The 55912-nt window shown below is 39.8% G+C and overlaps 4 protein-coding genes across 5 annotated transcripts; 3 read left to right on the top strand and 1 right to left on the bottom strand.

The window, feature by feature from the left end:
* Positions 1-13439: 13439 nt before the first annotated feature.
* LOC104449203 (transcription factor bHLH93) lies at positions 13440-15735 on the top strand. The gene is made up of 4 exons (XM_010063267.3): positions 13440-14376; positions 14727-14894; positions 15039-15206; positions 15382-15735. The coding sequence occupies exons 1-4, from the start codon at positions 13681-13683 to the stop codon at positions 15466-15468; spliced, it is 1119 nt and encodes a 372-aa protein (XP_010061569.2). The 5' UTR covers positions 13440-13680; the 3' UTR covers positions 15469-15735.
* A 14061-nt stretch (positions 15736-29796) lies between these two features.
* On the top strand, positions 29797-36912 carry LOC104449204 (auxin-responsive protein IAA9). 2 transcript variants are annotated; one of them, XM_010063268.3, is made up of 7 exons: positions 29797-30021; positions 30974-31430; positions 31880-32103; positions 32176-32402; positions 32537-32660; positions 33559-33620; positions 36539-36912. In XM_010063268.3, exons 2-7 carry the CDS (start codon positions 31026-31028, stop codon positions 36574-36576), a joined length of 1080 nt encoding a protein of 359 aa, XP_010061570.1. In that variant the 5' UTR covers positions 29797-30021; positions 30974-31025; the 3' UTR covers positions 36577-36912. The 2 variants fall into 2 exon arrangements, with proteins under 2 accessions (XP_010061570.1, XP_010061571.1); XM_010063269.2 differs by lacking the exon at positions 29797-30021 and adding an exon at positions 30068-30133.
* Positions 36913-47379: 10467 nt separating this feature from the next.
* On the top strand, positions 47380-50653 carry LOC104449205 (E3 ubiquitin-protein ligase WAV3). Its single transcript, XM_010063270.3, has 2 exons — positions 47380-48440; positions 48530-50653. The coding sequence occupies exons 1-2, from the start codon at positions 48048-48050 to the stop codon at positions 50300-50302; spliced, it is 2166 nt and encodes a 721-aa protein (XP_010061572.2). The 5' UTR covers positions 47380-48047; the 3' UTR covers positions 50303-50653.
* A 648-nt stretch (positions 50654-51301) lies between these two features.
* LOC104449206 (glutamyl-tRNA reductase 1, chloroplastic) lies at positions 51302-54684 on the bottom strand. Its single transcript, XM_010063271.3, has 3 exons — positions 54211-54684; positions 53361-53602; positions 51302-52760 (listed from the first exon to the last, which is right to left on the bottom strand). The coding sequence occupies exons 1-3, from the start codon at positions 54464-54466 to the stop codon at positions 51630-51632; spliced, it is 1629 nt and encodes a 542-aa protein (XP_010061573.2). The 5' UTR covers positions 54467-54684; the 3' UTR covers positions 51302-51629.
* Positions 54685-55912: the final 1228 nt, after the last annotated feature.

The raw sequence follows: 55912 nt of genomic DNA, 5'->3' as shown, positions 1-55912 counted from the left end.
CTGCACCTATGATTGCGTTTTAGTCAATAAAGCCAGCACAACTAGTACCAAGATCACATTAAAAAACAAAAATACTCATATAATATGAATGCATACGATGCCCAACCACTGATTTCTTACACGAATTCATCGACCTCTTTTGAGTATATTAAGGTTTAAAGTGCCTTTCAGAACATCAATTGCGGCTCAATATCTTTTGGAAGGACAAACCCTAGATAATTAGGTATACATGAAGTTTGACTGCCCAACAAGTGCTCAAAACTCGGAAAGTCAACACATACCCGAGCGGCGGATTGGCCAGCTAGAACACACCGAGCCAAAAACCTTCCTACAAATTTGGTGAATTTTCCTCCTCTCTCCCTTTCGGAAATTCTATGTTCGGAAATTTATCCACCGTTGTCTTGTAAGACTCGTTTATCTTCATGAATGAATGCAACATCTACCTTCGACCCAAAAAAAAAAAAAAAAAACACATACCCATGAAAGAAGATCCTCCCAAGAAGATTGTGTTGTACTATTGAATTGTAACGAATCAAGGTGGCGTTTGGCTTTGGGAGAACGAGACCGTTCTTTTCAATCGTGATCAGAGACAAAGGAAATGATTTACCTAAAAGAGCTCTACATAATTTTCAAAATAGGCAGAGACTCTTGAGGACAACCTAGCGCGTAAATTAAGGGGAGAGCACACTCTGTTTTGTCCCGACTAGGAAGGAGGACGGGAGAGAGATTCAAGAAGCTTCTCTGTTGCTGTATAAGCAAAGATGAGATCATAATGCAACTTGACGAGGTTGATTGAAATGAAGAGTTCCTCTTTTTTCAGCTTTTGTACTATGCCTGATTGATTGGTATATGTTGAGTGCAAGTCTAGCTCTTGGAAAATATAAGCACGAAAGTAACATCAACGCTTTAAGAACCGGCTTTAATTCGTTAATTTCAATTATCGACGTTGATATATTGGTTTGAGGAACAAGTGCACCTCGTATCAATGGTATTCAATTATCACCGTGCTTCGTGCAAGAACTTAGGGACTGATTGTTTGGACTTAAATAAAAGTAAAAAGCATTTTGTTATTTTTCCTTTAAAGTTTCTTATGTTTTTCAAAGTTTCAAGAGTTTGGCAAGGCGTTTGAAGGTGGAAGAGTGCCCGGCACGGAGGACCAGATTGTTAGGAGGCGGCCAGGCAAAAGGGCAGGCTCCCGTGTGAAGGGCCTATTTTGATGAGCATTTTTGGAGAGGGAGGGAGAGAGAGAGTACACATCAAAGATTCTTGAGGGTATTTCTAGAATTTCTCTTTGAAACTTTTGTGAGGAATACACTCGAGAGATTGAGTGAAATACCGCGTGAGATTGATTGGGAATCCAGGAACTTGAATGTAAGAGAGCTTCGATCTAAGCTTATTTCTCCGTTGTCAATAGTAGATTCATCTTATTCACTCTCCACTGAAAATAGTTTTCGATACCCGAATCGAATTATATAAATTTCGATGCATTTTTTTTTTTTTTGCTTAGTTTTTCCAAATCCCCCGTTCAAATAGGATCAATTCATTAAGTTCGCCATTCTGCAGGCTTCTTGCAATCCAACCCAAGCTTTTGATCGCCAACCCCACTCGAGTCTATCGACCAAGACAATCCTTGACCTTCTTTTAAATCCAATTGAAGGGAAATGCGCATTTTCACATTGACTTGCAGATTTAACAAAGTTAATTTTCAAAACACGTCACCCATCCAATAATGAATATGCCACTATCTCTTCTTACACACTAATTTGGACTTGGTAAAAGCCTCGAAGTCGATATTAGGTTTCAATCTTGGTTCTTTTTGAATTCTTAACTTAACGACGATGTACTCTATAATTGCCTTTTCGCCCGACTGGGCATGTACAATCATAGGCAGACTTGTCAACCAACAACTGAATTATAACACACAAACAAAAGTGGGACATGCCATTACACTCGAGTATCCAATATGAACCCCCGATTCTTGACATATCAAACCTCCATTTTTCAAAGAGGGGCCTAACCCTGACTTCCCCCGAATACTTTTTTTCAACTTTTAGGTGTCAGGAGTCGTAGCTTTCGCTCGAACAAAGTGGAAACTCAATTTTACTCCTGATGCAATGCTAAATCGGATCCTCGATTGACACCTTCCCGATGTCCTTTGCCCTGTTTTTCTGCCTCGTGTTTTAGACCCGATTCGATTCCGTGCGTTGCATCCTTCGACACTTGGCTTTCGCCTGCGGTAAGGAGACCCGCGCAAGCGTACAAATCTCGACTTTGGACTCCGGTTACGAACCACACGCGACAAACGAGCGAATCAATCGGGGTTGACAATATTGTAATCGGGGATCCTGATCGACGATGGATTGTGTCATTAAGCAAGCTGACAAAGCGCGATTAGAAAGATGGTGGGTCGGTTCTGAAGCACCTTGCTATTATTGCTCAAGATTAGATGTTGGGCCATGTTTGAGTGCTAATTGGCCAACTAAACACTAGATGGTGGGCGATGTTGAGTGCCGATTGGCCAACTAAACACTACCGGAACAAGTAGAAGTGAGAAAATTGTTAAAAAAAAATCCTAAATTTATTGCAGTTTTGTTAAAATTGAGTTCTAAATATTTTTAAATTTTTTATTAACTTTTCTCTCTTTTTTTTCTTTCTTTATTAGTATTATTTTTTAATATTATTGTTAAGGGTCGGTAGGGGCCGCCGGCCATAGGTTAAGGCTTGGCGATCCCCACAAGCCATTGGGCAAGAATTGGGGCTCTCACTCACAGCTTGGAGAAGGCTTGCTACCCTTGCCCTCAGCCATCGAGTGCTCGCGGCCATCACTAAAATTTGAGTGAAGGCTCATTGGTTGTGTGCAAGGGCAGTGAGACCTTGCCAGAGACCTTGCCAACCACTGCAGGAGGGTTGTGGCTGGCGGGATCATTGGATCTCGACCAGCGACCACTATTAATAAATAAATAAAAAAGTAAAGAAAGAAAAAGAACAAAATATAAATATAAATATAAATATGTAAAATATTAAAATATTATTAAAAATTGTCCGCGTAAGTGTTAGCCGTCCTATATGACACTACTAGTATGCATGTTAGCGATTTCCCTTGAAAATTAGTCAGATTGATTAATTAAAAAATGTTTAGAACTAAATTGATAAAAGTGCAATATGTTTAAGGCTTTTTTGACAATTTTCCCATTATAAGTTCTCAAGACGAATTGTACAAATCCCATTATTTACTGGACTTGCATCGTGTATTCTAGTTATATATCTCTGGGCAAAAATGCATATTTCCAGTTCGATTACTAATTTATGACATTTTTAAACGATGCACAAACCCAATCCGTGCATAATTGATTCTTATAATAGATTAGTGCATGTTCGTTAACGTCTAACAATGAATATTTACGTCTAATTTTTGCTTCAACAAAGGCTTGTTCAAGATTAAATCTGCGGAAGGAAGTATGTGTGCATTTTTATATAATTCTATACTCCCCAAAGGTGAGAGACACAGGTAGTAATTGAGGCCTATTAAGAAACTTAGAGAGTCTGACGGAATTATATATAACTAAACATATCATATCCCTACGTACAATCAAGTATATATAACTAAGCATATCCTATCCCCACGTACAATCAGTCATAATTCATCCAATCCCACTGTGAATCTCACAATCACAATTCACAATCAATCAAGGCAAGGTCTCAAAATATCTCTAGAATGTTACCAAACCCTCGGTGACGTGGAAAGCGATTAGCTGGAATTTAGTTAGAAGATCTAAAAAAGTCTTAGGGGACGTGCCTTTGTGAAGATGTGTCCACTGATGGATGGAATGAAAACAAGATAAGTTGCTATGTGGAGTGTATGATGTTGCATAAAGTGACTGTCAATGTCAATTGGTTTAGTGTACTAATGAAAAACATCATTTCCTGGCATTTGAATAACACTTTGATTGTTGTAAGAGATGGCTGTCGCGTCACTGTGAGGAACCACCTGTCTTGTGGTTATAATCGTAACCAGAGTAATTTGAAAGCCCTATTAACAAGAGTCGAGCTACGAAGATTTGCTTCTTACTATACCGAGATATAAGAGAATTATTAAGGGTGCAAATGATTTTGATCAAAAATTGATTTTTAAAAGAAAAATAAATTTGTCTATTTTTATTCTTAGATTAGTTTCTAGACAAAAATACATGTTTGATAATGATACAAAATTTCTTTCTCCCGAGCAATGGCAAATGGCGATAAGCGAACGACGATGGGCGGCGGACGGTGAGTGGCGACGGATGGCGAGCGGCGGTTGAAGAACAGCAACTAGTGAATGATGAGAAAATTTTTTATTTCTTATTCTATTCTGGAAATAGAAAAGTAAAAATTTACTACTGATTTTTTGTTCCAAACCTATTTCAAAAGTAAAAATCTATTTCAGAAATAGAAAAATGAAATAATTTTACCAAACGGATTTCTATTCTAAAAATAAGTCAGGAACGGAAAGATAATTTTGGAACAAAAATAAAATAACTATCATGCGCTCCTTAAGAAGGTGACAAATAGAAGGATTAGCTATCCAATCTACAAAAGCAGATTAAGCGACGAAGGGAGAAGCATGAAATTAGGTACCCTTTTACATGGCAAACAATGAGCAGTGTTTGGTGCCGTGCAGTGATGAAAAGCTTGACAACCTGGACAGCAAATGTTGCGTCAACATGAGTAGAGATAATGCGCGCGCGCGTGTATATATATAATATAATATAAGGCTATCGACCAGTCGGTGGCAAAGAGCAGGATTCTCAAGAAGAGACCCATCCATAACATCCATTTACTAGGATATTCTCTTTGGTTCTTAAATGCACCCCCCTAAATAGTGACCTTTTTGTAGTAATGTCACGTCACTTAAAAAACAATCTCATACGTTGTCTTAATCAAAGTATTGCTCTTTTCTCGAGGACATTAGACTTAACCAACCCTATCGATGAGGGGGGTAGATTCCCGACGAGTTCACATGCTCGCTAATCCCTCCCAGCCATCGAAGCGTATGGACCCCAAACCAGGCAGTAACAAACAAGAATTCATCCTGAAAATGGACGTTGGAATGCATCATCATGCATCGATTTTGTCTCGGAGATGAACCGTATCTCGGGTGTGGACAGATCTGTTCGCATCAACTTTCTTCCAACGAACGGCTCGTGACGTGGGAGTTTTCTGCAATGTCACTTCCCACTAAATTTCTCGCCACCACCACATCTGACTCGTCAAGCTAATCACTGTTCACATGCCAGCAGCCACATACCTGTCGTGGAAAAAGGGTTACTACACCTTTGCAAAAGGCATTTAAATATACATTTTGCGTGTTTCAACTGAGGATTTCTAGCATAGTAAAGAGCATCGTGTCACGGGCCATATCCCCTCTTTATTTGCCTCTCTAATGATCCATTTCGTTGCTCGTCCACACATGAGCGGCGGAGTTGTTTTTGTATCTATGTATCAAATTTTAATTTTTCATCTAACCGTTTAACTTTTTAGATTGGAACTTCTCAAATGATGTATGGAGAATCTTAAGCAATGTCATTTTAGGATTGATAATTTCGTAATAATGGAACTTTTTGCATGAATCTTGGGAGAAGGGAAGAAGAGAAAAAGAGCTTAGTCAAGAGTGAGTTCCCCCTTTTCACTACACTATTAACAGATTTTGGCGATGAAAAATACCTAACGCGAGTGTTGACCAACTCTGAGAACTGCGTTGGGTTATAAGCTACACTAAAGGGAGGGAAGACTTCAATACGCGACAAGAATCCCACATTAGGATAGAGCTCCTGCACAGTAGGAGCCTTGTGTTAACCTACTAATGACAATAGGAGTCAAAACATCTAACGCGAGTGTTGACTAATTTCAAGATTGCGCTGCGTTACATGCTACATTAAGGGAAAAAGACTTATATGGAATGAGAGTCCCACATTCAATGGTCGTATATGAAAGCTACAATTGATATTTGAAATGTGCACATTAATTACAGAAGATCATTATATAGCATGTCATATATATTTGAGACAATCAACTTATTTCCAAAAAAAATAAAAAATCCATAGTCAATCATAGTCACTTCAAGCACTAGGGTAATATTTATTATCAATGGCATCTAGGGTGAACACAAATAGTTAGGTCATTAATGTTAGGTCTACTCTCCCTTAATCGAACTATCTTTCTGCATCAATATATCTCACAATTTGAATCTCCATCAAGGTGCAACATCATCCCGAAGCGTGTCATTAGGCCTGCATTGCTACACCACAACATCCACAACCTAGAATGCATTGGTCACCAGATTTATTCATTAAGATATTCACCAAACACCAATACATATTAGAAGTGAGTCACCAATAAACTATTGGCTTCGATACTGTCAAAAGCGCCAATGGTCTTTGTCCAAGTTCTATAGATATCGACTCACAACTTTCACTACCTATGCAATGTCTAGTCTCGTGCTAATGGATATGGGATTCACCATCTCATCTTTCAAAACCTAAGTACTCAAACAAGTTTGAAGTGACTTGATAGAAGGGTTGCAACTTATTTTGTCTTATCTATGTTGAATCTCTTTAACACTTTGTTCTCATGGTTTTCCTATGAAAGCCATAATTTTTTTATTTTTTCTATCCGTAATGATTTTCATGCCTAAAATATCTAGAATTCGAATGCAAATCCTAACAATTAGGGGAATTTGAGCTCGGAAACCGGAGGTTTTCTATTCAAATCTCCCAAACTACATAACCACATTGGATTGGGACTATCTATACAATTCAAAAGTCCAAATACAACCGGTTCGTGAGATTTTTGGGGGTATTCTATGGATCTGAAAATAGCAAAACTTTTGAACTCATCCCCCCGAAGTATAATAACTAAAAGATATACGGATAGATAGATGAAAATCAAAACTTACAGAGATCATCATCAATTGAGTTGAAGAGAATCAAGAGTTTCACTCAAAACATCCCCATCGATTCTTTCTACTTCCAAGTATTAATAACAAGAGATGTTGAGGTTTTCCGACAATGGTCGGGACACGAAAAGCTATGCATAGCAGCCCTTGGAGGGCTAGTGAGCAGTGACGCAAGGGTACAAACAAAAACCAGAAGAAAACGGACAAATTCTTGGGGTGGAGAGAGAAAGAGAAAAGAGTGGTAGAAGACTCCCTCGATTAGATTCCTGTGGGCTGCTGTCCAAGCTGAACACCATGCTTTCTATGGAGAGAGAGAGAGAGAGAGAGAGGGTTTTCGGTGAAACCACTGATGTCGGGTGTTGGTGGCGAATCAAGATGGCCGCGGTTTTCGTGACAACGACAATACATTCCTGTGCGTTGGTGTGTGGCTGCGTCACGGCCCTCATCCTCCCCCCGCCCTTGCGCTCTCTCTCTCTCTCTCTATAATGCGGACCGGCTCGGATCGATCGATCCCTACATTGTTACTGGACCCGGGTCTATGGCCGTGGCGACCCCACTAAATCCATAGGCACCGTGAATGGGCCAATTGATGCAAAACGCTGAGAATCATGAACATACCATTACTGTGGTACGAAGAAATGCGGTGGAAGTGATTTTTGTCCAGTTTTAATGAACGAGCATGTTTAGGATGTATTACCATTAGTTCAGGCATCATAGGAAATCATCCATGGACAAACCTCCCCCATCCTCTTCGACCGAGGTACCAGTCACGAACAACGATCTGCCAATAATTCGAGGCAGCTTGCTTAGCTCTTGTTTGGAGGGCAAATTTGAGATTAAAAAAAAAAGGAAAAGAGTGGAATTGAATGTCAAACTCTAATGAAGAAACAAAAAAGAAAAAAAGGGTATTATGATGGTTTTGGTAGCAGAATTGGATTATTTGGCTTTTTCAAATGGTGATGAGAGCATCTAAAGTTGGGAGAAAGAGAAGTTGCATTTGCCAACACTTTCACCATTCACTGTTCCATCATTCTCCAACATTTGATTTCCATCAATTGTGCAGCACTTATCAACTCTTGACAAAGTTAATACAATCTCTATGGTATGGGTTGCGGTGTCAGAAAACTAATTTAATCTCGCATAATTCTTTTTACAAATTTAAATAAATCGGTTAATTTTTGTTATGACAAGAATTTAAAGATACATTTCGATAAGTCTAAGCATTAGCGGGCATTTATTTTTTGACAAAGATTATTCCTAGAAGACGAATATCAAACTTTATTATAATTTATATCTGCAATCTATCTCATCTATCTCATCATTACGCTATGACTTGATTTTATTGGGAAGTTTGTATGATCATGGTATGGAGGTTGCTCTCACATTCTAAAGTTGGTCGATTAACATTTTTTAATAAGCATCATGAGACAAGATGAGATTGAGACTTCTCATAAAATTAAGAATGTCATTGAAACAGAAAATGTGCATGAATGTAGTAGCTATTAAGACGTGAAAGTCACAAGAACTGACAAAATCCTTAGGATAGTCGGCATGGGAAAAGAACAAAGCAGATGCAAAAGGGCAAAAAACCAAAACCCTAAACCAAGAACCAAAACCAAGTTAGAACATTGTAATTGCCTGCAAAGTACTGCTTAAATCAGCCATTTAGATTCTGCGTGCTTGCTTCGCTTTCCTGACCTCTCTTGCAAGTCGCTGACATCTTTTGGCTGCATTATTGTTATTTATCTATCTATTTATTTGGAATTTTTTGCTAAATGGCTATTTGTTTTCTTGCACTCAGAGGACACACAATGGAAGTACTTGTCTGTTTCCGTGAAGGCTTGTTTGAGAGATTTTCTTTTTAATATCTAAAAGGCAACGTAAATAATTTGGATTTTAAAATATCAATACGAAGTCGTATGCGTCAAGAATTATAATTTGTTGAGTTATTCCTTTTATTCTTTTGCGTCAAGTAAAAATCCAAACGCCAAAGCTGGCAGGTTTAAGAAAATATAGAGTAAAATGTAACTTTGAACCGATGTTGATTTGCCTTCTGGGTTTCCAAAAACTTCTCGTTATAATCCAATCCCACCACTACCACCATTATTATTATTATTATTATTATTATTATTATTATTACTACAATGTGCTTCATGTTTACAATTCTTGAGGAGATTCCATGCATGTGACACGGAGGTGAATAATTAGATGCCCACTAGTCAAAGTAATATAAAAAAAATATTCTTATCGATTTACTTATTCCTTTTTCATTCCGACACTTGCAAGTCAAACGAGATATTCACAACATTGTCGTCTTGGGTCCGGGTTTCGTGAACTTCCCTCGGGGAAATTCGTGTTGTTATTGTTGCCCTTTCTCGAAATCTGTCATACTATTTTATACTATTCTATTTCACAAGTCGTTTTTTATTTTATAATAATCAATTTCATTTTATACTTTTTAAGGTTTTTTCATGCATGTTCGAGGCAATGAACGGCGTCATCATTATATTCTAAAAGGCGACTCAGAAGTTATTATTAGCAGATGAATATGATGATCGAACAAGAATAATGCCATCATAATCCTACACGCTTAATCATTTTGCAGAAGCTAAGTGCAGCTGGCTGTTGTGGAAAATGTTGGGGTCGGCTGATTGCAAACGTGATCGATGACATAAGTTTTAAATTTTTTTGCGCTAATTGAACGACTGCAATTTTTCGCTTGAAAAATTCTTTTTATGCTACTTGAAATAATGGTATCATGTTCATATAATTTGCTGCCGATCTCAACTAGTTCATCAAGTGTTTATATGGAATTAATCTGAAAACTTCTCTTATTTAGAACGAATATTTGGTTGTTTTGTCGGAAAACCATTTTTCTCCAAAAGCTGCCAATCTCAACTGTAGTTCCTCTGGTGTGTTTATGGGCTTCGAGAACCAAGTTAACTGGCAAATGCGGGCATGTATAAAGCTTTTCACTTTAACCCTCTAGGGCTGGGCGCTGTTTTCCGAGACATCGGGAAAATTTTCAGCTCATGAATTGGAAATCGCGTGTTCAAACGGAACGAATTGTGCATGAACTACTCTGGATTAGGGTTACCTATATGAGCCAAGGACTTATATTTAATCGATTCATGAAATTTACAGGATATTCCATACTTCTCCAAAAAGTTGGAGCTGAAAGACACAGGAAAAGATAAGGAGCGGAGTGATGTAGACGAGGTAATTCGTGGAGTCAACCCCACAAGTCTGGAATTCTCACACCAATGCTAATAATTATTAACCCAGAACAAAATTTGCTTTTTCATGGTAGCATGTGGCTCTCAGATTCGTTCCACTTAGGGGGCTTTGCCTCGGATTAAATTCTAAAGTTTCACCATTTTTCATGATTAAACTGAGTTTTTGTACACTCTGGCTAATGACATCTCCATGGCTTGGTATATTTGAAAAAAAAAACCACTAGAAAGGACCCTCAGATGCTTTCTTACAGCGAATCGTATTCCGTTCTACAATAGCAACAAGCATATAGAAACACGCTACTTCGCTAGACAAAATAATAACTACACTTAGTACGGTATTTATAATAATCACCACACGACAAAGAAGTTAATCAAGTTACTGTGCCTAGCCATAGCATAATCAGATCAACGATCCTCAACGGAAGAAGTCAGATAAAAGCACCTAGAGCTTCCATGGAAGGGCTCCTTGGATGTAGCTTTGTTCTTAGATAGTCAATATAGATAGATAGATATACATGTTAATTCCATTTTAGTAATCAAGATGAACATAAAGAAATTGATGATTATTGTCCAACTTGTATATTTCAGCTTGTCTACCCACTTAAACTTTTAGATGGATTGATAGCGACTCTGCAAAACCATACATGAGACAAGTTAGGAGAGACCTTATACCCAAATATCAGCATATCCCTCAATAATAGTCGGGAGCTTGCTAATTTGATAGTAGTAGCCTAGTAGGGATCATGAATAAGTGATTTTTTTTTTCTTTTTGGCATGTGTTCATATATCGCAATGTGAATAGTATCAGTGCAGTTCTGACTAAAAAAAAAAAAAAGTATCGGTGCAGCAATCATGCTCGAAGGGAACTCATTAACAGGACCTCGTGTCGAACTCCCGCACCTAGAATGTTCCATTTGGGTGAAGATCCTCTCCTTTGCACAATGCTTCTCGTGGTGTTGCAATAAATCTCTACCATTAAGATTTATTGAGGCGCTCTGGTGGGGTACCACGTAGAGTAAAGAATCCACACCCTAAGCACTTAATTGCATGTGATATGCGTATGCTCAGTATCATATCTGGTCATTCATTAAAAGAATATGAGAAATTTGAGGGATTTTATACGACGTCTCCTAATCATACACGGTTTAGACATCTAGATAACCAAATGCAGTGCAAGTGCCATGTAGCCTCTAACTTTGGTTCGATGCAACCTCCAAATTGAGTTAGAATGGATGAAAGACAGGATCTTTGTTTGTGGCCTAGGTGAGAACAATGTCCAGATTCAAATCCACACATCTAGTGACACAACAATCATTAGTCAAGAGTGGGACTCACATGACCGACGATTATGGTTAATCCGGTCCACTAAATTAGGGTCCGGGCAAATAATTCTCATGGAGTACAAGCAGTAAGTACACATAACACAGGTCTTGATACACAATGTAAACTTTACTCTTTTTTTAACAAGTCTTAATAATTGAGAACATCGCATGTTTGGAGTTCACTTAGTTGTTAGGGCCTATCAAATGGCTGGGTCATATGCACGAAATCCTACAATACATAGGAAAATAAACTTAATCTCAGTATCCCATGCAAAAATGTGGCCTTCATGCATGCAGCCAAAGTTGGTCGACCGCATGAGCCAAAACAGGAGATTAGAAATATACCATTTGATCATATTTATATAAGTGTAGAGCCAATCCAGCCTTACGAGAATAAATAAATAAATAAAGTATAGGCGAAGTATTATAATTGTTGATTGAAGACCTATACATGTACGGAATATATATTATTGTCTATTTGCTACATTAAGGAGGCAATGGAGAATATGCCCCTCATATCTAAATCCTATAAACTAGAAGACAACTTGAGATTAGATAAACCCATGATGAAATAATTGAATGGCAGAATTTTCTTTTCAATCGATTTTGTGAACTTCGATTATAGGTTAAATAAAATAAAGGAGAATGTAGGAGGCCGACCATTTCAGTTGAAATGAGTAATCGTTGCATAGGTCAACCTAATGTGGAAAGGGGAATTGAAATGGAAAGCATTTTTCATAGGTCACAAATTGAATTTTTTCAAAAAGAAAATACACAAGTTATAAGAGTTATGCACAGTACCTGGAACACCAATGTTACATGTGGTCACGATTAAACTTTATGCACAAATTTTACATCAAATAAAATGTTGTGCCTCGTCATCATGGCCCACAAAAATTACAACGATGGTAATTTTTAACTAAAAGTGCACCTAAAAATTAATATATTAGCTAAAGAACAATTTGCCATGATGATTTTCGAGCATCCTGCCTTTGAAAATCTGGATAGCAAAATGCTAGGGTCGGTCACCAAAAGATAAAGTGCTCATGATGATAACTTTCTAAGTAGTGTTTGGCAATTTCTCCCAGAAAAAAAGAAAAGAAAAGAGGGTTGATTATGTGACATTTGATGCTACTAATCTGTGTTATTGTGTTGGTAATTTTGGGTCATACCAAGTGAAATAAAGTTAAACTTCTTTTACGGATGGGGATCATATTCGGATCATAACATGCTCCTACCTTCAGAAACATTTATCATGAAGCTCCTCTCTACCACGGCGAAATCACGAGGCGGACGATGAGTCGTAGGGCTCGAACGGATCTAGATGGCAATCGGCAAAAGACGCAACAACAAAAGACTCAATGGCACAAGTCGATGGAAGAGAAGGGTAGAGTGGAAAGGACGCGAAAGGCAAGTGAAAAAAAAGAAGAAAAGGAGAAGAAAAAGCAAAGAGAACAAACTCTATGCCGTTCAAAATGCACTTTTGTTGATGTGCTAAACCTCCGTGTAGTGGCATTAGAGGGACATGTGAGAATTCCTTCACTGTATTGCGTGGCCGCATCTAATCAAACCGAGAGCCACCACCAGCATTAGGGCAACCTCGTTCCATTAATGGGACCCAAGCTGAGCATTATTTCTCTGAAAGAGACGGAGAGAGGGAGGCTCTTTCATCCCTATTTCCGCAGAGAAAGAGAGAAAGAGAGAGAGAGGGAGCTTCTGGCCTGGCTCATACAAAGAACCTGACAGGGCCTGCGATGGTATTTCCCCCTTCCCCCATCTCTCCTCCGCTTCAGAGGCACACATGTGGGTCAAAGCTTTACAGAGAGGAACGCTGAATTATTGTATTATTCACCTTGGTTTGATTGCATATTTCGGTGAAAAGGACATCAAATCACACAAACTCGCACACACGAGGAAAGAGAGAGAGAGAGAGAGAGAGAGATGGACAGAAAAGCAGATTCCATTTCAATCTTAGACTGAGGAGGCTAATAAATGGAAGGTAACACAAACCATAATGCATTTCTAATAATTAGGCGAGTACGCCTATATATACATCCACTTTGTGCCGAGCTCTTCATATCAAGGCATTTCTTTCCATTAGCTCTCTCTTGACAGACAAAAGCAAAGCAGCACACACACTCTTCCAGGGTCTCCCACAGAGAGAGAGAGAGAGAGAGAGAGAGAGAGAGAGATGGAGAGAGAGATGGAGCATTATGAGCAGCATGGTCTGTTGGAGGAGCTCCTGGGGCCTCAAAGGAGCCAAGACCACCTATTTGGGACCATCCCCACAGAGATGAACGAGCTCTCTTCCAATGCCTGGGCTTTTGACCATCGCTGCTTTGGCGAAAGCTCATCTCTTTTCTCTCCTTCTCAACCCTTCCCTGTTTCTCCTTCTCAACCCTTCCCCGTCTCCCTTGACCAAGATGACCTCAACAGTTTGTGTTTCTCATTTGGCAATGAGTACCCTTTCTTGCAACAACCCCACATGATGAGCGACTCATCCTACAGCCCGGTCACGGGTCCACAGTTCACTGACTCGTCCTATAGCCCGCACGAGATCGATGCCGGGGTTCAAGAAGATCAGTGCCCCCTTAATCCTTTGATGCAGGAAGACGAGCCGGGTCCTGTTCCGCTTCTGACAGTGACGGACAATTTCCAGAGCCTAAATTTACAACAAGCGACTTGCAAGATTGAGCCTCTACATCAAGAATCTCCAGCACCTCCTCCTGTAGTGTTCAACATGGGCGGTTCTTGTCTGGAAGGGAAGAGCAGGGCCAGGAAGCTGGAGGGCCAACCTTCCAAAAATCTGATGGCCGAGAGGAGGAGGAGAAAGCGGTTGAACGATCGCCTCTCGATGCTCCGATCCATTGTTCCCAAGATAAGCAAGGTGTGTGATTCAGATTTTGGTAATGGATTTTTAATTAGTTACACAGTGAATGAGTGCAAAAAAAAATAATTTCACAAGCTGATAAAAGAGGTATACATATATTTATTTGGAAAAACGCTGGATGATGTGCCGAAGCCAGTTCACAAAATCGATTTGCAGAGCAATAAGGCGGAGTTTTGTTGAAGCTGAACATGACCCAATTGTTTGAATGCCACCAACTTGCAGTTTATGCATCAATTCTGTCAAAAGTTCAACACCTGTTCGTGTTGAGCTTTTGCACCTGTACATGAGCGGCAATGGACTAATTGAGTTTTGATGTTGTGATGTGTTATCTTTTGTTTGCTCTGCAGATGGACAGGACATCGATTCTTGGAGACACCATCGACTACGTGAAAGAACTTCTTGACAAGATCAGCAGTTTGCAACAAGAGAGCGAACTGGATTTGAAGCAGCTGAATGTGTTAGCGCCTCTCAAGGAGATGAAGCCAAATGAAATGTCGGTCAGAAACTCCCCACAGGCATGCCCCGTTTCTTGTGCTTCTTCTGTAACATCAGTATTATGACAATTTCTCGACTTTCAGTTCGAAGTTAGCCCTAATGAAAGTTTCAAGAAACCATGGGGAAAAAAATAAATATATGTTTTTTCTTTTTTGTCATTGCAGTTCCAAGTGGAGAAAAGAAATGAGGACACAAAGATTGAGATTTGCTGTGCGGGGAAGCCAGGATTGTTGCTATCAACCATATCCACCATGGAAGCATTAGGGCTTGAGATTGAGCACTGCGTTATCAGCTGTTTCAATGACTTTGCAATCCAAGCTTCCTGTTCAGAGGTACAGATAAACAATTCAAGATCCTCCAAGTTTTACGATCTTTTTTTTTTTTCTTTTTCTTTTTTTTGAATTAGCATCGAGCAAGTGAATCGGTTTTTTAGTGGGTCCAATAAATCTTGTCCAATAAATCTTTTCTTTCTTCTTATATCTGTGGTTTTCCCTTTTGTGGGAACAGGGATTGGAGCAGAGAAATCTGGTCAGCTCTGAAGATATGAAGCAAGCTTTGTTCAGGAATGCAGGATACGGAGGGAGGTGCTTGTGATGGTGAAGGATGCTTCTGCTTTTAGTACTTGAAAATGAGTTTTGGGAACGTGAGGATGTAGTGAGACTGAGGCTAGAACAATTTTTTTTTATGGTTTTTTTTTTTTTTTTTTTTATTGACTAACAGAGCAGTATAATGTCTGTTACATGTGAAGATGGTGATCCAGGAGATTAATAACTTCTCATTTCCTGTTACTGAATATGGTCATGGAGATGGAAATTTTCAATATTGAAGTGCTATAAATGACAAAATTGTTGTTTGCATTTATCTGGGGCACGGTTCTTTTAATAGATGTTCTCATCTCAATAGTTAATATTAACCCATAAATTTAATGAAAGAAAGTACATTTTCCCCCCTATATTCCATTCCTCCTCCTTTAGCAAGGCGAAATGGCCAGAATTTCGAAATCGGCTTACATTTTCCCCAAAAATACGCACTTAATCAATTGAAAAGTGAGTGAATTTTGATGTAAGGAGAGGGGAGGAGATTCGTCGAGGTTGTTAGTGACAAAACCCATGTGGAATTTTCGATTTTCTGTGCCATAAAACAGAAGGGATAGAAAAAGATGAAAGCGTGAAAGAGTGAGTCCAGAATAGGTACGCAATACATCGAAAGCAATAGATGACTAACAAGAGTGCAAGTCCAAAGTCCTAAAAGGAATTTCAACCTCCTTATAATGACATATTTGGAAGCATCAACCCCATATTAGTACAGGCCAAGATGCATTTAACTTTACAAACAAATAGAGACTCGAATGATTCAATTGGCAGGCCCCCTTCATTTTTTATATATTGATTACTCTGTCTTATCTCCCATTGCTTTTTGTATTTTCCTTCTCCTTTTCCAATTGGTTCAATTTCTTCTCCTCGTGGGTGGGTCTGATTGGTGACTATACTAATGGCCAACCAGCTCTTAGAAGTCTTAGAGTTTGTGAGAATCTATTTGATTGATAAGATCCAAGATGTGGCCTCACTTTCAAAAGAAGATATTTAAATATTCATGTTACTTAAAAGCAACCAACATGAGGAAGAAGCTGGGAATTTTCCCCCTCAGCAGTTGAGGAAGCTGCTGAGATAACTTTTATTTGAAGAGCCATTGCTTTTTGCATCCTGAGCTTATCTAACACAAACTTTCACACTTTGTAGAAGATTTGAGGAAAAGGCACGACTACCCTATTACAAATTTTTAAAAATGGAAGACCCTTCCGTGTTGATAAAAACATCAAGCATTAGTAATTGTCAAGATTCATTGTTGATAGAATTTTGGTTGTAACTTGCTTTAATAGGTAACACGTTGGTAAGTTACCAACAATTGATAATTACTGAACGCTTCAAAATATCAATTATTTCTATGATTTATCAATATTTTACTCGTGTGCTTTACTAATATATTAAAAAATCACTAACTTTTATAGAAAATTGCCAACTTTTATTTGAGCACACGCTACCAACTTTTATGTGATTGTTTCGAAATTACCTATTATTCTAATAATTTATCAGCATTTTTTTTTTTTTTTTTAAAGTTACCAATCCGTTAAAGTTGTTAACTCTCATAGAAAACTACCAGATTTGATTTGGGTGATTTACCAACTTCTCAAAGGTTAATTCCCAGCTAGTTTTAGCTTTACTAACTTTTATTTGAGGGAGTTATTGATATCGATTTGATTGTTTCAAAATTATCAATGGTTACAATAATTTACCGATATGTATGTGTAGAGCTTAAATCGCCAACTTTTTATAGGAAATTACCAAATCTTAATTTAAGTTCTTTTTAGCAATGTTTAATTGATAGTTTGAAGTTAGTGACAGTGTTCTGGTAGTTTAACAACAACTAATTATTAAAGTTACCAGGATGTTGAGTTTACTAGCTCTCATAGGTAAAGCATCGGCATTTATTTGAGTCACTACTGAGGATTATTTGATTGTTTTGAAATTGCCAATCGTTTCACTAATTTACCACCAATATTTGCTCAGCTTATCAAGTTTCTTAGGTTACTAACTCATCTAAGAAATTTCAAATCTTATTTGAGTCTATTTACCAACTTAACTTAGACTCCTCCTTTACCAACATTAATTTGTTGAAATTACCAACGTGTTAAAGTTATTAACCCTCATAGGAAATTATCTACTATTTACAAAACTTCCAACTTCTCCAATAATTTACCTACATCTATTTGCACAGGTTAATCTACCAACTTTAAATGAATCTACTAGTCTGATATTTTAATTAGTCACCAACATCTATCGATTATTTCAAAACCGCCAACAAGTCTAATAAACAAGCAACTTACTAACTAGAAAAATGTTAATAAATTAGGGTTCATTTGTTTCTAAGGAAATGGATGATTTGGAAAATGTTTTTCCTAAAAACAATCATTTTAATTGCTTACAAAAATGAATGAACCAAAAATATTTTCATCGTCCATGAAAATGACTAAACATAAATTAAACAAATAATGAAAATATTTGTCATCGACCAATTATCTCAAGTCATATAAAGTGGTCATTTTTGAGAAAATATTTTCCAAATCATTAGTTTTTCACGAAATAAATGAAGCCTTATATCCAAAATTATCAAATTTTATTGGATATTTTCAAGTATAATAATAATTAACCTACATTAATTTGGAGAACGTCTCAAAACATTAAACTTACTACTCTTATGCGAGATTGCCAACTTTTTTCAAAATTATTGATGTATCCCAATAATTTACCAACATCTATTCCTAGACTTTAAGGCCTTGTTTGGCAAATTTTGTTTCCGTTCCCCGGAACAACTATTTTTATTCTTTTGTTCCGAGGAACGAAAGAAGAATAAAAACCTATTTGATAAAATTTTTGTTCCCGAGAACAAAATATCTATTTTTTTGTTCTTAGGAATAGATTTTGAATGGAAACAAGAAGTAGAAAAAAGTAGCTTCTTGTTCTTGGGAACAATTTCTAGAATCTTTTTTTTTTTTTTTCTCTCTTCTTCTCTTTTTTTCTTCTTCTTCTTCTTCTTCCTTTTGGCCAGTCGCTGACCTTAGCCATGACCGATGCCAGCAACTGGCCAGACAAGGGCTGGCAACCTCGTTGGAGTGTTGCTAGTCCCTAGAGACGCGGAGCCTCTCCGTGGCCACATGAGGCTCAGCCTCGCCTTAGCTAGGCAAGGTTGATGTTGCCTAGATCCGGCGAGGCCAAGCTCGCTCAGCCACCAGTGAGGCTCGGCCTCGCCGGGCCACCACTAGGCAACATCGCCCAACTAAGGCAAGGTTAAGCCTTACGCGACCACGGCATGACTCAGCCTCCCCAGCCGGCACGAGGCCGACCTTGCCCCGCTTGGGCAAGGCTGAGGCTTGCCGTGGCCAAGTTGGCCTCTGGCGAGCTCGTCGAACCTTGCCCAACCAGTCGCCCACCATGGCAATAGTCGACAACCGGCCAAAGAAAAAGGAAAATATAATAAAATATAATAAAAGAAATTTAAAAAAAAAATCTAAGAATCCTACCAAACGTATTTCTATCCTGGGAATAGAAATTTTGAGAACTTACGAACGCGTTTTTGCTCAGAAATTATTCTCATAACAGAATAAAAAAAAATCATTTCTGATCAAAAGTTGTTTTCCGGAACAGAATCATTACCAAACGCGGCCTAAGTTACCAACTCTTACAATGAAATACCAACTCTATTTGAGTCACTTACCAACTTTTATGTAATTTTTTCAAAATTACCAACTGTTTTACTAAGTTACTCACATTTGTTTGAGGAGCTTATGAATGCGTGTTGCAGTCAAATAAATATTGATATGAAGACTAAAATAAGAGTTTGGTAATTTTTTTTTTTTTTTTTATAAGAGCTAGTAACTTTAACATGCCGATAACATTCGCAAGAAAACGTCGACAAATTATCAGAATAGATGACTTCGTAATAATTAAATAAACATCGGTAATTCAAATCAAATAATAGTTAGGATTTTAATCTGCGTTGAGTTAGTAAATCACTTAAATTATATCGGTGGTTTACTTTAAGACTTAGTAACATTAGTATGACAGTAACCTCAGTAAATTTATATTTGTACGTTCTTGGAACAATTGGTAATTTTGGAAAATTGAATAGAAGTTGATCAATCGACTCAAATAAGAGTTGGTAATGTTCTTTGAAATTAATGACTTTAATACGTTGGTCAGCTACGCAAATAAATGATGGTTACTTATAGGAATAGCTGCTAATTTATAACAATCAAATAACTGTCGGCACTTCTATAAAACAGTTCGTAACTTGCTAATAGGCTGCGGGCTAAATAATTATGGGCACTTCCTTAGAATCGTCGGTAACTTACTAGCACGTTACAAGCTAAACGATTAGCCGGTCAAAATTTAGTTACCGACCGGGTTTGAAATTCACCGACGCTGTTAAAGAATTACCAGGACAGGACCGCGTCCATTATTTTCACGCATGGAACCCTAAGAATCCACGAGGAAACGATGTCTAAAAGTTCAGTGACTGCAGATCTCTTGGCGGTCCCCGAATCTCCCGCTAATTGTATAATCGGGTCTCTTGATGGTCAATGGAATCTTTGAACGATGTCCTTTGCCGTGCTCGTGGTTCTTCAAGATTAAAATATGTAATGTCAAAAATGCCGGGCGACCGTCCCGTCCTTCTCCTTCCGTTTCATGGTATGGAGATCGTATATTCCCTCAAATGCATTTCGATCTTCTCTCGATCACCGTATTTTACTAGCCTAGAAATGATGACAAAGTTCATTTGATCGTTTTGAAAATATGGGTCGATGTGGAGAGGATTCAAAAGCTTTGCAGATCATGTAGACCTTGTTTGGAAGGGCATGGTGAAGAGGATAGAAGATCCAAGCTATTTCCAATTGACATATTGCTAGGCCATATGGGCTATTTGTCTATGGAATAGCCATGAACCAAAGCCCAATTTTAGACTGAGGCCCGGTTCTTAAATGCAAATTCATCTTGATGAACCAAAAGAGGGGAAAGAATAAAAGAAAAGAGAGAGGTCCTTTGGATCAGCATTTCTATTCTATTTCTTTTATTTTCACCATTTCTCTCCAAATTAAATATCCAAAATTGCTTGAACCATCAAACCAAATCCCCATAATGTGCACTAGCGATCCACTAAACTTTGGAAAAATGACACCTCAAGTTCTATAACTTTTGTATGACGCTTAGCACCGTAACTTCTCTTTTTTATCAATCACCTGAGTACCCTAACTTGTGTATAGCATTACTTAGGTGTCTTGAATTCCTTTTATGATCACTCTTGTGTCATATAATATTTTTATCGATAACTTGAGTATCATAACATTTAAAAAATTTACAACAAGTACTATGTCACTCCGAATTTTCAGCACTTTAGTGAGCATTTTTTTAAATAGTAGTTGTGGCACACGAGTGATCAATTAAAAGCTATGGGATTTTTTATCCCTCTAAACTTTACATTTGTCCGTATGACCATAGGAAAGCTCATTAAGGAAGGTAAATGCAAGTCCATGAAATATATAACACTCCTCGAAGAAAAAAATAAGACATGAACTTTGATGTATTGAGGAATCGAACCCGTGTTGTGTAAATTAGTTCAAGGCTAGGGAATAGACAATAAATTTTCCATTGAAATCGAGTGTATTGATTTTTTTTTACCGATACTCCTTTTAGGTCCGCCAATGTGGTAACACAACCAATTTGTTCCCCATTGGCTAGTTAATAGAGATGGTGAAACGCGATGAGCTGAGCAGTGAGCAGTAATTTCATATTCCTACCTCGGAGGTCTTAATACCGCGCATCTCACCTGCATCTTTCGTGCCAAAAAAAAAAAAAAAATGCGATGGGATGGGATGGGCTAGATAGAAATTTCATATTCCTATCCTAGAGGCCCAATTTGAACATAATTGAACCCTAATTGTCGTAGCGCCCATCTATAAATAGAATTCTAAGCCCCTTGATTGGGGAAAGCTTCTCCAGAAAGAATTGGACCCACCTGCGGGGGGGCAACATCCCGTAATATCTGCTCGCGAGGGTCCATAGACAAGATTCTCTCTCAATAGAAAGATCATTTTGGCCACGTCCTTCAATCTTCCAATCATCGTCCATCGTAATCACTACAAAAGAAAGTCGATTGATAACACGTAAGTGTAACTTCATTTGAAAATTATAGATGCTTGAATAAGCAAATTAATGGATAGACATAAAGCTTCACTTAGCTACAAATGATTTGCAAAGTATCATTACTATTATTTTTTTAATTTCTAATACACATCGTGAAATCCCATCGTGTAGCAAGACTTATTTTCAATAGAACTAAGATGATGAGTCTCGTGTTTAAATCTGTTTAATGTTGAAATCTATAATTCCTCAATAAGAAGCATAAAACTAAGTAGCATCGAAATTCGAATTTCATGACATGGTGCATAAATTGTCTTCTTATTTTTATTGTTATTATGGGATTCCAACTTAAGTGTATTTGAATTCTAACTCGTTAAATGCTCTATCAATCACATGGATCAAATAGCACATTAATTATCTATACTCAGTGGATGACCCAAACATGAAATTATTTATACATGACATCATGCGAAATCAAATATGCATTATACCATTAGCTTGCACACGAATTTGCCAATTCTCTCTATTACACAATTAAAAGAGCATCTCCTAATTTTGTAGGGATGCTACCTGCTTAAGTTGCCTCTGTTACGGCCCAATCTTAAAATGTATAGATGAAAGGTAAATTTGATAACTTCACCAAAAAAAAAAAAAAAAAGTCACTAAATTTTAGGAACACGTAAAATTATTAGTCCACATACATCAGTTGAAAAAATCGACAATATGCACTTGAAAATCTCTAATAACCACTGTCATTCATTTCAAATATTTGCATTTTCAAGAGGAAAAAAATTTGTCTAGACATAGAAAAATATAAATAGCACTACCAACTCACTATTACCATTTCATCTTTTGGGTGCACCATTTCCCATAACCATTTTAAGAGCAAAATATCAACTATAAAAGGGAGGAGCATAAATAACTAGTATGGCAAAATGTCAGTTATTCTTGTTCATGGATGATTAGTATTGTTACACCTATTAAGAATTAGTCAAGTTCTCAAAAAGTCTCAGACATCCTGTTGATATAAAAGATTTGACAAACAATGTTAATGTAAAGGAAATAGTACAAGGATGAGTAAGGAAAGTAAATATACAATAAAAGAAAGGCAATTCACAATGACCGTGGAATAAGGTTGGAAATTACTTTGATTGTTTCTTAATAAAATTAATGATTTTTGGGGTCATATTAAAAGTTCGGTGAAGTTTCGTGTCTAAATTGGAAATCATGAGATGAGAATAGAAAAAAAAAAATCGACTGATATGAGGACCATTCATGTCTTCTAAACCACAATATGAAAAAAGGAAAAATTGGAATACAAGCTTAGGCATAGAAATGAAAAGTCAGAATGTATTGATTTTGGTGCAATTTTTCACATGTTCAATTAGGGAAAATGATATAAATGGTCCCTAAAATTTGGACCGATGCGTAATATAGTTTATGAACTTTTAATTTATTTTATGTGGCCTTTGAACTTTAGTCTAATATCCAAATGTGGTTTCTAAACTCTTAATTTATTCATTTTAATCCATAAACTTTGAATACATGTTTAATCTAATTCCAGATTACATGAAGATGTTTAATGTAGTTCCTGAAGTTAAATTCATGGAATAATAACAATGGACGTCTTCATATAATTCAAGGAGTAATCTAAACATATACAAAAAGTCTAAGGATTATATTGATAAAATAAAAGTTCATGAACAATATTGCACATCGGGTTACAATTTAAAGACTATATTAAACAAATTAAAAGTTTATAGACCACATTACACATCAAGTCAAAGTTCAATAATTATTTGTATCATTATTCTGTTAAATTAATAGGGGGAAATTATAATAATAATAAAAAGTCCTAAGCAATTGCAATTATGGTAATTCAATTCTAATTTTTTTAGCAAATGAGTCATAAATCTTTTGCATTTATATCAATTGAATCCGACCAATACTAATATGGAGGTTGGCTGTCCTATGCGGCATTATCAATGCTAATGTAGACAGTTTTTAATAATTTTTAAAATAATTTTTAAAATATTTTTAATAATTTTTTTTCTTTAAATTCCCTCTTCTTTTTTCTTTTCCATTCCCTTCCTTCTTCCTCCATCAGGCAAGGTTGTTGCCTCATGGCTTTTGGCGAGGCTTAAGCCTTTATTAGGGCTAGGCAAGGCTCGTCTAAGGTCAACAAGGTCGAATTCATCACCTTTACTCTAACTGGTCACAAGTCTAGTTAGAGGAGGGAGGGAGGCTCACTTAAGGCCCACGAGGTCGATCTCACCAGCCTTGCCTCTAATTGGTCACTAGTCTAGTTAGAGAGAGAGAGAGAGAGAACTAAAAAAAAAATTAAAAATTATGTATGTCAACGTCAATAATCACATAGAACGATTAGCGTTTAGTAGCGCTGACCAATCAAAATTAACTGGATGGACTAAATTAACACAACTACAAAATATTTAGAATTTATTAGGCAAAAAATATTTAAAATTAAATTGAAATAAATATAATAAGTTTTTATGAATTTTTTCGATTAATTGGAGGAGGAGGAGAAAGGCAATGATGATGGCATGCTAAACACGCTGCTCGCCGGCGGAGTGTGATGCGTATGGATGGAGGATGGATGATGGATGACGATGATGATGTCGCCTGAGTCGTCATCATCACCATCATCATCATCATCATGTTGCATGGCAATCACGCCACATGCCTATGTCTATGTACTCATGGTGCATCTTCCCCGGATCCAAGCGTGCGGGCTATTGGTGGCAGTAGTCACTGATAAAAATAAGCCGGAAAAAAAGAAAAATATCCGGAAGGAATCATTTCGATTTGCTGGCAAGTGGCGACTGGCCTTCACGAACCACCTGACGCGCGTGGTCCACTTTACCACCCCCCCCCTTCCGTCTCTCCCCGCCACTAAAGTCCAAGCACCATAATTGCTCTTCTTATGCCTGGGTCCCACTCAAACCAATAATAGTAATAATAATAATAATAATAATAATAATAATAATAATAGTAACAATATATTAATAAGAAAAAGAAATACGGGGCAGCTCCTAGTTGATGAAAAAACAAAGAACTCATATGGTTGTGTTATGTATATGACCGAATTCATTCGATCTTGAGGACGTGCTTGTGTAGTTGGCAATGAATAATTTGAAAATTATTCATGTTATTAATGATCATTTGTATCACTACGAAAATGTTTAAATATGAGTTATCATCGAAAGTGAAATTTTTTTTTATCGATTAATTTACTTTCAAATGATGTAATCCTTAACTTTTGAGGAATCCTTCATCACGGTTTGTGAATGAATAGTTTCTTCTTCTTTTTTGTCATCTCTTTTCTCAAATTTGTAAGATCAAGTCTGAAAAGATTAAGAAATAAAATCATCCAATTTGATCCGTTCTAATCATTTTAGGGCGATTCTTTAGTCGATAGATGCTTTTATTACACTCGTAACTTCCGAAGCATGAGCAATGAGGTTGCTGTCGTTACGTATGCTGAGAGTACGGGATTTGCTCTCGCATGACGCCTCAAGATTGATATTTTTTCGGAAGGTTCGAACTAAGGACTTTACCATGCTCGATATATGAAAGATTAGTTTACAAAATTGACTTGCGGAATGATGCGTAGCTAACATCACTTACCAAATCGATTTCGACAGGCCGATTTTAGTAAAATCCGCATGGAAATCGAGCGTCGAACCAACAGATTTCTACTTTAGTATTTTACTTTACGAGCGCGTGGCGGGGAAATTGCGAAGGGGGAAGGTGGCCGGGGGGGAAGGTTAGCCGTCGCCGTCGTGGCCCGGCAAAGCCAAAGGAAAAAGCCGCTTTCTTGTCTCCCCCGACGCATGATTTGAGCCCCCTGTTTTTCCTTGTCCCCTTCTCCTTATCGCCCTCTTTGATGCCTCCTCCTTCCTCTTTCTCCCTTTTTCCTCTTTTCTCTCCCCAATATTTTAGGAGAAAAAAAATGGAGATCTTAAGGGATATATATATATTTTTCTTTTTGTGCTTACATAAGACACACCACGTAAAAGTGACGCACATCACCTTAAAGAGAGCTAATTCCATTAAAAAAAAAAAAAACATGAACTTTAGGTGTTGTCCCAAATTTGGCCCGAACTTTAGGTGTTATCACCACCGCCTGCGGTGGCCGCGCGGTTAAGGCTTGGTACCCTCCACGCCAAGGGGAAGAGTTCGAGACTTCGTGGACGCAGTGCTTCAATGCTCAACGTGCGTCTTACCTGTGGATGGGCCAGCGGTGGGGGCCTACCCATCCTGGGTTTACTCTCCGCTACGAAGCGACGCACCGGAGGTTCCAGGTCACAAAAAAAAAAAAAAAAAAAAAAAAAAAAAAAAAATTAGGTGTTATCCTAAATTTGACCCGAACTTTATTTTATCTAAAAAAAAAAAAGCACGAACTTTAAGTATTGTCCCAAATCTGGCCTGAAATTTTTGTCTAAAAAAATGCACAAATTTTCACTTGTGTCCCAAATTTGGCCATCCGTTAACCCTCATTCTACAGTTATCCGACATGGCATTTCCACGTCAGCAATAATATCCAACAAAGCAAAACGATGCTGCATTCGAGTGTTTGGAGGAAGTGTTAAATTTAAGTTTGCCTTCCAATGAGGTGAACTTTATAGATGATTTTCATGAGAAAAATAATTCAACAGCTTCAGTTCCAGGAGACAAGGCACATAGCTAGGGCCATTAGATCAATTAACAATTGGCAAACTATTTGCAATGCCAGAAGCTGGGTTGAAAGCAGAATATTACATTGCCTTAAAGCGAGGTATTAAAAGTGTGTGCATCTTATAGTTAAATAGAGATGTGAAGCCTATTTATAATAGAATTAATTTATTTTGTCTCAAATAAAGTTTGGGCCAAATTTGGGACAACATCTGAAGTTTGTGCTTTTTTTTTTGACAAAATAAAGTTCGGGCCAGATTTTGGACAACTCCTGAAGTTCGTGCTTTTTTTTTAGACAAAATAAAGTTTGGACCAGATTTAGGATAACACCTAAAGTTCGTGTTTTTTTTTATGGAATTGACCCCCTTAAAGATCGAACTATAGTAGCGATCGATCGATATAACTGATGCAATTGGGTTTGATCAGGTATTCAATTATATACATTGATTAGTGTAGCCCCATTCAATCACATAGTGCGGTGAGGCTTTGAGATCCTCGATGAGGCATGGAATCAAATTAATGGCGAGTAAAATATTTTAATAGGCAAATGCGAGATGAGTTAGATGTATATTACACAGGAAATGTGATTAATTGTTTGTATTAGCCATTCACCGTAGAGCGAGAATGAGTTCACGGGCAAGGCTTTTCTTTTATACAAAATCAATTTAAGCTATAGTTTCTAAAGCCTTATGTGAACTGTAACAAAAAATGGCTTGGGATTGAAATAATTCAAGTATGTTCGAGCCAAAGGCCTCAAAATCACATAACTACATGACTAAGACTTGACGATTGGATGTGACCACATGACCAGGGTCCATTGGGTGAGATCGAGAATGCAAAACTCCATATATACCTCGATCTGATTAGGCATGACTTTTACATTCAAAGAGGAGCTAGACCTCAAAAGGTAATGATATTGCTAAACTTTCAAAGACCAGTATGAACAATGAACTTGGCAATTCTCGAACAGGGTACATTTGAAGATTAAACGTGATTGTGACGCACGAACAAACTTTCTTTTCACCTCCCACTAAAAGGAAATGTGCACCTTCACAAGAGCTTCGTGGTGTTTTCGTGTTCTACGGAAATTTTAGATGAGAAATTGAAGTGTGACAATTTATTAAAAAATAATATTCAGAGTAGATAATATCTCAAATGAGATCCCAAAATAGTTAATTTAGTCTCCCAAAGCTCACATGTAGCTAATGTGAATATATATTTAAAATAATATCCACTTTAGAGCGTATTTTGAGAAAATGACCCAACTTCAGATCCTTACTTGAAATTTCTCGCATTTTTATGTGGGAAAATCATGTCAAAGTATGCTTCTAATTTGGCTCCTTTTTTAAGCGTGCATATACTTCAATGGTCTCCTTCTTTTTATTTTTTTGGATGTAAAAACTGTTAAAGCTGATTAACCAAATACAAACATTAGATTTGTAAATCTGCTATCCCTATTCTATCATCTAATAAGACATAAAGTAACTCTTTAGAAGGCAATGAAAGAAATTTGATGTGCAAATGCTTAGTCGGCAGATCAATTTCATTTTCTAAAGTTATATGATAAATTGAGCTCAAAGTGGGAGCTCAATAGTCTTCTGGCATCTTTAAACACAGCAGGAGGATTTGCGTTATTGATTTAGTTGGCCTCCACACAGCATGTGATTGCAGTTTTGGTGGGGATGTATTTCAATTCGTACATGTTAGTGTAAGCGAGTGGGAAGAGTATTTCGTCTTCCTCCCCCCCTTTTTTCTTGTGAAATAAGAAATAATTAATTTTGAAGTAACATGGGCATATGAAAATAAGAGAATCTTCCTGTTCAAGATGGGAGAGGAATGAGTGGAGTGGTTGAATTTGATATCTATGGCCAGACAAGGCCGGTGCCCCTTTTCTTTTTTCCCTCGGTTCCTCATTATCTTCAGGGTATTCTCTTCTTTTTGATGGCTTTTTGTAAGGGAAGAGGATAATCCAGTCTAGTCTAATCTAGTCCAATAATTTCTCCCCAACATCATATACGACAATTGGGCTATCTTCAAAAAATAGAAAGATAGAGAATTTGGAGGTACAACTTGGATCCTTGATGTTTGGTTACAAATAACCTCATCAAGCTACAGAAAGCTTGACCTTTTGAGTTGGGGTTGCCACGCCTACCAAGCAACTCTAGTGAGTTAATGAGGTTACGTTCCTTATTTTAAGTGTCAGTACCCACATACCTAATCTCTCTAATTCCCCTCAATATATTTGTCTTTCCCAAGAAAAAAAGGAATATTCTATAGATGCTTAATGTCCAAGGTACCTCGAGGTCCAAATTGAACTCCGGATGTAATAGTTTAAAGACTTATAGAGGTCCATGTCTTACGAAGAGGTCTCTGGCCACTATATTTATTGAGGCATGAGAGTTGCATCTATCCATTGAGTTTAATGTTGGGGGACGCCTCAAATAGAGGCGACAGTAATCACCTGACTTATACCCACCATAAGTATAAGTCACATCATTTTGCGACAAGGGCATAAGGGGTCACCCTTCCATGGAGGGTTCTTCCGTCCGTTTTCTTGTAGGCCTTCGAACAACTTGCGTAGGTCCAATCTAATCAATCTAATCTAATAATTTCTCCCCAACATCATATACACCAATTGGACTATTTTCAAGAAGTAGAAAGAGATGGAGAGTTTGTGATGTCTGAATTTCGATTCCCAAGTAATTTCTCGGGATAAAAATGTAAGATGGTTAATGAGTGTTTTTCATATTTCTCAGATCGGACATAATTTAGATACGAAAGTTGGCTCGAGATGCTGACATCGGTGTATTCTTTTTAATTTATTTGTTGGGAGGGTAAGATGGTCATTGTAGGGGATTCTATATCCAATTATCCATAATGGAGTTAGGAATATCTGCCCAAAGAGGGGATAACATTTTTTTTTTTTTTGTTGACTCTTATCAACTTATCCTTACTCTGTTGGGGAAGATTGCATATAATTGACTCGGACCTCTCGTGTTTATCCGCCTTGAATCATGAAGGAAGAGAATTTTGGCACTTTCGGGAATTAAAGAGGGGCGTCTCTTGCGCGTTAGCTCCCCACATGCATAGGAAACCACGTCGGGTATTTTCTCTTACTTATAGAAAATGCCCCCACATGATTTCTCCGTCCGATTGAAATTACGTCATCAGTCATGCCTAAAAGCTAGTAATCCCCTTGCTACAAAAAAGCCCATGATGAAAACCAGGAAAATTTTCATAATTTATAGAGAGTTTATCAAGAACACTAATTTTAACCCAATATCGAATGCATGAATTTAGGAAATTTGAGTAAGACTTTGTAATGATTTCGCAAAACATGGACATGAAAGAACACCATCAGAACGAAAACGATAGTAAAAAAAAGGACAAACAATGATAGTTTTGGGGAGAGGAAAGAAAAAACCTGAAGGGCATTTTGGTCATTTGATCGGGGGAGAGGAAGAGGGAGGAGACAAGGGAGGGTGTGTTTTTTTGGGGCACATTTTCCTCAAAGCGTGTGCATATTTTATGATGGTGGGGAGGGGTTCACGTCGGACAGCCAAAACCAGCTCCTGCTGCTTTGTGCCAAATGGAGGGTCCTTAGCTTTCTCTCTCCTCTTTCTCTCTCTCTCTCTCTCTCTCTCTCTCTCTAAGCTCGGAGCACACTCCTCCTCCTCCTCCTCTGCTGCACTAACCCGACGCACCTCTCAATCAGCCCTTTCTCCTCCTTCCCAAGATTCTTCCCCCAGAACCTCGTCAGGTAATGTCTCTCTCTCTCATTCCCATCCATCCCAGCTTGCCAAAGTCTCCAGCTTTCTTGAACAGGACCTCGTTTTCCCCCTCAAGATTCTTTCTTTCCAGTTTTTGTTCATGTGGGTATTTTTTTTTGGGAGCTGTTTTGAGCTAAATTCCGCTTTTGCTTGGGCTCTGTTACTTGATTGGAGGGTGAACAGCGGAGGATACAGTTCCGATAGCTCTGTGTAGAGGTTACGTGCTTGTGTATGTCTAGCTAGTGTCTGAAACTTTTAGAAACCCAAGATCCATTAATTTAGCCTTAAGGGATTTTCTCTCCGTGAGGAGATTCTCTCTTGAACTGCCTTAACGAAATATGGTTGTCTTCCTTCTTCTTCTTCTTCTTCTTTTTTGAATTTCTTCTTCACTTACATATTTTATTGATAATCTGCAGTGGCTGAGTTGCTAACTACCCCAGACTCAGTTTCTATCTGCCCCTACTTTTGAATTTTAGTTTGACTGTGGAGAGGTTTTAGTAAGTTGATGTTTTTCTGGGTTTTGACTTTTATGCCTCTGTGTTTTGGCATCCACTTTCTTTGTTCTTCGCATATCCTGGGTGGATCGAGGAGTTTTTGCTGTGCAAGGATTGTCTAGTATGATCCTGTTGAAGATGATCTGTGTCGTCGCTTAATATGTCAGCAAGCATGAGTGATCCACTTAATTTTGGTCTGTGACCGTTGAGTGTAATTGCCTTCAGCAAGCTTTAGTCGATGGCATGAATGCTGGAGCAGTTTGCTATTCTCGTGATGTATCAATTAATTTAGGGACTTATTGTATTGACTTTGCTTTTTAGTTTGCAAGACAAGCGTCGGCAGCTATTTCTGAATGTTTCTGATTTTTGGTTCATTTAATTTTGTGGGTATTATGGACTAGTCCATATTTTTCCGATAACCTGACATAACGATGTTTTGGTTTCCTAGGTTTCTTTGGCGCTCCAGCTAGTGAGACGATAAATAGAAATCAAAAACTTTGATGTCCCCACCTCTTCTTAGTGTTGGGGAGGAGGAGTGTGAGAGCAATGTCACTTTGCTGGCTTCTCCGTCCTCCTTGGGAAGTGTATGCCAGAACGCTGAGTTGAAAGAGCGTAACTACATGGGCATGGGCGATCATCCTTCAGCGGACGGTTCCGTCATCCCCAATGCCTTTGATGGTTGCAAGATCACCCTTAACCTGAGGGCTACTGAGTTGAGGCTCGGACTTCCTGGATCCCAGTCTCCAGAAAGAGATGCAGACTTTTGCACCATAAGCTCAGCGAAGCTCGATGAAAAGCCGTTCTTTCCTTTACACCCTTCAAATGATGGTCACTACTCTTCGCAGAAAATTGTTGTCTCAGGCAATAAGAGAGGCTTTGCTGATGCTATGGGTGGTGATTCAGAGGTGAAGTAACTGCTTTAGTGGATCTGAAATTTTAGGGTTGTGGTCAGTTTGGAAGAACCTTTTATTTCTGTTATTCTTTTTGAAATTTTCCACAAAACTTTTGCACTTTAGCGGCCCTGTGCATTGTCAAATTGTTTTTGACTTATTTTGTTTTCTTCCATTAAATGTTGTTGTGATTGAAAATCAAGTGACTGTGATAGCTTCTTCATGAAATTCACATTCCTTTTCATTTCAATTTGGAAAAATGAGAAACTGCTATTGTAGTTCTGCGACCTTCTGAAATTTGTTTCTAGTTTTCAAGAATTTAACAAAAGGTGGGCCACCAAGCTTGTTTCCTGTCGGTTTTGGTTTCCTGGAAAATCAAAACCAAAGCTGGAAAAGCTCTTGCTGAATGAATGCATCTTGATTCTTTTTCTCCTGTTCCTCATGATGAGAAGCTGTATATGCAGGCAAAGTTCATGGCAAATCCAGAGGTGAATGTCGTGCTGTCGCCCAGGCCATCTCCCAATTTAGGACTGAAAAATGGTTCTGGCCTTGAAAGCTTTGGATCTAGACCTGCCAAAGTCAAAGAGATACCAACCGCACAGGTTGCACCAGAAAAGCCCTATTCTACCAAGGAAACCCAACCTAACAATGGTTCCAGAAGTAATAATGCCGGCTCACCTGCTCCTAAGTAAGCATAAAGCTATCAGAATTATGGTTGTGATTGACTTAATTATGGTCACTAATTGCATTTTCATGGCAGGGCACAAGTTGTAGGGTGGCCACCTATAAGATCATTCAGGAAGAATTCCCTAGCTACCACTTCGAAGAATGCTGAAGAAGTCGATGGAAAACTAGGATCTGGTGCTTTGTTCATCAAAGTCAGCATGGATGGTGCTCCATATCTGAGGAAAGTTGACTTGAAACATTACAGTGCATACCAGGAGCTGTCTTCTGCCCTTGAAAAGATGTTCAGTTGTTTCACCATAGGTGAGATATGTCCACATATTGATCTGATGGCAAAGATTGAAGTTGAAGAGAGAAATAGTGACGAATTATTCATGTGTCTCGCCACATATGGTTATAGTTTTTGCAGTTAGTGCTATCTTTTTCCATGGTGTCAGGTGCTCTGGGCCGGGAGATGCTAAGTGAGAGCAAGCTGAAAGATCTTTTAGATGGAGCAGAGTATGTTCTGACTTATGAGGATAAAGATGGTGACTGGATGCTTGTGGGTGATGTTCCTTGGGAGTAAGTTTTCATCCTCCTACACCTTGCTTCTCTGCTACCAAATCTAGATTTGTGTCTATCATCTGGTCTTTGTATGCTCAAAGGCCTTGTATACTTTTTCCTTGTCCTGTGCAAATCACAAACAATGCATAGTTATATATGACACTGAGTACAGAAAGCATTGGTACAAAGGGACAGGGACTACAATAGCTGCATGATTTACATTATCCCTTTTTTGAGTTATAAGTACATCATTTCGAGTTCTTTCTTTTTTGCTTGTATAGGTTTGTTTTTGTATTGCAATAAAAAATTCCTCAATTTGTTTCGGCATGAACTGACTTGCCTTGTTTACGACTGCATAAGTGACATCAACTTTTTTTTTTTGGTTGAAAATGGGCCAACTTAATTTACAGGCTTTTTTATTTATTTATCAGAAACGAGTGATGAACACTGCCTCACTCCTAAGTCCTAAGCATGGACACAATAAATTAGTTATAAGGGTTATTGCTACTTTGATGCATCAAAAAATCTACTCAGTGCTATATTCTGTGGTGGCAGCTATTTTTTTTTAGATAGATGAGAAGTGGATATTTCTGTTTCTTCTCAAGGTGCTTTGCTATTAGTGTGTAGGAGTTGGTCCAATGTCTATGTCACTCAAATCACTCAATCTTATTCCTATATCAAGCCTTTGACCGCAAGAATGTAACGTCAACCTTTGCAAAGCATTTACTTCCTTCCTTTGGGTTGGTTTTTGTGATTGCCTGTCTGGTACAAAATGCTTGACTATATTTTCTTGGTATATGCCACTAAGTTCCATTTAGCCTCATATTTTTTTGTTTTATGATTGGATATGCTAAATCTTTGCCATGTTTATACAGTTAGCTTCTCCTATCTGGCTCACCCTTGAGGTTTGTGGCAGGATGTTTTTGGACACATGCAAGAGACTTCGGATCATGAAGAGTTGCGATGCCATTGGACTAGGTAGGCCTATTTGTTTTCAATTATCTTGAAACAATGTAGTGTATAAGTCATAGAATTTCACAGATCTGATCATGTTGACATTCTTGAAGATGAAGAGCAAGTGCTGCATATGTCATATGGAAGGGCTGAATAGAATCACATCCCCCTTTTCTTCCACCTATATGCAGATGAAATGAGAACCATATACCGATTGAAAAAGGGTGTTCCACTGCACAAGGCTCTCTGCACGTGAGGGTTTGGGGGAGGGTTTGACGTACACAGCCTTACCCTGATTTCCAGAGAGGCTGTCTTTGTGATTTGACCCCTTAAATTCATCCCACAATGGATTAACCTTTTACTGCTACACCAAGGCTTGCCCTCTGAAAATCTTATACTGATACCTGGACTTTTAGATTGAAATTCCATAGAGAAGGTTTTGATAATTTTGAAAGATTTACCACCAAAACTATGCAATTAAGCCAGGGCCTTACAGTTTAAGAAAGTATCAGTGCCCATCCCTTTTTTTATTACTTAGTATGCTGCTTACTATCTAGAATGTCAAGTATCATCTCTTATCTACGATTTCACTTGCTGGGAGCACTATCCTGGGCTATCCTCTTTCTTACTTTCTGTTCAGACTGAAATAGAAGAATACTGGGTGGGTCCTTTGTTAGCTTGATCTTGGAAGCATCTAAAGCCTGGTTTTCTTCCAATCCAAGGACCCCAACTCTCTTCTTTCATCTGATCATACTATGTGCAGATGACTGATCCTTTCTTTAAACTCCATCAATCATTTGTATTCTTTTTTCCTTTATATTCTTCCCTGCTTTATTATGGAAAACTGTTTGGAGCCTAAATATCAATTTTCGTGATAACTTGTTTTTCATAATTTCTTCTACTTATGGTTTGAAATAGGTGGGAAGATCTTCCCTGAAAATAGTTGTAAAACAATTTTGAACATTTGGAACTTGCTGGTTTTCTAAAAAACCATTTTCTGCTCTTTGAGAATTCGAAAATATTGGAGGATGTCAATTTTTTTTCCTAATCAATTCTGTTTTTAATGAAATTGAATACTTAGGGACGTTTTTGGTTTGTAAGATGTTTTCAAGATTTTAATCCCTTTCCTATTTGAGAATGAGAACCATGGAAGGAAAAATGTGTTTGTTGACACTAACGAAACAATTTAAAAAATACTGAGGAAGGATGTTCAATTTTGATTCTTGGAAAATGAAGGTACTATTTCCAATCCAAGCATGGTTCTTAGACAATCAAGGAGCAACTTCAACTGCAGAATGTTCTTGTTTAACTGGCTTTCACACAAATAAAAACAACACATTTCTCAGAGAAGTCTCCATTGAAACAAGTTCGGCTCTACTTCAATTAATAAAAAATGTGGTTTCCTTTTCTTGTATGTATGCTTTTCATTTTTATGCTTCTACTCTGGGTTCTTGTCGATGTTATCTAAGAAACTTGGAGTCTTGAAGTTTTTGACTTTTCATACTTAAGCTTTGATCGAAATGTGAAGCTTCTTTTGAGACTTTATTAAGATTCCATGAAGCTTCCCATACAATGGTAAGGGAAAAATAGACATTTTGTTGATGTATGCTGTGGATATTCTCATAGCATTTGCCTGTGAGTTTAAAACGTCCAACTTGTGAAATCAGAAACCAGCTTATTGCAACAAACACGAGAAACAATCTTTTATGTTTTTAATCTTCTATTGTCAAAAATCATATCAGGTTCATGCAAGTACCTGGTTCCAGCATTAGATTTGTTCTTGATGATAGGTTGGTTCTAATAATTTATTTTAGATTTGATTTTTTTTGTTTTGTTTTAATTATATTAGATTTGATTAACGGGTGGATGTGTCACTATCTTGGCATATTTTGTACAAGTTTTTCAGAAGAAGTAGAAGATGTTGGGCTTTTTTTTTTTCAAAAATCACGTGGACAGTGGGGGGCTAAATTTGGGAACCATTAGAAACCAAATGCAGAGTAAAGTTGTGAGATCTCTCCAGAGGCAAATGTACTTCGGGGTCTGAATTTCAAGTAAAGATAGAGAAAATGACTCCATAAGTCATGGTTGAGAGCATGTGGTTCCTCTTGAAAACAATGACACAGATTTCTGATTTTATTATTCTCCAACTTTGCATTATAAATGGTGCCAGACAAACATTTTTTATTTTATTTTTTAAATAAAAATAAATTTTACAATTTTATTTATTTATAGTATACTGGTCTGAGGTCTAGAAGAATTATCAGGGATGCAAATGAAAGCGGAAGACCAATATAGTTTACAAATTATTGTTTGACTGTCAGTAACGAGAAAGCTTACCTTGATTTAGGCCACCCTCATAGATTTCTCTATGGCGTAATATCTTGCTAAATCTTTGAATTTATCTGACTTCTCACTTGTTTATGATGCCTGGTTACGTAAAGCTTTCACTTTTTCTCGCCACATTGAAGCTGCCGGCATCTGGGTATGCTTAAATACAATACCTGGTGCTTGTGTATGATGATGTTTTCTGCTTACCAGCCTAACATCATCATGCTTGAACGTGGTGGTATCCTGCATGAGTTTTTTCAACTGGAGTGAAGATAAATTTGTTTCTTTTCCATCTCTTCATCTCCAAAATATGTTGAATGAACACTAAATAAATCTAGGATATCTTATGTGAATCTGATCTCTTCCATGTTGTACATTGAAACACGCACTCAGAATAAGGGGAAAGTCGGCATCCACCAAATTTTCTGCATGGCACAAAACCATATTAGAATTTTGCACTTCCAGATTTAAATCAGATCGGCAGAATTTGGTGATGATTTATCATCCACCTGTGTATTTTGTTTTTGTCCTTAGATTTCATCAAGAAAATAAATATTTCTCTCACTGAGAATCTCTCTCTCTCTCTCTCTCTCTCTCTCTCTCTCTCTCTACAGCACCCAGGGCAGTGGAGAAGTCCAAGAACAAGAACTAGCTAACATCACTCGCGATGAAAGATATCAGGTGGCCCGTGGGGTGGAAGTCAGCTCAGGATGAAAAGTCACTTGAACCAGAAAAAGAGTGGAAGTTGACAAGACAGACGACATCAGATCAGCTAAGGACCGTGTATGGCTAATCTACTCTGTTGCTATGTAATTCCTTTCACTTGTGAGGGACTCAAATGTCCTTGAACCACGTTTCTACTATAGTTTATGCAAAAAAAAAAAAAAAAAAAACCTGTCAAGACCTGTGTTTAAGACTTTTTTAGTACCTGAATTTCGAAAATTATGTAAACCTGCCTGTTCTTAATGTCTAAAAGTGTGTTCTACTCTGTGCTTGTGCAGTAACAAAAAATTTCCATGCTTTGTATTCTTGATAACCTAGTCCTGGACGAGTTTTGATACTTCTGACTTGATTGTTCAAGATGAGCAAGCAGCACTAGGGATACTACGGCTGAATGATGTTTCTTAATGGATTTTGTTGGTGTAATTGTTGTCATTAGTATTATTCTACTGTTGCATTCATGGACCAGAAAGGGGCCTATTCTTTTGAAAGAAGATGCATTGGCTTGCCGCTCTCTCAGATTGCCTCATTTGCTCCGTTGGGCCTGGTCCAAAGATAGAATTCGTCTCTTTTTTACTACAGATGCCTCTTCTCTTGGATTGCTCCTAACCCTACCTAAACTTGTCCCTGTTCAGCTCGATCTCTTCTACGTGTTACTACCCCCTGATTGTAGCCGATGTGTCTGGTATGCTCTACACATCTAATCCGTCAGTAGTTACCCGTGTGGTCGAAATATCTTTGTTCTTGAAACCAACTGCAGTAGAATGAGTATAGTGCGGCAAAGTCTCCTCCGAGGATTGCCTAAAAACAAGGTTTTGCTTGGAGTGAGGAAGCAAATGATGCATAACTGGATGTTCCACTCATAACATTCATCGTTCATTGTAGTACCGCCCCATGCATTGTATCTAGTACGTCCAAAATCCGCGATTACAGCTCTAAAATCTATGGCTTTACATGTAGATAATTCCAAATTCGTCTTGCATCGCTAAGAATCATTTTTAGTCAATCAACATCACTAAGTATGTGGCAGTGTCTCGTCTGATACGTTCAAAATCAACCGTAGTGGTTAGCAACATTATCGAAAAATACATGAACATTTGTCTTTTTAGTAGAGTCCATTCTTTATTGCCATAGCTTATCTTTTCTATGGGTGGACTGTCGCTGTCTCTAGAGGGGAAATGAAGATGATCCAAATTATTTTCTGATGGGATGACCCTTCTCACTCCTTCAGCTAACCCTTCTCACTCATTTGAATAAATTGATAATGACATGTCCATTCTACATCGTGCAGTCGATTCTGTCTTTAGTTTCGATGATTGGAACGTGTAGGCCCTTATAAAATAAATAATTCTTGATTTATTCTTTCTAGATCTTTTGTTAGATCGATAATGACATATCTTACTTTCGTCGACAAGTAAGAACCGACGATTTCACCTCATGAAAGTACATCATGTACTCGGAGCACATGCTTCCCCCCATTCCTGGCTAGGCTTCAACGATACTTCCTTCCTTCCGTTCATCGTCGCTGGTGCATCAGTGCATGAAATACCTATTCCTGCTCAGTGGCGAAGTAGCTCATACACTGTCATGTGAACCGAAAGAAGGGTCGTCCGCTCTAGAAACATGCAATGATTTCTCGACCCCAGCGCGATGGCGTGAATCTTTTCTATTCTAGTTGGCACATGCTCAAATTGAACTGAAAACCGAAGCTCCATTATTGCCAGCCATGCTTGATTGCTGCGTGCCTCTTGAGCCATGTCGTGGTGTAATGTACGCCGTACACCAACGAAGGTTCCACTCGTTCGGCAAGGAGCCATACGTTGGCAATGGTTGGACCGTCCTATCATGTACAGGGACATGTTCTTCATCCCGAGACTCACATGAAGACGTGCGGTCGTGTCTTTGATTGGAGGCATCGAGCTGCTTCTGAAAAGCCACAGGCGTGAACCAGGGTTGCATCACACAGCAGCACCTGATTTCACTGGTGGAGGACAGAGAGTGCTCGTGTGCTCTTGCGAGCCAATGCATGCCTGCCTTTTCATGTGTCCAGTCCCATGACAGACATGATGTGATCGATGAACACTTCTCTAACACGCGTTCCGAACAATTCTGCATATGAATTTCGAAAAAGCATCGTGTTTTTGATTGACTTGACTCCTCCCCGTGTGGAAATATCACTTGGTATGACCGTTACCACTACCGAGTCTTGCATGGCTCCAAAACGATCCTTCTTGCTCTTCTGTAGAACTCCGCTGAAGGCTAAAAGGAAGATCGGCTGAGCTTACCTCGATAAAGCCTGCAACTGGATCAAGAAATGAGTAGATCAAAATAGATTGCTTGTCTGAGTTTCGAACCCTAAGCGTATTTTTTGCATTGCGTCCCTAATACTGCACCATGATACCCAAAATACCCGCTCTTGTGCACATGCTCTAAGCAAGGGAAGAGTTAGGACCATGACATTCTCCCCCTGTAGACTGCTTGTCGTCGCTTCCTTATGTCGCTAGCACCATCAGTGCCAATGGCCAGCTCTCGCCAAACAAGGATAAGACATTTTCAATCCATCGCTGGCTTTTATTAGCCACTTTTCGCCAATCTCTAGTCACTTGTACTTTCCTAATAAAAGTGGCACCTAAAGCTAATTGCTATCCACTGATAACACACCATACCAAATGCCTCTTTGTTATCGTAGCAGCATCCCCCGTCGACCCCACTTCATCCCCCTCTAGTCACCGATTGCTCAACGACTGCTCGCTTCTCTCCCTTGATTAGAAGTTTCAATTTTTTTCTGCTTTTATTTCACGTAAAATATTAAGGAAGCCAACCATGAGGTGATGTTGACATGAACTGTCACATAAGCAATTTTCTTTCTAGATTTTTAATGGTAAAACTAACATGAATAAACAAGTTATTCGAGGATGAAGTTTATATAAGGAATGTTTAATTATGTTTGTATCCCCGCCGCGTCACTTGAGCTAGTTGAATTTCAACGAGTCAACTTTGTCATTTCTAATAAAATTTAGCAGTGTTGACTTTAAAAAAGAAGAAGCTGAGGTTAAACTCACATATGTCGCAACTATTGAAGGTTAACGAACTTTTTTCAAGGTTGACCTCACCCACCCTCAAGTGGCTCCGCCACTGCTGGGTGGCTGCTCTCCGGCGACGACCATGGCGCCATCTGAGCAGAGGAGGAAGAGTTGATGGTGGCAGGGATGAGACTTGAGAGAGAGAGATCAATTGGACTTTTTGGAAACTAAGCACGATAAACTTACGTAGGTTTTATTTAAAACATCTATATTCATACGATAGTCTCATTTTTCAATACCCTTAAAAGGTTCAAAGAAATTTCCTCCCTAGCGTACTCTTTTTAATCTAGTCCTCTCGGAAAGTTTAAAGAGATTTCCTCCCCTAACATCAAGTACTCAGGAACTCTGAATGCTTTCATTCAATGCCGATGACATTAGGAAGGCATGCTCCCTAATTCTGTAGTAAAAGGAATTGATCGATCTCATCATACAGTCATGCTGGTCACATCTACATATGATCAATTACACTTTTCAAGCAATGTAAAGTGGTTAGGGATTCCCAGGAGTAATTATGAGCTCAATGCATGTGCCAACGCTAATGCCAACAATTAATCCACCCACCACCCATAAATTAAAGTTTGAACATTTCTGAGTCCACAAGTCAATCTCCAATCAATTATCTGAGTCTCAACTAATTCTTGTCAGTTCCATTAACATTCTGGTATCAGCCCTTGATTTCTTGATACGGTGAGTGATGGGCCATTTGCATGTGACTTCAGGCTTTCAGCGGTCTCATTCCATTGGTGAGCGATCTCCAACTTGTTCGAGGTTCGGTCTGAGCAGATTTTTCTCCTGATTCGTGGGTGATTCGTTTAGGCAAAAAGGAAAGGAGTGTCTCTTGCACTCGTCTACGCCCTCGACCGCTGGTTTTGCCTCCGGCCACACGCCACTGCTGCTTTGTCTCCGGTAGCCCCGCTGTCGATGCGACCCCACTTTGCTCGACTCTCTCGTGGATGTCCCGACTCACCGCCGATTGACCGACGGAGGACCAATAATTTGATTATAATGAGGGGCGGGGGCGGAGACGCGAGTATTATTTGAAATATCATATTGTATAGGTCTTTTAAAGAATTCTGTCCAATATTATTAAGAATAGTTCTACTCAGGAGGCGAGGGCCACCGCCGGCCCCTCCGAGGTCCGCCATTGCCAAAAATATGTTTGGTGGTGGAGCGACGATGGAGACGGTTGCGTGCAAGAGGTGGCGGCCGAATGGTTTGGTGGTGGTTAGGAGTAAATGTGTGGTGGGGAGCTGGCTCTAGCTACCTATACATACGAACATGTTTTCGTAATACATCCGTAAGCACCTTGAATTTGAGGTTGCCACTGACAGCACCTTACTTCCCAGGATCTTCCCAAATTCTAGGTTCGCCTTGTTTGCAGGATGCAAAAGAAATGATCATAAACTGAAATGTTAGGCTTGAATTGCAACCAATTTAGTTTGGGAAAACCTAAGTCGATCGAATACTGAAAGAGTGAGACGGTGATGGGAAAGTCCACTACCTAAATGTACGTGTGAAGGAACCGGGTTACTTACTAATTAGGCAAAATTTGAGATATCAACTAGATTGAAATGATGTATAAATCAATCACTTAATTAAATAAAAATCATGGGAGCATTGCATGTCAAACCATGTGGAGCTGTTCCATCACAAACGTCATGGTGCAATGTCAGGACAGTCGTTCCAATTTTGAAGCACCGCGTTAATTAAAGTGGCAATGAATCAGTGTAGACCATCAATCCAAACAGTGCATGTGCTCTCAAATTCCTCCTCGTTCATGTTCTAGTATCTCTTATGGCCACCAATGAACAATATTCTTAGCATACACAGACCTTTTGTCCATGTTCTGCTTATTTTGAGGACATCAAGAAAAGGATTTCATATATCCTGATCGATTGTAAAAAGGCTTGTTCGATGCTAAAAGTCATCATATAGTGTTTGTATCATGCGATATGCTCGTATAAGTGTTACCAACTCATTCGGCATGTTGTTTGTTGCATATTATATGATAGCTAATTGTACATCATCCCAAAATTGAGATGATTCATTCATAACACGACATGTAGCACGATGTAAGCGGCGCATTATTTATATGTGATCCATGGGGGCGGATTAGTGCCAGTCATTTAATTTGGTTGGTCAAAGGGTTTTTGGGAACCAATCATATGATTTTAGTTGATGCTACTTGTCTGTTGTATTTTTTTTTTCGGTCGGTACTCGTTTGTTGTATTTGAAAAGGCAAAATTCCTATAGAAAGAAAATTCAAATTCTGCTATACAGAATAACAAGAAACATCCCCCTTTGAACTATATGATGTTTGTTAAAAAAAAAAACTATATGATGACGGCATGGAGGTTCCACAGGCATATGCAGCTGTTTCTTTTCTCGTATAGATTCATATGCTGAAAGGATATGAGAGAGAAATTCGTATTTTATTTAGCACTAAGATATTAATCTGCACATAAGGATAATAACTTCTCCATAAGAGGTTGAGAATTGAGACGATGATTGGACTCGATTGGGGTCAAATTAGGCCGTCGTTAAGTAATTAATAATTCATTTTTATTTGGTTTAATTTTTGGATGGGGCAGGTATTCGAATTTTTTGGCTTATCTAAGCTCCCCACTAACATATCTTTCCTCTTCTTCTTTTTTCCGCCTATTAAAATCTTCTAACAATAAAAGTTCGCTTTTATTTTGATTTTAGGCATTCTCTTTGATGAAAACAAGCCAAAATGATCGACTTTTTTTTTTTTTTTAAAGTTTCTAAATGTTTTCTAAATGCTAAAAATAACATTTGCACATTTTTATCCTAAATATATGTGGTTTTTCGACACCCAAAGAACCTTACAATTTATGAATGTAGAACTTGCATAATTTATACATGGAGAGGGCACTACACATGGAGATTTTGTTAATTAAAAAAAAAAAAAGTTTAATTGACACTTTATTCCTACTTCAACACTACACATGGAAATTTCTTTACTGAGAAGGTGGGGGATCACCTCCCCTTCCATATTCTTTGTGTATGGAAGTTGGTTCCAAAACAGAACTGGCAAGTGTTGAGTTAACTACATGACTACTCAAAAGGATCAGTGTATGAAGTTGGTTCCAAAACTAAACTAGCAAACTGGAATTGGCGATTAGACATAATTAGGACATATTTAGCACATTGATTTCTTAAATAAAATTTGTAAACTGTTATCTCAATAAACCAAATATATACAAAACAAAACAAAAAGAGCGACTAGACATTATTTCCTTTTTCTTTTCTCTATTCTATTGTTATAAATAATCTTTTACCTAATTAAGTTAATCAATTTGGGGATTTCGTTGAAGAAAAGTCATCCACAAAAATTTCAATGAGTAACTTTTCCGTAAAATCGTCCTAAAAGAAATCGCATCACGTTATAATCGAATCTCAGGTCCCACTTCCTATAGTGTAAAATCAACCTAAGTAGGCTGACATCTTCAGACTGTCAACCATCTTTAATATAACTTAACACCATTAGCTTGAGTCATCAACAAGTGTTACATTCAACAAATTATTCTCGAAACCCTAAAGTCTCTCTTCTGACCCACACCTACCATTCTAGCCAGTTAATGCCCCTCAACCTAATTAAGTCTGCAAAACTGGTCAGAGTTTGCTAGCCCCCGAGATCGTGCGAGACTGGAAAACTTGCTCCCTCGTCAAGAAACCCTTGGAAAAAGGGACTAAAAAATAGACGCGGACGATGAAGCAAGATCACTCAAGGCTGCTCTACTTTCCACATGGAAGCTTTCCGGGGGAAGATGAATATAATATAAAAGTGCAAAGTTGAAAGCAGCTTTTTGAACGAAGCTTTCGCCTAACTTAACGGGGAAAACGGTGGGAAAGTTAGGGATTAAAGAAATGATTAGGTTGAGATAAGATCATGATGTTGTTCTGATTGCGAGTTGACATTTGATGGTACCGCAGTTCAGCAAAATTTGATGTTTTCGATGAACTTGAATACGTAAGCAGATGGATAGAGAGAGAGAGAGATTAGATGGATGAACGGCGTTGTGTTGGGACGCCCACTTTTTTACCTTGAAACGAGGAAAAGAGTCGCTGAGTGTGTTGGAATTACTTGGGCTGTGTATTCCCATATAATATAGTTTAAATCACATCTATCTATTATATATATAACTAAATCAAGAATCGTGAAATTATTCGCTTATGTACTCACATGCCACGTCGCAAGTTGAAATGGCATAGTTTTACGATATGGTCCGTATAGACTCATTCACAATTAATTTATTGATCTATTGTCAGAAAAGTTTTGTCACTTATTAATTTTCAATTTGACAGACATATGAAGAAAAATTATTTTCATGTTTTATTTAATGAAAGAACCAATGAAAGAAATAAAGATAGAATGCTTTGAATAAATTTTTAGGGTGTGTATGTTCTTTCGAGGCAAACTTGGTAATGATTTTGGATTTAAAGAAGGAGCCAACGGTGATAGAAGTATATTTAAACATACAAATTATTCATTAATTCGAAAATGAAGTTAAGAACACAAATGCATCTTACAAAATGAGTAATCCTCGTACTCTGAACCATAACTTATTCATGCATTATTTGTCAATTTCTCCCTCTCTTCTCTCCACCCTTTGCGGACCAATCTACGCTCACAACAACATTCGTTTGCCTCGATCCAGAGGTGTTCCCCAAACTCCCATAGATGTTGGGATGCACCACTAAAGTGCCTTATACCTCGACTCAGAGAGGTCATGGAGAAAGAACTTAAGTTTCGATCCGATCACAATACGTAGCAACACTCATTTTCACACAAAAATTTAAACAAGCAAGTCGTGATTAAGGAATTAGAATGTATCGACTCTCAACACTCATTTTCACACAAAAATTTAAACAAGCAAGTCGTGATTAAGGAATTAGAATGTATCGACTCTCGACGTCCACCTCAATACAAAACCTTAAACCCATATTGCTGCCGCCGTGGAGACCTTGACATTAGGTCTGCCAACCACCGCCGGCGAGGGGAAACTATAAATTCGTTCATCCATCGTTGCACCCTCACCATAAAAGTTGTGGGCGTGCGTACACGTTTAGTACGCATGCTGAGTTTACTGCTGTCGAAGAGAAGTCTCCAACTTGGCGTGGTTCTGCCTGGCTGCGATGCTCTGCGCCGCACAGGGAGGGCACCTTCCTTCTTAGCTAGCCGCTGCAGCAGCCGTACGCGATCCCTCCCCCCCGACAATTAAATTTGCGTCCGAGTTGGTAATTAATAATGCAGCTCGATCCGACTGCAAGTCACGTAATGGTCATAGCTGCGATCCGTTGTTATTGCCTTAGCCTCCACATTCATTGGCTCGACGCCGGCGCAATACAGCTGCGCTACAGCTACTAGCTACTCGGGTCATCTTGGCAAAGACGTTTTTGGTTTCGTGGCCTTTTTTTTTCCATTGCCATTTTTAGGGTTTCTCAGCTGGATTATTTGCTATGGTGGGGTTCGTTTTTACTTAGATTTCACGCGATGCCGTTCGACACCGACCGTGCTTAAGCATATCGGGAAGTGAAATAATTGCAACTTATGTGTTTCAGCTTGGCTAAGATTAAACGTTCTATATAGCATGAGCAAAGACTCCAACAATACCCCTGAAAAAGCTGGAAAAAGAGAGAACGAATTTGATTTGGGACCTCATGCTGGATTGTGCAGCGCACCTACAGGAGGGACCTCTTCTATCTATGCCGGTCCCCAAGCCCCTAAGCTAAAAACCAATCCTGTAAATTCATGTTTCATGAAATAAAAAATTAGAGAGAGAATCAACTAGTTCTATGAATCCTAGGTTCTCCCTATTAAATAGTTTAATGTTCATATTAACCTAATGACCCCCCCTCCAAAAAAAAACATAGAGGACACTACTGATGTACAAAAGATCATTAGCAGATGATTAGTTATTAACTTGCCCTTCTATCAACATAATCAAGAAACCTTAGCTAACGTTATGAATGTAGTTTTGAGCCACGAACCTCATGCCTTCTATTAATATCCTTGTTAACTATGGCTAAGTTTTTTCACGCTTCGCTTCGTGATCATCTACTTAATGATTAGTTTGTCACGTCATATTATGTCACCATCGGCGAATAAAAAAAAGACATATTGGGAGAACCCTTAGAAAAAACCTCTTGCAAGGATGTCGTTGTACGATGACCACTACCAGTGCGATCCTAGGGTCCTCATTGCGTTGCTATTATCATATATTAAAACGTCAAATCAATCGTTATGAAAATGAGTACAAGAATTACCATGGTCCTTACCCTACCGAACTAAGCCCCATCCTCTTTTATTTTCTTTTATTCCATTATTATTATTATTATTATTTGGTCGAATCCTTCCTCTTATTGAGTTCCTAAGAAGATGAAGAAGGGCTGATACAATTAGACGAGTGTACGTATTCATCCCCCAAATGACAAGTTGGGCCCCATCTAATCAGCGGCTCATAATTAATTGGTGTGGGGAATTAAATAAAATGGTCAGTCCATGATTGTCCAATTTCATTGCGATCCCCACCCACTATGCCCACTCCACAATGTCCTTTTTCTTTTTCTTTTTGGGGGGTGGGGGAGAGATTTTCCCAATTATCAAAATAGGAAATTTTTTTGAAAAACAAGCTTGAGATGGGAAATAAAATATGTTAATTATCAATTATAATAGATAAGGGGAATGGTCCAATTCCCAGAACAAGGAATTACGCATAAGAGAGAAGTGCATTTTATTCTTGCTTCGTTAATACTGTTTTTACTTGCTTTGCTGTATTAAACAAGCTTTGTTAGTAAAAGTTACAAGTGTAAAATGAAAAAAAAAAAAATTTGTGAGATTTGAATAAGCAAGCAACGGGGCTTTATTATGTCGTGTTTTCTAGTCCTCTATATTGAATCTTCTTAGCTAAATGAGTATAGTATCTATTTACTTGTCGTATTAAAGGAAGTCAGTTACCATCTTGTGAAAAAGAAGCCGTTACCTCAATAGAGAGGATATGAAATATAATTGAGCTTTTAAGCTCTTATGATATGCGATCTACGAAATCTCAAACTATATAATAGCAATCTTAGCTTGATTTGCTAGTAAAAGTATTTTTTTGACTGTATATACATAAATACATGTTGATAACCCGCAAGTTGTGTTCAAGACTTGAGTATTGATAATATGAGAAATGATTAATCTAGGGCCATCTAAGTGAGTGACATCATAATATGCACCCATTAATAAAAAATACAGTTAGAGGAAATTTCCTTCGGCTAAGGACGAAGGAAAATGCCACCCTTTAATTTTCTTTTATCTATACAAAAAAATTAAGGATACATAAAATAAAATAAAATAAAATAAAAAAACCCCCATGATTTCACATCATATTAAGCATGCTCCAATCACGACCCTGATTATTATTTGGTTCATACTTATCAAGACGAATTTGCCAACTTAATTATCAAGGCTAAATGATTAATTATGACAAATAAGCAGATTCTTTCTCTATGCATATAAACAAGAGTTCTGAAACAGAGCACTGCCTGATAATCAAGTTTTAACTTAAAATTCTGCTCAGGCATCGCTTGACTTCTCAAATATTTTTTTTTCTTTCTTGAACAAGCTTTGACTTTCTCCATGCTTTTCCATTTTGGCCCGAAACAAAGCCTTCATGCGATAACGTGCCGCTGAATGATTACCCTTTTTCTTCTGATTAACAGACAATGCGGGGATCGCCAACTCCCCCATTGTTTACGTACTCAACGAATATAAATATCCCCCACCAATGAAAAGAACATAGGCCTGCTCCTTCCAAAAAAAGAGAGAGAGAGAGAGAGCAGAACTAGAAGTGGTAGCAGATCTCCAGCCTTTCCATTGCAGATCTCGTCCTGGGTCATCCGCAGAGAGCAATATAGAAATTGGAGAAAAGCAGTGGGGGAAGAAGAAGAAGAAGAGAGGCCATTTGTCTGAGCTTGTTTTTTCATCATCTCCACAAAAGTCTCTTGTCCCCCCATCCCCTTCGTTTCTCCAAAATCCCATCCCATCCCATCCCATCCCATGCTCTGTCTTCACTGCAGAATACGGTTCAATCCTGTCCCTTTTTGTGTTCAGTGTCAGCGTCAGCGTCAGCTCTTCAATTATCGCTCCATACAAAAACCAATCCGTATAAACGATCCTCCTCATAACCTCTGGAATATACGAACAACGGAGGTGCTTCTTGAACAGCATTCTTTGGCCGAGGGAGCTGTAAAAGATCCAGCCCAGAGTGCATAGGAAAGTGGAGAGTTTCCCATATCCGGTGGCTGAAAAATGGGGACTGGTTGGAGAAGAGCTCTCTGCTCAAGCCTCCCTAAAGACCCGGATTCCACGACGTCGCCCTCCGACGAGGAACCCAATAGCCCGACCGCGCTGGCAAGGTGCACGAAGCTGAGGTTTTTCTCGAACCCCTCCACGCCTCGCTCCGGCAAGACTCTGGCTCCGCAAGCTGCTTCGACCCCGACATTGCGCTGCAGGACCATATCGGAAGCTGCTCACATGGCTGACGATACGGCGGAGAAGAGTCCCAAGCTCGAATGCAAGACCAAACCCGCCGTTCTTAAGTCAACGAAGAGCTCGAGGACGTTGCTGGGTTCCTATTCCACTCCATCCTCTCCGCGTTCTCCTCTCAAGCTCTCTCTTTTCAAAAACAGCTTCAAGTTCAGAGTAAGTAAAAGCGAAAATAACTCTTGACATTCGTACATGTTTCGACTGATGAGTCTGATTCAAAATGGTGGCCTGTTCGGTGGTTGCAGAGCGCTTGCGGCATTTGCTCGAACAGCTTGAAGGCGGGTCAAGGCACGGCCATCTACACGGCCGAGTGCGGCCACGGATTCCACTTCGCATGCGTAGCCTCGCTCGTGCAGCAGGGCGCACGCAGCGGCTCTCTCGCTTGCCCGGTCTGCGGCGCCGCTTGGAAAGACGTCCCGCTGCTCGCCATCCGCGAGAGCAACAGCAGAGAGGACGACGTCGTCCCCGTGGAAGACAAGAAGGTGGTGATGATCCAGTCGTCGTCGCCAAGGACGCCGAACTCCGCCGGTCCCAGAAGCCGATACGACGACGATGAGCCACTGTCGTCTCCGAGGTTCATTCCCATACCGGAATCGGAAGAAGCAGAAGAAGCCGAAGAATTTCAGGGTTTCTTCGCGAAACCGAAGGCGACCCAGGTGGAGGTCACGCTCTCGCCGGAGTCCGCCGTCGTGTCTGCCACCAAGTCGCACGAGACGCGCGTGGTGGCCCTGCGGGTGAAGGCCCCGCCGGCCCCGAAGCCGCGGGGATCGGCGCGCAGCCGCGCGCCGGTGGACTTGGTCGCCGTGCTCGACGTGAGCGGAAGCATGACCGGGGACAAGCTGCAGATGCTGAAGCGGGCGGTGCGGCTGGTCGTCTCGTCGCTCGGCGCGGCCGACCGGCTCTCCATCGTGGCCTTCTCGGCCGCCCCCAGGAGGCTGCTGCCCCTGAGGCGGATGACGGCTCGGGGCCGGAGCGCGGCTCGGGAGATCGTCGACCGGCTCGCCTGCGGCCAGGGGACCAGCGTCGGCGACGCGCTGCGGAAGGCCACCAAGGTGCTCGAGGACAGGCGGGAGAGGAACCCCGTCGCCAGCATCATCCTCCTATCGGACGGTCAGGACGAGCGGGCGCGTGGCGGCGGCGGCGACGCGAATCGACGGCAGCCGAGGAGCCACGAGTCGTCCACGCGCTTCGCGCACGTGGAGATCCCCGTGCACGCGACCGGGCTCGGCGGCGGCTGCTGCCGGGAGCCGGCGGACGACGCCTTCGCCGAGTGCGTCGGCGGGTTGCTGAGCGTCGTGGTGCGGGACCTGAGGATCCAGCTCGGCTTCGCGGCCGGCTCGGCTCCGGCCGAGATCGCGGCCGTTTACTCGTCCGGTGGACGGCCGCGATTCGTCGGCTCGGGGTCGGTTCGGCTGGGCGACTTGTACGCCGAGGAAGAGAGGGAGCTCCTCGTCGAGCTGAGGGTCCCCGCGTCGGCAGCCGGGTCCCGTCACGTCCTGACCGTACGATGCTCCTACAAGGACCCGGCGACGAAGGAAGACGTGGACGGCGGGGATCGGGCGCTCGCGGTGCCCGAGATGGGAGCCGTCGGATCGGAAGACGCGAAGATCGGACGGCTGAGGAGCCTCTTCGTGGTGACTCGGGCCTTAGCCGAGTCGAGGAGGCTGGTCGAACACGAAGAGTACGGGACGGCGCATCAGCTGCTGGCGTCGGCTCGGGCGCTGGTCGTGCGGACCGGCGCGGCGTCGGCCGACGAGCACGCGAGGGCGCTGGATGCGGAGCTGGCGGAGGTGTGCTGGAGGAGGCAGGACCGGGCGGAGCGGCGGAGGACGGCCCAGCGGCGGAGCGGGAACGACCGGAGGGAGGCGGCGACGGCGGGGTTGGTGGACGAGAACGGGGAGCCGCTGACGCCGACATCGGCTTGGAGGGCGGCTGAGGAGCTGGCTAAGCTGGCCGACCTGAAGAAGTCGCTGAGGAGAGTCAGCGACTTGCATGGCTTTGAGAATGCTAGGTTTTAGGTAGAAAAGATGATTTTGCCTTTTCTTTTCTTTTTTTTTGGCTTCATTTCTTTAGATATTTAGAAAGGTGCGTTAGAAAATAGGTGAAGAAAAGGTAAAAATAGAACCCAAAAAAAAGGGAGGGGGAAAAGCTGGAGATTTGATATTTTGGGCATTTTGTATTGTATCTATTTTGACTGGTCAACGAAGTGGTGTTGATTGAGTGGGCTTGGTTTGGGCTTTTAGTCTCTGGGCTTTTTCTCCTGAGGGAGAGAGAGGAACCGTGTGGTCTTGTAGCTTTTAGGAAGTCATCATTGTGGCATAGAAAGAGATTTGAGATGAGAGTGCTCTGAGAAGTGAGTTTTGGAGAAACAGTTCATTCCTTTTCCTCCCCCCTCATTCAAATTGCGGTGATCGGTCCTACCAACGAATTAGGAACCGAACCAGAAAGATTGCTTCCCGATTTCTAGAACAAGGGGTTGGATTGCCTAGTTTTGGGACTGGACCAAACCGGATGATCCGATTTAGTCCTTGGGCGGTCTAATGGAATCAGTTGATTTAAGAATAATAACTCGGAGAGTGGGACACGTGAAAAGGGAAAGAAAAGAATTTTGCGTGAGAAATAAAAAAATAAAAATCATCAATCTGGTCCGGACAGTCCGATTTCTCTTGGAACCAGGGAATCAGACCAACACCTACGGAAATCGCTCAGAATCAGCTGATCTGGCCCAGATTGGGCATGTCTTGATTTGGTCAGTCTGTCTTGCTCATCCCTAATTCAAATGACTTCAAGCAAGGAAAGCAGATGCCGTCTGAAGATCATGAAATCAACTGATGTTTCGCAGAGAAATCACCATGCCCGCTCCGGTCGGTCTAGTGTTTACATGATTTGGCGGTATAGCAGACCACGACAGGTGGGATAAAGGGTGCGGAAATCGATATGCCCGTCGCGAGTCCAAAATGCTGAGGTAGAGAGGACAACTCAATGGTTTGATGCATTGACCAAGGCGAACACGTAAGTACGACAAACAGAATCCCTGAGGTAAGAGTAAGAGGGAGAATGGTTTGATACAATTGACTAAAGTTAAGCTTACAAGTATGTTTATCTCTTCCGACGAAGCCAAACTGGCACCATAAATCATGCGAAAGAATTTGAGGTCAGCACATCATGTGTGTTCTGAACCAATACAACGAAAGAATGATTTGAGAACAGCTATCTGTCCATCTTAATCGACATCCCAACAATGGCGAAGAAAATCCATTGCCGAGATGCATAAAGAATCTCTCCTCCAATTTTAACTCCTGAGGTCGTGAAAAAGGGTATTCGAAAGGATCTTGGAAAAAGAGCTTACTTCTGGCTCTGTTCGATTTTGGCTTTGATCTTCTGTTCCATCTGTGTTATATCGGTATCGAGGCTGAAGATCCTGTTGAGAGCATGCATGTTCTCGAGGGTCTCGCTCAACGTACGGCCATCATCCCCATCGCATCTCAAGTGCTGCATCGGTCCATGAAGGAGCTTGTTGACTATGCTACGGCTAAGGTCATCCACGGCTCTCTTTGTTTTCTTGGGTACATCGTCGCCCAACTTGGACAAGCACTTCTCAAGCTCTGCGATTCTGATTCTCTCAGCATAAGCTCTCAATTTCTTGATGGTAGGTACGGTCTCTAACGAATCCCTCCAAGCTTCGAATTGCTTCGTTTCTTCGGCAACTATAGTCTGAGCTTCCATGGCTTTGTGAAGCCGATCCTCCTTGTTGGCAGCAACGACCTCTTTCAGATCATCGACATTGTATACTTTTGATCCTCTAACATCCGCAGCACATGGGCTCACATTTCTAGGAACAGAAATATCGATGAAAAGCCTCAAACCTCCAACTTCTTGACCCACAGGGGGAAGATTTTGAACATGCTCTTTCAAAAATAAAGGAGCCTCAGAAGCTGTGCTTGTAAAAATCACATCCGCTTCAGCAGCACAAGATAGCATCTCAGTTAGGGGTTTATAGGTTATTTCCACACCTCTTAGCTCCTCAGCAATAGCTGCAACTCTCTCCTCACTTCTATTTACGATGACCATCTTTGTGCACCCTTTTGCCACCAAGTGCTTAATCACCAGTTTCCCCATCTTGCCTGCACCTACAACTAACATTCTAGCCGTAGCATGCGATGATTCAGGAATCTTCATCAATGCAAGTTCAACAGCAGCAGAACTAACGGAAATTGCACCAGACGCAATGTGTGTTTCGGTTCTGACCCGTTTCCCTACAGAGATGGCATGCTTAAAAAGTCCGCTGATGCTCCTCCCAAATCCAACAACTCCTTGTCCAACTTTCACGACTTGTTTAACCTGAGCTAGAATCTGACCTTCTCCAAGGACAAGGGAATCAAGACCCGCTGAGACTTCAAAAAGATGTCGTGCAGCATCGTTGTTGTACAGCAAAAACCGGTGTTGACAAAGCTCTGAAACAGGGATTCCACTTGTCTGCCAGATGAGAAAAAGCAATCAGAACTTCAGAACACAATTTTGAGTTATACACTATTAAATCATGGCAAGTTTTAAACTGTAAACAAGAAGGTGATCCTTATAAAGCCTACTGTGCAAAAAAACATATAATGGTTATCAAAGCATTTTTGTTCAGCAAAAGAAAAAATACTTCTTGCTTTCCACCACAGAAAAATTATAGGTAGATCTCTGTGTCGACATTAATCTGCAATGAAATTTCAGCTATTTCAGATTTAAGAAAAACAGGTTGAAGTGCATCTGCCGCAGGATTTAGATTAAGTGATAAGTGAAAAGTAAAAGTCAATCTAGCCACATCAAAGAGAATCATAACCATTTAAGGAGAATTTAATAGTCGGTAAAAGAAGATCCACAAAACATCCAGATCAATTTACCAAACAAAAGACGAAAGAGTGAAACATTCTATTAGCATTTTGATGATAGTCTATGTAGCATTGTCCTTGGGCTCTTATATAACTATGACAGGAGCTTATGCCTTATCATTCTCCTATAAGAGAACTATAATATTTAGTCCCTAATGGGCACGAATGCAAGAACAGACACAAGGGAATGTGCAAGCACCTTAGACATCCATTCAGTCACTTCTTTGACTCCACGATGCTGAGACAGAGCCACCACATATATCTCTGTTCTGTTGCAGGTGCTGAGAACAGCAGCTTCTTCTATATGATTCAAGCGACACAGCTCCTCAATGGCTCGGGGCCATTCTGCTTCCGGAATGGCGAGCTTCTCACGCATATCAACAGGTGTCGTGTGAACGCTAAGCCCGATAACCACAATACTGCTTCTTTCCTTTGTATATCCTGATAGTAACAAAATCAAATCATATCAAGCTCAGGGACACTCATGGGACAGAAACTCAAGCATCTTGGATGGTAAAGTTAGGATCAGTAATTGCCAGCATCTAATTAGTGATTATGATGCAAACTTGCAACAATAGAAAGGCAAAGCAACCAATATGGTCTGCACTACACTTAGATCAATCTCGTCCGAGCAGCAAATGAAATTTGACATGAATCATCACAACAATGATAGGACGACCTCCAAACACTTTGGATCAAGCTAAGGCATGTAGCCAGCTACCGTAGACTACATCAAAAATTTCAACGACCAGAAGGACGGAATTTCAATTGCGACCGAAGATGAGGTCAAAATTCACACCATTCTAAGGAAAGAGATAAATGGTCCGAATCATTTACTACGAGGAAACGATTCAATTATCTTCCTTTCATGAGTTTCCCTTAGTTTCCACAGCTTATATATCTTAAAGAGCCTCAACGCAGGGCGACTGATTCCAAAATCCGACCTTTCCACGAGCGCGAATCGACAACTATGCCCCATCAAGAAACCAAAAGCAATCACTCACGAAGCAAAAGAACCCAGAAATCGGAACGCAAGGGGCGCGACTTACTGTCGAGAGCAGACGCCTTGAGCTGCTCAAGAGCCGAGACGCCCGACAGCTCCATCATCAGCTGCGGGTCCTGCTTCGCGGTCGTGACCTCGCACCTCACTCCTCCTCCCAATCCTCCTCCATTTCGCCGTCCCCGCCCCACCCTCTTCAGCGGCGCGAAGCTCCTCGACGGCGAGCACGCGGCGGGCGACGGCGAGAATTCCCGCAGCCTCAAGTTCTCCAATTTAGGACCGGCGAACCCGGCGGACGCGGCCATGGACGGCGGGAAACTCGGAGGGAGCGAGGCCTAACCCCTCCTGGGTTTCGGAGATCAGGTGGCGGCGAGGCCGAATCCGAGAGAAAGGTCCGATTTTTCTGGTGGGTGTTCGGTGAGGGGAGGTTGGGAGCTTGAGGTCAGAGAAATGGGCTGGCATCGATGGAGGTGGGTGGAGGTGGAGAAGTAGTTTTGTTTTGCTTTTGGGGCTCGTGCAGCGTGGTGGGGTCGGTGACCGTGTCCGGCACAACAGAGTTGACCACGCGGCTGGAGAATCCAGTCAAATTTAGGGGGGAAGATGCAGAGGGACAGAGTAAACGTATGACTTTTTCCAAAGGATTTGGTCGGGCAGGTGCCCTGTCTCGAGCTGCTTTCTTTCCTTTCCTCTTGACCTTCTTGAGCAATGATATAAAAATATACACATTTCTACCTAATTTCCAATGTGAAACATGATTCGCGTGTTCACCATGCATCGACAATTGAATATTTCGTTGATTGAGCATGCTTAGTAACTGCCCCGGAGGCATGCGTGGACGTGACCTTTTTTTTCTTAGATGTTCGATGTCGTGCTTAGATTTTTTTAATCTCAACGACGCTATGAAAAAGAATATTTAAATTGGAAATGCTGGCATGGGGATTTAGATCAGTACCACGTTATTGCTGACCTTGCTTATCGATGGCATGGAAGGAAAATAGAAAAGATTCAAATAAAGTCTTATTATTGAGTGCCCTTGGAAAAATTGTAAATCATACTTGATCAATTTTCGAAGTGTTAATTATGCATAACATGAGAAGAATGGTGCATGAGAAATTGGAAGTTTGCTTTAAATCACTTATCAATAAATGCCTACGATTCCAAGGGATGACTTTTTTTTTAATCGAAAAAAAATTGTATTCATTACTCAAAAGGACGCAGAAATATATAATTTTCATGACAAAGCAAATTGAAATAGAGCATGAATATAGAAAAACAAAGCCAAATTTAGAACATAAGAAGGATCGATGGAGCATTTGTAAAGTTAAGCACAAACTCGTTCCACATGAATGGATCCGACAAATAAAATCGACGGTCAATTATTGGATCCCGTGTCTTTGTTAGTGATAAGCATATACCAAAAATTTATTCTTCAATAACTACGACGTTACCAGTTGGCAATGTGTGCCTAGATTCGACTTCCTCTACTCCATTGTCGTATGGAAACAATTATAATAGGTTAAACAAACATAAATCTAACATGTGGAGAAGCAAATTTTTGTAATATAACGAGACGCTAAAACCCTCGCGATCATCATTGAGACTGGAGGCAAAGAACCTGTATATGAACAGAGTAGAGAGGTATCAAATCCCCAAAAGCCTATTTATTATCGGGAAAGAATAGCACCCGGATCTAGAACTAGATCGAGAGAATTAGACTATGAGAAGAGAACTCCCAAATCTAAATTGGGAGA

The sequence above is a fragment of the Eucalyptus grandis genome, chromosome 6 (assembly GCF_016545825.1).
Source record: "Eucalyptus grandis isolate ANBG69807.140 chromosome 6, ASM1654582v1, whole genome shotgun sequence".
NCBI classification, from domain to species: domain Eukaryota; kingdom Viridiplantae; phylum Streptophyta; class Magnoliopsida; order Myrtales; family Myrtaceae; genus Eucalyptus; species Eucalyptus grandis.
The sequence above is the reverse complement of the archived record's forward strand: the minus strand, read 5'-3'. Positions and strand labels throughout refer to the sequence as shown.

What these genes read in the sequence shown, in the direction of transcription:
- LOC104449203 (XM_010063267.3), top strand. Translation starts at nt 13,681, where the DNA reads ATGGAGAGAGAGATGGAGCATTATGAGCAGCATGGTCTGTTGGAGGAG. An exon ending in CGGTCAGAAACTCCCCACAG is followed by an intron (nt 14,895 to 15,038) that starts GCATGCCCCGTT and finishes TTGTCATTGCAG; the next exon opens with TTCCAAGTGGAGAAAAGAAA. An exon ending in TCCAAGCTTCCTGTTCAGAG is followed by an intron (nt 15,207 to 15,381) that starts GTACAGATAAAC and finishes TTGTGGGAACAG; the next exon opens with GGATTGGAGCAGAGAAATCT.
- LOC104449204 (XM_010063268.3), top strand. Translation starts at nt 31,026, where the DNA reads ATGTCCCCACCTCTTCTTAGTGTTGGGGAGGAGGAGTGTGAGAGCAAT. An exon ending in GCCGGCTCACCTGCTCCTAA is followed by an intron (nt 32,104 to 32,175) that starts GTAAGCATAAAG and finishes TTTTCATGGCAG; the next exon opens with GGCACAAGTTGTAGGGTGGC. An exon ending in GTTCAGTTGTTTCACCATAG is followed by an intron (nt 32,403 to 32,536) that starts GTGAGATATGTC and finishes CCATGGTGTCAG; the next exon opens with GTGCTCTGGGCCGGGAGATG.
- LOC104449205 (XM_010063270.3), top strand. Translation starts at nt 48,048, where the DNA reads ATGGGGACTGGTTGGAGAAGAGCTCTCTGCTCAAGCCTCCCTAAAGAC. An exon ending in AAAACAGCTTCAAGTTCAGA is followed by an intron (nt 48,441 to 48,529) that starts GTAAGTAAAAGC and finishes CGGTGGTTGCAG; the next exon opens with AGCGCTTGCGGCATTTGCTC.
- LOC104449206 (XM_010063271.3), bottom strand. Translation starts at nt 54,466, where the DNA reads ATGGCCGCGTCCGCCGGGTTCGCCGGTCCTAAATTGGAGAACTTGAGG. An exon ending in CAAGGCGTCTGCTCTCGACA is followed by an intron (nt 53,603 to 54,210) that starts GTAAGTCGCGCC and finishes TGTTACTATCAG; the next exon opens with GATATACAAAGGAAAGAAGC. An exon ending in TGACTGAATGGATGTCTAAG is followed by an intron (nt 52,761 to 53,360) that starts GTGCTTGCACAT and finishes CTCATCTGGCAG; the next exon opens with ACAAGTGGAATCCCTGTTTC.